Here is a 72,089-nt window from a genome sequence, read left to right on the forward strand (position 1 = left end):
ACTAGATCGGCGAAGACGGACAGCCTCCTGTTGACGTTATTGAAGACTCCACCACAATGAACAAATCCCCATCAATGACCCAGTTCAGTATTTGTACCATCAATGATGGTCATGTGGACACCCATCCTATCAATACCGAAGAGAATCCTGTCATCTTTGAAGCCGAGGAGTTTTACGCCGTCTGCAACCCCATCAACACCTAGAAGGATTCCGTCACCATCTCCCACTTCAATGATAAAATCAAATATGGCACCAAAGGCTCCTTTGACGAAGACACCATTGACGACGGCGCCATCAACAATGACTTCCGCAAAATTAATTGCTTGCAGATTTACCACAAATACCAAGAAATTGATTCACACATGGTACAATCAGTCATGAGCATAAAACATCCTCCAAGTGTAACTCCACAAATGTGGTGTTTTGCATCTGGTGGCCCTGTGACCTTATATGAGTAGGGCAAAATGCACAACTGGTGAAACAGTGCATAGGGCAACACAGAAGTAGAATTAAATGCGAAGTTTCCAATCCCCCTTGTGTCTCATTTCATTTAATACATCCACAACTCTGACGATATGAGGTGGCAAGTGATGGAACAAGCTTCCCTGCCGAAGAGAGGAGGAGACCTCGGCGCCATTTAGCAATGTCTGGAATGCCAGTGGATTGATTGCTGTCACTCGATCGCAAAATGTATGATCTCAATGAAGGAATGGCGGAACTACATATCCTCTTGTGTATAATGGACTGCAGTGAAAACGGATGGACCCATACTAAGGTTGTATATCCTAATTACTGATGTATTTTCGCAAATCGATATATGTGGCAGATAATATTGTAATTTCATTGGGAACCTTCCTTATTGAGGACAGGGAAAGCCTGTCTAATACTTTTGTTGTTGATTTTTTAAATTGAATATATTATTGATTGGATGATGGATTATTAATTGAGTTGCACCTTTAAATCATTGGTTTTTATTTCATAAACGTTCTGAACCCCTATTGTGCCCCCGGGCGGCCCGTCGCGTGTCGAGCCTCATTGTGGCAGCCATATTTTTATGGCACCCTGTACGACACATGCAGAGGAACTACTGGTGGAGGCAGTGGCGGTGCACTGTTCTCCCACCTCCCTCCTTTGACTGTTCAGCCACCTGTAGTCATGATTCCTTACCAGTATTGCACGGATAATAACCTTTTGATATAGAGGACCTTGTCCCTTTCTGTCCGATCCACAGGGTAGAAACATCACCGATTCGCATGGCAATTTGGTTGTCCTGGTTGACACCACTCTGTATATCTACTCATTACTAGCTAACAACCGTCAATAATGCTATAAATATCACATTAATGGATGGTTAATCTTGCAGGTTGCAAGCACAAGCGAGGGGGTACAATTTAATTATCAGCCTTTTTGGTGTCACTCGTACCTTCACTCATCCTGGAGAGTTTCTGCCCATTCTGGCCCATACCATGGCTCACTCACTAAAGCATTTTATTTATTTATTATGCCAAGAGGTCGCTTGATCACATTGCAGCCTCGTGACTGCATTTCAGATAACATTCCTTCAATCACTCTAGCGTACCAGAGACTTGTTCCTTTTCTAATTAACCTCAGTTTCATTGAGTCTCTGTTATCTCAGTGTACTGAAGAGAAATCAAAATCTCCAGAGTTTGAAATGCCGTTGACACCAACGTGCACTGACTGTAGCTGGCCTAAAATAATTTGCCATTTTGATTCTTATATGTGTCCGTTTACAAACACATAGTGAAAATTCCTACCTCTGTATAGTAACCTTGTCACGTGTTCATTTCTATGTGGTTTGTCACATTGGGACACAGCATACATTCCTTAGTTTGTTTAACGTATTTCAACTTTGACAATTGTACATTTTCTATGTGTTCTATAAATACCTATACTGCAAGTGGGGTTATTATATTTTTTGGGTAAATTAAAGCACCCTTGGGGTTAGAGTGCATTATAGTTTTCATGACATTAAACGTATGCTTTGAATATTTTTGGGGGTTATCGGTATAGTATACCTGAATTAATTCCTAATGGACAGATGGTCACTACCTTCCCGTTCTAGTTCATCAAAATTACAATGATCCATAAATATAAAGTCATTTGGGGGTCGAGTCCTCCCTCAGAGAAAATATTTGCCTTGATGATTGGCCATCTGAAAATCAATAATTCAACTTTTTGATATTGGGTGAGGCCCTTTTCAGTGTAAATATGTTTTCACAGCCTGGCAGTGTAAGCTAGTAGCTTTTTTTCAGTGCCAACTTGCATTGATTCCCAGCCACTACTTCAATGATTTTTCACCTTTTAATATTCAATTCACCTCCAAATAAAGCAAGTGACTCTAGAAATGGCTCACAATAAAGTTCCGTCTTTTACTTTATTACTTTCTGTTGCATTTGTCTAACTCTGTCACCTTTGTTTTACATTTTTTCACCTTTCATTTTTCAACCTTCATGTTTCTGTAGGTTGAAGCCTACCAGACAGCACAGCAGTCTGGTTTGCTAAAGACATCTTGGGTACATTCTGAAAATTACCTGGGAATGCATTTGACCTATTGCTTACCATTGCTTACCATTGATTTTATGTTTTGTAACTCATAGTTGCTTGCTTTCTGTTCGCTGGCTTTATTTGTTTAGGCTATGCTGCTTGAGTTAGTTACCTGACTCTTTGTATTCTCCCATGAATTCCTGCTTTTAAATTTTGTTCTTATCGTGTCACATTTGCTGGTCATTCAAACATAGCGGTCAGACGTCAGACGTTAGGCTCTGTTTTGTGAGGGAGCATGGTGTTTACTTTTCTTTCTCTGACTTCAAAGTGAGAGGATTTATGTGACAATCTTGCTAGGGTTGTGAAAGGAAAGGCTTTTTTAGAGCACACAACAAAATGTAAATGCCTGTAAATGAACTGTGCAGATATTTCAGAATATATCAGAATAAGAAAAGCACAAATCATGCCCAGTTTTTTGTAATTTTGAAGTGTGGTGAAAACAACTATTTTAATACTATCCAAACAAATCAAGCCACAGTGATGCCATTTCCACACTTTATCGTTTGTACTCTGTATAGTTTTATCCCTAAACTTGTATTTCTGTGCAAATTTCAATTCTGGTCATTTCAATTGAAAATGTGTTATCTGTGATGACGGTGCACTACCACACTATCCATACTCCACACTACCCCATTCCTCTCGACTCCATTCCACTCTGTAACACTCTATTCCACTTTATGACACTCTGTGCCCCTCCATTCTACTCCACTCTACAACACGCCATCCCACTCTGTCACTCCACTCCAATCTAGGACACTCCAAGCCACTCCATTCCCCTTCACTCAATGACATACCACTCCACAACACGCCACTCCATGACACACCACTCTGCTGTATAACATGCCACTGCACTCTACGACACTCCAATCTATGACACGTCACTCCATTCTACGCCACTCCACGACACCCCACTCTACGGCACTATACTCCACTCTATTCAACTCCACTGTACTCCACTTTATGCCACTCTACTCCACTCTTGTGCCCCTTCACTTTTTTTTCCAAATCTCTTTATTTACTTTTTTTTTAAACATTTCAGCCTTACATCATTCCAATTGTAAATTAAGCATGTAAAACATCAAAAGAAGCAGTTTCTTGCTTGCATTAGACTGTCACAAAAAATTCCAATCCTTCTTGGGCCTTAGTTTTGAAGCATTGTCAATATATTGCATCAATACTAGTTTATGTAGTAGTGCTACGAAAACCTCGTAGCCTCCGTATTCAATCATCATCTATTTGAACAAACTTGAATCAAACAGAAAGAAAACAAAAAAAAAGGGAACAAAAATGTAGTGTTAAGCCAGGCAGGAATTGTCCGTCTGTTCTTCTGTAGTTTTCAGCTAATAGGCCTATGGCGAGAGGGGGGTCCAGCCATTCTACTTAATCCTATCGGTCGGGCCACCACAGTGAATTTGTTAGTTCCATTCCAAAAAAAAAAGAGAGAGACTTGCTCTTGCTTAAGAGCCCTTGCTCAGGAGCCCAGGGTCCAGGTTGACCACCATAATGGCTCTCTCGTCGGCAGTCCATCTTTACTCAAAATACCTGTTCCACCTCCCTTCGCTCCTGGTTTATCCCTCATCTGATATATGTGTTCCTCAGCCAGTATTTGTGTACATCTTGTGTCTTATGTCTCTAGTCGGAGCTCTCCCCCATGTCAGATTCAGTCCTTACAGCTGGGTTCAAGCATCTATCCATTATTTCATCCCAAAGATGTGCTATCGGGCGTCACCTAATCTCCCTAGCGTCCTTCTTTCTAATTGACTGCCCTTCTGCTCCTGCCCACTTCGTTTGATCTTTTTCTCGTGCAACAAAACTGGGAGCTCTGCCCGCTTTCCAGGCCATCGTAATACGTCTCTTCGCCAAAGCCAGTGCTAGATCTAGGAATTGGGACCCAACCCTGCCTTTTGTAGTCCTGAGGAACTTCCCCAATAGACAGACCTCCAAGGTACAGGGGAGCACGGGACCAAGTGTGTGATGTAGTTTGTTTATTATTGTCTTCAAGTAGACCTGTAACAAAGTGCACTCCCACATCATGGCAGAATTAGGCGTCAGTCAGGCCACATATCGGGCACCTTTGGGCCTCTCCACCATATATTACTTGTAACCTATGTGGCGTCAGGTAGGTCATGTGTAGGAAGTTAAATTGAATATACTGGAGTCTAGTGTTACAGGAGACACTCTTTGGGTAGGGCAGCATCCTGCTCCACTCTTTATCCGGTATCTCTTTCCCTAATATCGCCTCCCACCTTTCTCTCACTCTTGTTAGGGGCATACGCTCTGTGTAACTCAGTGCTGTATAATAACCAGGTAATCACCCTCCTAGTTTACCCCAATAAAAGAATAAGTTGAATCACTCTGTGTGTAGGGGGCTGTTGGCGGCCACACTGCCATACGTCTGCAAACACATGAGTTACAGCCTTGTAGGACAGAAACTAGGTGTTATGTTATGTTATTGAGACTTATGTAGCGCCAGCTACCCGGAGGCCTCGTAGCGCTGATCAGTTTGAAAAGTTTAGAACATATTGGAGGAATCTCAAACTTCCCTGGAGTGGGGGTGTCTGGCAGGCCTCGAGTGTTAACGAGATCCCCCAGTGGAATAAGCCCACCTTCTAGAAAACAATCACCAGCAGTCTTCAGAGCCACTGACGACCAACTCTGGAGTCCCGCTGTTGTAAAATAAGTAACTGGCAAGCCATGTGGGAGACCTACTATAGGAAGCCCTGGCGCATATGCCACCAGTCTACGAGCCCTCACCTGACTCCTTTTCCAGGAGTATAGTACCACCTTTACCAGTATCATTGAGTTTGGGATCAGTACGTCTGCTCTCAACAATTGTGGCAGCAGCCTATCTTGGAGAGTGGCCAAACCTAGTCGTTCCGACCCTCCATGCTGAGTCCCTTCCATCCATCTGGCAATCTGTTGTAGTTGGGCAGCTAAGTAATACAACTCATAATCCGACACTCCCAGTCCTTCTTCTGTTGGGGGACGTTTCAGGGTTACAAGGGATACTCTTTGTCTATTTCCATCCCATACAAGGTCACAAACTAATGCATCTACCCGACAAAACCATCCCACCGGAATAGTAATCGTATATTTGCAAACAGATAAAGTAAGCTGGGCAATACCACCATCTTTGTTACCACTGTGTGAGCCATCAGGGGCAGTTTTAGGGATCTCCAAAAGACGACATTGCTTTTCACGGAACAATATGCTTTAACAAGATTACCCTCATATACATCTTCTAAGGTGTGATAAATTTGAATACCAAGGTATCGAAAGGAGCAGGTCTCCCATCTGATTTCCAAAGGAAGGGGTTGTGGGGGGTGAGTATCCTTCACACAGGGGAAAATGCAGGTCTTCGCATGACTCAGATGCAATCCTGATATCTTCATAAACTCTTCTAGTCTTGCAACAGCATCTATTACTCCCTTTTCATTGTTTTCTAAGTATAGTAGCAAATCGTCCACAGATAGTGAAATGATATGACGGTGACCATCTATCAGTAGACCGGATTGTATCCCTTCTGTTCGAAACCAGGCTGCCAGTGGTTCTTTGGCAAGCGCAAATAATAAAGAGGACAGAGGGCAGCCCTGTCTAGTTCCTCTAAAGGTGGAATATTCAGGAAATACCGTAACCCCAGTTCGTATTCCAGCAGTAGGTTTTGTGTATAAAAGCTTCACCCAGTTTATCCAGTCTTCTCCCAGGCCCATGCGTTGCATCACCCTGGTCAGGAAATCCCAGCGAATAGAATCAAACGTTTTTTCAAGGTCTACTGACATAAACTTGGCCCCAGATTGGGATTGTGTATCTGGGTGACTTAAGATATGGAAAAAAGTCTGCGTAGGTTAAAGGAGGTGCTCCTACCTGGGATAAATCCATTTTGATCCTCATGAACCAGACTTGGCATATAAGGAAGGATTCTATTTGTCAGGACCTTACTAAGGATTTTATAATCTGTATTCAACATAGAGAAAGGGCGGTATGCCGATGTTGGTGCCCCCGGGTTAGTCGTCTTGGGTAATGGGACCACTAGTACATTCCAAGTCAATGCCTGCAATTTGCCCCCTACCAGGACTGAGTATATAAGATTATTAGCTTTGGGATCAGTTTATCCATATACGTCAAATAAAATTCAGCCGGAAGACTGTCAGGTCCCGGCGTTTAACCCTTAGTCATTTCCTTGATAACTGTACGTAGCTACACTGCAGTAATTACTCCCCCTAGTATCTCAGACACCCTTGTGGAAATGTAGGTAAAGGGAGTTTGTCCAGAAGTATCTCTTGGTCAGCCGCTGGTAATGACTCCGATCTTCCATACAATGTCTCATATTATGTTCTGAATTCATCATTAATTCAATCAGTCAATCAATCAGTCAGTAAAGTTGTTGAGCTCACTACTCACCCGAAAGGGTCTCATGGCGCTGAAGGGGGGAGGGTGCTACTGCTCGAAGAGCCAGGTCTTGAGGCGCTTCCTGAAGGTCAGAAGGTCCTGGGTCATACGTAGGTTGGTGGGGAGGGAGTTCCAGGTTTTGGCGGCGAGGTGGGAGAAGGATCTGCCGCCAGTTGTGGTACGGTAAACGCGGGGGACTGTTGCGAGGGCGAGGTTGGCGTAGCGTGGCGTAGCTGGTGTGTCGGGTTGTGGAAGTTGAGTCGATTGTTGAGGTAGGCCAGACCGGTGCGTGGAGAGCTTTGTGAGTGTGGATTAGGATTCTGAAGATGATCCTTTTGTTGACGGGTAGCTCCCCAATAACTCTGGGGAATGAATATGTTCTCCCATCCCTTTACATAAATGTGTGATGGGGTTGCCTCATAATTCTGGGTGGATCAAACAAGCCAGTAGGTGACCAGATTTACCCTCCTCTACATGAGTCCGGTCTACATATGCTTTATAGTCAGTGTTTTGTAACCTATCTAACAATGCACCATATTGTTTTTGTACTTCCCATAGTTGCATCTCCCTCTGGGGGTCAGACCTCGGAGTGGTCTCTAATTCATGTATATGCGCTTCAAGGGTCTGTAATTCCTTATGTAGCACCCTTCGTACCCTTACAGTTTGACCCATACAATGTGACCCATTCCACCAACGTGGAAGAGGCAGACCCTTGATTGACCGTGAAATAATCTGCTATGGCCTTTCTCAGTGAGTCCCTGTAATTATTGTCTTCAAGTGTTGCAGGTTGCAACTTCCATAATGGAATTGCTGGCCTGGGCGGCAAACCCCAGAATAAGAGGGCCGTGGTCTGAAAGGGTACGTCCCAGGTACTCCGTCGTCCGCACCGCGTGAGAGAGTCCTGGCGAGCAGAACAGTCTATCTATTCTCATGTGTAAATCGTGTATGTATGAGTAGTAGCCACGTTTGTTTTGGTGCTGGAGCCTCCATACATCCAAAAGGGCCCATTGCTTTAGCCACTCCCTGAACCCTACTGCCAATCTCTAGGCTGGGTCCCCTTTCAGTGCTGCAGAAGAGCGGTCTAGTTGGATATCATCAACACAGTTAAAATTCCCGCAAATCAACAGATCTCTCCTCAGTATCGAGCCCGTGTTGACATATTATGCAAGAAACCAAGTTGGTCGTGGTTTGGGCATAGATGCTATCCAGGGTGATCTCCCGTCCTGGCAGCCTCCTGTTACACCGCAGCGCTCGCTGCGGCCGCGGGCTCAGGTTGCCGCGGCGCGGCACGTTAATTTTGCCGCGGCCGACGCCCGGGCCGCGGTAGACGCCGAGGCAGACACCCAGGTCGCGGGGGTCGCCGCGGCTCCGGCGAGGGCCATAAAGGCTCCAGGGAGCCGGTCTGGGGGTCACGGCGCTCGCCGCTCCCCCTTTTTCAAGTTCTGCCTTAAAGGCAGACGCGGCAGAGCCTGAAACCCCGAGGGGGTTTCAGGCATGGCCGCACACAGCGCATTATGCGCTTAACATTTATTTCTCTTGCATGTATTCACCTGCCCACCACCACTTACCGATGTTCCTAGGACAAACCGAACCCTTACACTGGGGGTTCTTTATACTTGCCTTTTTTCTCTTCCCAGCATGCTTACCACTTCCTCTCTACCCAGCATGCATTGTCTAACACACATACCTAATTCATTACTGTTTTCTTTTCCCCAATCCAAGATGGCGGTGTTCTACTTTCTGTTTCCTGTTTCCTGTCCAGGGGTATTTAAGGGGATTCCAACTGCCTGTTCATTGCGTTGCAACACTCCTTGGTGATAGTCACGCTCCTATTTGATATCCTTCTGCGAATCCTGTCTGTTCCTGATTTGCTTTGTTTTCCTGCCTTCCTGAACTGCGGTCCTAATACCCTGGTGTCCTCCTTTCGTTTCAGGGAGTTCCTGTGGAGGTTTTTTACCCTACTGGGGTTTTTCCTCTGGGACTCCTTCTGGAGGGCACGGACTGTAGTGGTTCGCTCATACCAAACAGCACCGTGGCTACCGGAAGGGGTCGCCCCTACCTCGGCCAGAGCAGAACCCGTCGGAACAAGGACCGTTCCCCTACGCCTCTCCGCTGCGAGGGTAAGACCGTTGAGAACCGCGACAGATTGCAACGCCCACAATTCCTGTTGCAGTCCGGAACTATGGATAACCCAGTGGTAAACACGGAACCTACTAACCAGGACCTGCTGGCGACGATACAACAACAGGCTCAAGAACTCCAGCAATTACGTACTGAGAATACTGTTTATCGACAAACCTTTGCCTCCAGGACCACAGATGTCCCTGCAGTAGCCGCCTCTACACCTCGATTTTCCGGGGATCCCACCACATTAAAAGAATTCCTGGATGCCTTAACGGTGTACTTTGCCTTTCGCCCCTCGCAATTTGTACAAGATAAGACCAAGGTGGGGTATTTGATTAGTGCCTTATCAGGACCAGCCTTGGCCTGGGCCACACCTCTAGTAACCAGAAACGATCCCTGTCTATCTAATTATTCCACCTTTATCACTACTTTTAAACAGATGTTTGAACGCCCTGGACTCGAGGCGTCAGCAGAAGAGGCTCTTTGCGAAGTCCAACAAGGGAGTCAGGATGTATTACAATACATCACCCGTTTCAGACAATTAGCTGCAGAAACAACCTGGGTGGAACGTACCTTGGTGACACTCTTCCGTAGAGGTCTAAGAGAGGACATCAAAGATGAACTAGTACATTCTGCCAGGATAGAAAACCTCAAAGGGTTGATGGACCAAGCACTAACTATAGAGTATCGGTTAAATGAACGACGAATGGAGAAAAAGAAGAGTCGTTTGCCTTTTCACTCAGTACCATCTCGTCCCTTCGCCCATCGTTCCGAGGAAGCCCGCCCTGAATCCAAAGGGAATACCGAGGAAGAGCCCATGCAGATTGACACAGCTCGCGGACCTCTATCCGCCAGCGAAAGGGAACATAGACGAAGGAAGGGGCTTTGCCTATATTGTGGTGCAGCTGGTCACCTAATTCGCGCCTGCCCCATTCGTCCAACCAAGCCCTTGGGAAACGCCAACTCCCGTCCCCAGTAAGAAGGGTGAGGACGGGATATCGTGATATACCTTCTATTTGCTCTTCCAGGGAGGAAGGAACTGCTCTTTTTCTCTTACCAGTTATCCTCCATTTAACTGATGGCCGCGAAGCAAGAACTTTGGCTTTATTGGATTGCGGAGCCAGTGGCCTATATTTAGATGAAACCTGGGCCAAAGAACAACAAATAACACAAATACCCAAAGAAATACCAGAACAGGTACATACTGTTGATGGGTCACTCTTGGCCTCTGGACCGGTACAATACACCACCCCTACTTTCTGTTTACAGTTCGGTAAACATCAGGAAATTCTCTCGTTTGACTTAATCTCATCACCACACCATGTCATGATCCTGGGAATTCCATGGCTTACACGGCACAATCCTTACATCAACTGGGAAACAAAAACCATTTCGTTATCCTCCCATTTTTGTCAACACCATTGCTATCCGGCCGGGGATTATTGGTCCCCAAAAAGTCTCTCAACAGCACCTGCCCAGGTGGGAGGATCCATTAATGTTCTACAGGGAGTTCCCAGACAGTATCAGGACTATATCGATGTATTCCAGAAGCCAGAAAGACCTGAATTGCCACCCCACAGAGAATACGACTGTGCCATTTCTTTAGAGCCAGACACTGTAGTTCCTTTTGGGCGGATGTACTCCCTCACCGAACCAGAGAAACAAATTCTGAAGGAGTACCTAGATGAGAATCTACAAAGTGGGTTAATAACTCCCTCCTCTTCACCCGCCGGGGCTCCTCTTTTCTTTGTACCAAAGAAAACCAAAGACCTGCGTCCCTGTATCGACTTCAGAGGGTTAAACAGGATCACTATCAAAGACCGGTATCCGCTACCCCTCATCAAAGACATCTTAGAAGCAGTCAGAGGAGCCAAGAGGTTCACTAAGCTGGATCTCCGAGGAGCCTATCATCTGCTAAGAGTCAGAGAAGGTGATGAGTGGAAGACCGCCTTTAGAACACCTTTTGGTCACTACGAATATAGAGTAATGCCCTTCGGACTCACTAATGCCCCGTCCATCTTTCAAAGATTCATGGATTCTATCTTTTCTGATCTTTTGCAACAAACAGTGGTAGTGTATCTTGACGATATCCTAATTTATTCGGTTCATCCAGAGGAACATTCCAAACACGTCCGCCAAGTCTTAGAAAGACTCCGACAACATCATTTGTTCTGTAAGCCTGAAAAATGCGAATTTGATCAGATAGAAGTGAAATATTTGGGATACTGTATAGACCAAACCGGAATTGCCATGGACTCAGACAAAGTACAGGCTATATTGAACTGGCCATCTCCTTCTTCCATCAAGGAGACTCAGTGTTTTCTGGGACTAGCCAACTTCTACCGGCAGTTCATAGCAGACTTTGCCCAGAGAACCAGCTTCATTACTCAAACCCTCAAAAAGGAACACCTAAAGAAAGGTTTTTGTTGGACACCAGGCGCTGAGTCAGCTTTTCAGGACTTAAAGAAAGCCTTTAGTCAAGCCCCTATTCTTCGACACCCAGACACTAGCAAACAATTCATTGTTGTCACAGACGCCTCAGAAAGAGCCATTGGGGCTGCCTTGTTACAAAGACAAGACGATGATGACCTAGAACACCCTGTATTCTATCTATCCCACATTCTATCTGATTCTGAGCGAAACTATTCCGTGCTAGAACGCGAATTACTCGCCTTAAAGGTCGCGTGCACTGAATGGAGACACTTTTTGATGGGATCAAAGGAGCCCTTCGAAGCCCGGACCGATCATAGAAATCTACAGTGTTTAAGAAATTTCCAGTGCCAAAATAGCCGGCAAGCTCGATGGGCCTTCTTCTTCAGCCAGTATGATTTCTATATCACCTACATCCCTGGTTCTCAGAACATCCTGGCGGATGCCCTGTCCCGACGTTATCCTGGGTGCGGTGATTCCGCGGTTCAAAACTTATTCGACAACAATAAAATCATAGGGGTAGCACAGACCTTTTTAGATCAAGTTAAGTCTGAATATGCCCGTCTACACGAAACAGAACTAAAGAGGTTACGTCCACAGCTGCACATAGATCATGACTACTATTATCATGATAAGGCCCTGTTTTTACCCACTAAAACAGTGCAAATCGAAGCCTTACACATGTGCCATGATTCTCCTATTGCGGGTCATCGAGGAGTCAAAGCGACTCAAGATCTTTTGCTTCGCTCTTTCTGGTGGCCAACTCTCAAGGCTGACACTGAGGCATATGTGTTATCCTGTCCTACATGTGCTCAAGCCAAGACACCCCGAACCAGACCTGTGGGCTTACTCCGCCCATTACCTGTTCCCCCAGGCCCATGGCTTACCATATCCACCGATTTTATGTGCGCCTTACCTTCCTCAATGGGAAACCACGTCATAATGGTAACTGTGGACTCCTTCACCAAGATGGCCCACTTCACGGCCTTGAGAAAGTTACCCACGGCAAAGGAGTTAAGTCAGGTCTTTACTCAAGAAATTTTCAGGCTACATGGGCTACCCCAAGTTATTATATCAGACAGAGGTCCCCAATATATCTCCTGTTTCTGGAACCAATTCTGCAAGATCTTGGGGATCCAGGTGGCCTTGTCATCCGGGTTCCACCCTCAAACCAATGGACAAACAGAACGACTCAATCAGGGTCTCGAGCAGTACTTACGTAGCTTCTGTAACGCTACACAAAGTAATTGGGCTCCCTACTTACCGCTTGCCGAATTCTCCTATAATAACTCTCTACACAGTGCCTCTAAAGTCTCTCCTTTCTATGGCTCCTATGGTTTCCATCCCAGGGCCTTCCCAACTCCCCTGAGAGACAACTCCAACCTTCCCGCCATCTCCTCTTTCGTTCGACAGCTACGGGGTATACAGCGAATTATCCATTCTAACCTTGTGTCCACCAAGTCCCGCATGAAGACAATAGCAGATAGGAGACGCTGTGCGGCTCCTCTATATCAAGTCCATGATAAGGTCTGGCTCTCCTCTAGATTCCTACCTCTCCGACTCACCCAAAACAAATTCAAGCCCCGCTTTTATGGTCCCTTTCTCATTCTCAAGAAGATCAACCCAGTGTCCATGCGTCTTCGCCTACCTCGGACATGGAAGATCCACCCAGTATTCCATGTCTCGCAACTGAAACCTTACCGTCCTGATCTCTTTCATAGGCAGTTGCCCTGTCCCCCTCCTTTGTTGGTTGACAATGTGCCTGAATACGAAGTGCAGGAGGTCTGTGACTCTCGATTTTTCCATGGGCGCCTCCAATACCTTATTCATTGGAAGGGGAACCCTTTGAGTGAGTGTTCCTGGGAGGATGCCTATTCAGTCAATGCTCCTCTTTTAATCCGCCGCTTTTTTCGGCTCTTCCCTCACAAACCCGGGGCCTCGGGGAGGGGGCATACTGTTACACCGCAGCGCTCGCTGCGGCCGCGGGCTCAGGTTGCCGCGGCGCGGCACGTTAATTTTGCCGCGGCCGACGCCCGGGCCGCGGTAGACGCCGAGGCAGACACCCAGGTCGCGGGGGTGGCCGCGGCTCCGGCGAGGGCCATAAAGGCTCCAGGGAGCCGGTCTGGGGGTCACGGCGCTCGCCGCTCCCCCTTTTTCAAGTTCTGCCTTAAAGGCAGACGCGGCAGAGCCTGAAACCCCGAGGGGGTTTCAGGCATGGCCGCACACAGCGCATTATGCGCTTAACATTTATTTCTCTTGCATGTATTCACCTGCCCACCACCACTTACCGATGTTCCTAGGACAAACCGAACCCTTACACTGGGGGTTCTTTATACTTGCCTTTTTTCTCTTCCCAGCATGCTTGCCACTTCCTCTCTACCCAGCATGCATTGTCTAACACACATACCTAATTCATTACTGTTTTCTTTTCCCCAATCCAAGATGGCGGTGTTCTACTTCCTGTTTCCTGTTTCCTGTCCAGGGGTATTTAAGGGGATTCCAACTGCCTGTTCATTGCGTTGCAACACTCCTTGGTGATAGTCACGCTCCTATTTGATATCCTTCTGCGAATCCTGTCTGTTCCTGATTTGCTTTGTTTTCCTGCCTTCCTGAACTGCGGTCCTAATACCCTGGTGTCCTCCTTTCGTTTCAGGGAGTTCCTGTGGAGGTTTTTTACCCTACTGGGGTTTTTCCTCTGGGACTCCTTCTGGAGGGCACGGACTGTAGTGGTTCGCTCATACCAAACAGCACCGTGGCTACCGGAAGGGGTCGCCCCTACCTCGGCCAGAGCAGAACCCGTCGGAACAAGGACCGTTCCCCTACGCCTCTCCGCTGCGAGGGTAAGACCGTTGAGAACCGCGACACCTCCCTGTGGCCAGTACATGTCTCCTCTCCGTGTCCACGAGCTTGTGCAGGGGTTCAAAATTGACTCCCAGTTTGACCCCACGCACCACTCCTCTCGCGTAGGCGGAATAAGAGGTAGCAAAAAGGTGGCCACGCCATTTTCGCTTTAGTCAAGCTATTTCTACTCCTGCCAAAGGTGTCTCTTGCAGCATCGCAATATGTACACCTCTGTGCTTTGAGTACTGATAAACTTTATAGCAAACACATCTGTTCCCCCCTCCTCTCCCTGCCTCCCTACACTTCCAATAAAATAGTTCCTGCCTTGTAAAAACATCAACAAAAACCCCCTCAATGAACTCCCTAACCCCAGGCAGAACAGCAATGGCCTTCCGCCCAAACAAGTCAACTTCTGCAAATGAAACCATGTCTTCTGAGGTGTTTCCATATGCTCCTCCAGAGAGCATGGTGATGAGGGGAAAGCTACCAGCAGTCTAAAGCCAGCAATGCTCCTTCTACCCAACAAGTACCATAATAGTCGTCTTCCAGTGAGCCCCTGTCCATAGAGAATGATTGTATTTCCACCAGTATGAGTTGTGGTATTTGGCTCTTCAGTCTATTTCATCCTTCATCTGGCGCTGTCAATCTGTTTGAGGGAGCTTACGTCCATTACTTGAATGAACAAAGCAAAACAATCTTGTTAAGAGGTAGTGCAACTATACAGAAAATTATAAGAGTTTGTCCACAGATTGAGGGATTACCACAGGCAGTCTTTCATTCTCGTGGTCCGACCTATCAGTCTCTGAGTCCATTACTGATCCACCCTCTTCAGTCCCTGAGTGGGATCCCAGACTTTGCTGCCTTGTGATGTCTGCCGCCACCTTGATTGCTGCTTCCTTCTTAGTGTTGTTTTGCAATCGGGTGATCCTCACGTGCCGTTCCTGTCTTCGAATTCGCGGGGCGTTTATCAGTAGGTCCCGGATTACATCTCGCTGTTCATGCTTTTTCCCGGTCCAGGATGTACCAGCCTTGTGTACCTCAAGCCATTCCCATTCCTCACTGGGGTCTTCACAAAAATTTGTGTTTTTGTCTATCATGATTTTCAGTTTAGCCAGGAACAGCAATGAGTGCTGTATCCCCATCTCTCTCAGAGCCCTCTTCACCTCTCTATAAGATGCTCTTTTTTCCTGCACTGCCGCAGTGTACTCAGGGAAAATATTCACATTTCCATTTTCAATGGGGTAGGGGCCATCTCTGCGGGCACAGTTTAGTATAACATCCCTATTGCGATATTGCAGCTATTTGGCCACTACTGTGCGAGTCGGTCTACCTGCGACAGGTAAGCGGGCCGGCACTCTATGCGCACGTTCTAATGCAAAGAAGGGTGTAGGTCTATTAGGAGCCACTGTAGTTTTGAGCCAATTCTCTAGGTATGCCACCATGTTGCTGCCTTCCACTCTTTCCGGGAGACCCACCACTTGGATATTGTTACGTCTATTGCGACCTTCTCCATCCTCTGCTCGATATTCCAGTCCACGCACTCGGTCGGTCAACTTCATGACTTGGGGCGTGAGTGCTTCGTGAGATCGGCGAAGGTCTGCCACAGTATGTTCTGTCTCCTGCACTCTGTCCTCCAGCTTCCATTATTCAGACTGCAGTATCCCCAGGCTTACTGACACTGCCCCAATATCCTGTGGCAGAGCGATTTTGGTGTCCACAATCGCAGCTAAGATTTGATCAAATGAGACAGTATGGTATCGGAGACGGCCTCCTGTTCCATCAACTGTTCTGACAGTGTCTCAGGCATGGTCACGTCTTCCTGGGCCATCTAGGAGGGTCTCACTCGTGCTTCCCCCATAGCGCACCAATTCAACTCAGCCACTTCATGTTCAAGTCTGTTAATCACTCACTTGCCTTCTCCCAGTCTGGGCTTTTAAATAGGTAGTTTGTTGTTGCCCTTTTCAGTGCAAGCAAACCCCAAAGCCTGGGTTCCTGGCAGTACCACAATCAACGGAGGAGCTGACCTTTCACTCCAACGGACCTCGCACGGGCAAATCCAAAGTATTTAGAGAGGGAGGAGTCAAAGGGCAGCATTCACTCTTCACATCTGTCTAGTGGTGCAGCGTATCTCGGGCCCCAGTGCCAGCACGGTGCCATGATATGTTCAGTCACCTTTCCATCCCTCAGGCATTGCCCTTCTGTTTGTGTCTGCCATCTGTTCCTCACCTCAGCGGGTCGCTGTTCGTCTTTGTTCAATCGCCAATCCTGGGGGCAACACATCTCCCTCTCCTTGGCTTACTGGGATATAGAGGCATAGAGACAAATCTTGCTTCTCTTCTCTCCTCCGCAGATTCTTCTGGCAGTAGGGAACGCCGGTCGCTACAATCCGGCAGCCTCTAAGGCTGCCTGTTAGCCTCACTCTCCACCGGGGTCTTCAGCTCTCCCCCAGGGCCAGGCCAGCCGTTCCACCATCCTTGCGTGCGAGATGCGTGAGCTGGCCGCCTGGGGTCTCTCTGCGACTGGGCCGGTTCTCCCCCTCTCACCTCTTCCGGCCGACACTGTATGATGTCTTGGGATCTCTCAGGATCACAAATGCCTCTGCAGTGGATTACGCTGGCCGATGGCACTGCGGGTGACTTTTTAATTAGGAGATATGCTTGGGCCCATGTGGAGTGCGAGTTTCATGCGCCCACCATCGCTGGCTGCTAGGCCACACCCCCCTCTGTACCAGTCCACTTTTTGACACACTATGCCACTCCACTCTGTGACACTACCCCACTCTATGCCACTCCATCCTACTCCATGACACTCCATTATGTGACACTCCACTCAGTGCCACTCCACACTATGACACTCTACTGCACTCTATGCTACTCTATTCTATGACACTCCACTCTATGATACTCCTCTCCACTCTACTCTACGGTATGCCCCTCCACTCTACGCCATTCCACTCTACTACACTATAACACTTTACTCCACTCTCTGCTACTCTACTCCACTCTCTGCCACTCCACTCTCAGACACTGTGCCACTCCACGCTATGACACTATACTCCACTCTATGACACTACCCCACTCTGTGTCACTCCACTCTACTCCATGACACTCCATTCTGTGACACTCCACTCAATGCCACTCCATTCTAAGACAGTCTACCCCCTCTTTAGGCCAATCTACTCTATGACACTCTATTCCACTTTGTACAACTCCCTCTACACCAATCCACACCACTTTACTTGACTCTACATCAGTCCACTCTTCTCCTCAACACTACTCTGTGCTTCTCCACTCTGTGCCACTGTGCACCACTCCATGACACTCTACTCCAGTCTGCACCCCTTGCTCAATGCCCCTTCACTGTAATGCACTCTCTGACATTCAACTGCACACTGATACTATACCCCCTCCACGACACTCCCATACACTCTACTCTATGCCACTTACTCTATGACACTCCACAACAATCTACTCCACTATATGCCACTATACTCTATGCCACTCTGCTCCGCTCTATGCTCCTCCACTCTATTCCACTGTACGGCACTCTACTTACGCCACAACACTCTATTTCACTCTATGCCATTCCACTCTACTCCATGCCACACTACTCTACAACACTGTCCTCCACTGTATGCAATCCTTCTATGGCACTTCACTCTACTCCATTCTGATAATCTACTGGACTCAATGCCACTACACTCTACTGCACTGTATGCCACCCCACTCTGACATTCTACTCTACACCACTCCACTTTACACCATACTGCACTCTTCGTCCTCTTACTATACAACACTATGCTCCCTCAACGACAATCCACAACACTCTGTGCCTCTCCATTCTATGAGACTTCTCTTCACTCTAAACCACTTCAAGCAACTCTGCAGATTTGAGGACTGGGATAGAATCCCATTGTACTGAGATATAAAGACTGAGAGGGAATCCCATTGTGAATGCTTGACATCTATAGATCAGCTTCCTAGTTCATTCCTTGGTACTGTTTGGCTGCAATGAGCCATGATGAAGATCTTTCTCAAACTGGAACCCACTAAACCTTATGAAAAATAAGTCATCAAAACAAGATACTCTGTTTATAAGAAAAAACACTCCACAGCCAGATTGTGTATTTGAGGCTGATTCATTAACGTTTGGTCATCTCTGAGGAGAGCAGTTGAAAGGAAACTGATCAGCTCTGGCAGTTCAGACAGAAACGATGTAAGTTCAACAGCACTGCTGAGCCAATATTGTAGATCTTTGTGGAAAACATATAAAGGTTTGTGGACGAGCTCCCTTATAACAATTGGCAAGATTGTAAGAAAGTCTGGTTGGAGGTATCCTCTTCTCTGACCTTAAAGGAGGTTTACGACCGTTACCTGGCGTTCAGAAGATCCTTCTGGCGCACTCTTGCAGTTCCAAAACCTGATGCATATCTCCTTATCTGGCATGTGCCTCTTGTGATTGTCACCCATATACAATTCACTGCTTGTAGCACAGGGTGAAACGCTCCTTACGTTGGAAAAGAAGAGTGTTTTTCTAGGCACTATTATAAATCACAAACGAAGTACCTCCAACCAAGGGTTTAACTGCCTCACTTGCAGCGACACCAGCCACACAAAAACATTTTACGGAGTATAGCAACAACTGTGGCATCCTGTAGTAAATCCAGCATCAATAAAATCTGCAGAGGTGTTTGGTTGCCATATCTGTGGTGCTGCTGGAAAAGCCACTTTGGAAGAAGTTAGCACACCCGAGAAGCTGCTGAGAAAAGGGGACACCATTGACATCTGCAGGGCTCAAGGGAATCACAGGGAGTGGCATCACAACGCATTACCTCTCAGGAACTGACATCACGCTTAGAGACACCAGATCTTAAGACCTCACCTATATGTTAGTACATTTGAGTGTGTTATACTATTTAGCAAATTAGATTTTGCGTCGGGAATGTCCCAAAACAGTGACGCAACATAAAACACATAACCTGGGCCTCAACTTTTACATTTATTTTGTAAAACTCTGCCAAAAAGAAATTTGCAACAAGGAGAAATGCGGCAGTAAATATGTTCTGCTCAATTGGTTGCAAAGTCAGCATGTTAAAATCTCTTATGGGGGTTAAGGTACCTGCTGCAGACATCTCTGTGTGCCAAATAAATCTCAGGGAATAATAATAAAACTGGTAAGATAACTCTGGAGGTTAACCTATTTGCTAGAGAGATCTTTGTTTTGTCTAGTCCCGGTTTTGAATCAAAGTAGGATAGAGGTTTAATATGTCTCCTACAACGCACATTATGTAACACGCAGATAACAAATTTCTATTGTACGTAAATGGGTAAGTGCGTTACTGTTTTTAACACAAAGATCTTTTTATTTGCAGTTCATAAATTGTAAGTCACAGTGAGCTTTAAAGGACGTGACTCCTGCACCTTGTAACCCTCTCTGTCGTATGTAATATGTCCTGTACATTGACACACATATGATTCATTGTCAATGTATAATATCTGTTTATCATGTAAAGCTCTCTGACACCCTGCATTGTGATCACTAGCATTATAGCTGATTTTTTAAAGAAATAAACAAAATTGTGGTATTTAGATTATTTGTATTGATACTGCTACAGACTAACACATCTGACATTCTTACACTGCATGCATATCTCTTATAGATGCGTGCCTTTGTGTCCCTCCATTACATTCAGGTGGCTCCCAACAGATCCCATCAAGGATCCTCTACAAAAGGAGGCCTGATAGTCCCTTAACCTAGGGTGACCATGTGTCCCGGTTTTTCACCTGCTGTCTCAGCAGATTTCGGGAAACTTAGCTCATGTCCCGGTTTTTAGAGAGGGCCGACTGAAACTTTTTATGTTTTCCAAAGCATGGGATAGTTAGCTGTTATAAGAAAGATATTTAATTAAAAGACATGATACTGGCTTCAAAAATTGCATTTCACTTATATTCTTAGTGCCTCTGCTGTAATTCTCTGCTAATGAGTGCTGTCATTATGTGCGCTCAATTGAAGTAAAATTGTAGTCCTTTATCTAGTTTTATGCAGTGTCCCGTTTTTTTGACTTTACAATTCTGGTCACCCTACCTTAACTTCCACATTTGTTATGGGCCCACCTGGAGTCTGATAAGCCCCCTGGCCCCCAGCACCTTGCTGCTTGGAACGAAAGCAGACAATCTGTAGGCGCTGCTGAATGTGTCTTTGTGTCTGGACATTGCTCCAGCATAGTTCTGTGGTGCCTAAACACATGGGAGGATAGAGGGCGTCCATCCTGTGAAAAGAGTGGTTAGACGCCGCCTACCCACATCTTCCCGGCCTCGACTCGTGCCCTGGACATCTGCAATATTAAACTGACGGTCGCTTCATCTGGGGCACTGCTGGAGAAAGCAGGTAGCAGTGCTGGACTGGCTTTTCGGGGCAGTGTGTGGGCGTTTTCTTGGCCCCATCACTGCCCACGAGACTAAAAAAAAAGTCTCACCCGCTGCCCATTTCTAGCTGCCCAAGCGGCATCGCCAGACTTCTCGAAAGGCTAGACCAGCAATGGTAGTCAGGACTGAAATCACAGACCCCGCTAGTGGGAATTATCACATCGAGTGCACCGCTGGATCATTTGGGTCATTGTAGGAAGCCAACCATGCTTTCATCCGTGAGACCTTATTATGATGAAGAGAAAACTGCTGCATTGTAGGTGTACCCGGCATGACTGGTATATCGGTAGGCCGAGGTTAGAACTGAGATGATGCTCTAGATTACGCCCATTCGCTGCCTCTTGTTTTTCTACCTGATTGATGGCCTTGAATTCATTCTGAGGTGGTTATTGATCCCTTTGTGTTTGATCCGAATGCGTGGCAGTGCTGGCCTCTGCCCTGCGGATGTACTGCAGCCTCTCTCCCGGTGCCATCAACCAGCATTATCGACTCATTTATTGACAATACGGAGTCCTAATGAGCAGAAGAGCTGCACACTTCATTAAAGCTGCAGCGCAGACATGCTCTACAGCTGCAGACAGCGATGCACTTCCCTAAGCTGGGAGGCAAAATATCTCTCCCATTCTGTATCTATATGGAACACCCTCGATAAAAAAAGTCCGATGCTGGGTAATGAAGTCCAGAGCCATAGTAATTCAAGATAGGCAGCTTGAGTCAAGTGTAACTAAAATGGCAGTGAGGATTCAACAAGAGGGTTTGGAGTCAAGAATGATTGGAAACTAGCCTGTTTTTGAAAGAGTGGTAGTGGTAGTGAATGGTGTTTACCTTGCCTACCCGACAGTTTTTCACACTGCCGAACTATCAAAGGGGGATAGTTGTAATGACAGCGTGTGTGCCCCTAATTTAACTCGTAGGTTTTCACTCTATTTTTGGAGTGTGGGGTTTCAAGTGTTGTTTCTGGTGTCCTGAATGCCCTCTCCCCCGTCCACATTTTAGTCCCAATCGAGTATGGAGGTACTCCACTTTTTCACTAGGCCTTTCTTTCAATGTGGTGTAACAGATTTATTTAATAGTATACTTTATGTTGTTTCTTGTGATATGGAGGTTTAATATAAAGTACACTATTGCTTTCTTGAGTAGGTTTATATATTAATAAATGTATACGATAAAGCTGCACTCCAGAGTTCATGTATGTTTAATTATTAGGATTAAGTGCAGATGATGATAGGTACCAGTCTAAATTCACCACCAGGTACTTGGTACCTTCCTACTCAGCCTCCTGCTCCAAATGCTTTTCATATTCATACACACACAGGATTACATCCCTAACATTACACATAGAGCTTACATCCTAGGCTAGGTAGCAGCAGACCATGAAGGGCATAGATGAAGTAGGTCCAAGAACATCTCCCTCCTTTATAACGCTTACATAAACTGGAAAATGTAGAACTAGAGACCAGCATTTCTCTCTTAGGGGATCTCCATTGATAGTCATAAGCACTGAATAGTCCCGCCCACATGGGGGGATCCCGAAGTACTTTTTCATAATATATATTATTTTAAGTGTAGATGTTTACCTTTTGTCGGGAAGGCCTGTAGAAGCACTTAAGAGGGAAAAACATTATACAGCCTATAGGAACAGGCTAGAATGGCCCAATTCTTCATGTTATACTTTAAAAAAGGGCCAGGGGAAATACATATGTATATCATTTCATCATTGTTTTGTAAATCAGCATACATCTCTTTCACAAACCATATTTTGGTAAGAGTATAGAGTATAGAGAGCAGGACAGTGTAGCCCCATAGAGACTGTGCCTTTAAGAACCTAGGGACCACCGGTGTCCCATCATTCTCAGCATGTTACAGTTGCTTCAGTTCTTTTTTCTGGCTCCTCTTGGCAGGATCCTGGAGAATTGAGCTTGGCAATTTAGGCTTTTTTTCCACAAAATTCTCTAGAATATTTTGATGGACAACACAGAGGGTTCAAACTCCTCAGTAGTATCAGGGTCCCCAACAGTCACGACACGAACACCCTTATCAGCCTCCATGGCATTGAGGAACGACGAAGACAACAGACACAGTCTGAACGTGGGACCTCAGAGCAAGGAGATAGTCATACCCCTACATGGGCTCTGCCATATGTCTCTGAAGTGCGTGGAAGGAAGAGCACTACAGAAAAACACCATCGGTCCCAGTCAACGACGAGAGGGTTGACGTCAAGGCGAGGTATGGTACCTACCTGTTTGTTGTCAACAGCCCATTCAACGTCGGGGAAGCAACAATGATCATCGTTGAGGCAAGGTGGGTTGACGTCAAAAACCCAGACGCTGTCGATGCACAGACCTCGTTTGACATCAAGGAGTGTATCGATGTCAAGGGGAACTGGTTTGTTGTCGAACCACTGACAAAGGTCACCGTCAAGGACCAGATTGATGTCGAGGCACCATCAAAGGTCACCTTCAAGAAGCAGAATGATGCTGAGGTGTTGTAGGCGGTTGACATCGAAGAGTCTTTCAACGATGACAAGACTATAGGAGGCAATGAAAAAGAGGAGACGTACTTATTAATCTCCAGACTCAGAGTATTCCAGGACATACTCCCCCTCGTCAATGGTCGTACCAAGTTCTCCTCCACCAGCTTCATCTTCTCCTCTAACACCTCCTCTTCCTTCATCTCCACCACAACCATCAACACCTCCACCATCTACAGTACAGTGACCCTTACGCTGGCACCAGTCCCAAAACCAGTGGACACTCCCATACCAAGGCCCAGATCTCAGTTCAGAATGCGCCATCGTTCAAGTCATCACCGTCACAGCTCTCCATCTACAAAGCGCTCACACCTTCGTCACCATTCACAACGGTCTTGATGAAACCTTGCGTAAGATCTGGATCTTGATCATCGTTCCTCTTATACATCAGCCACTTCTGCCAGACGATACTCTCCAACACTTTTGAATTCACTACCACCTCTCATTTCACCGGCGGATGATATCACCATGTTCCAGGAGGCCCTTAGTAAGAGGAGCTGCAAAGCTCAACATACCAATGTCGGTTTCGAACCCCCCAACTTCAGTCATTTTGCAAACATTCCAGCACCTGTCAGTGTCAAGAAGACTACTAACTACTACTGGTGCTAGGTCTCCTAGAGCTGGCTATGGAACTTTTTCTGACTCCAGCCTCAGTTAAACCGGCTCCATGAAAAATATTGTCCTCCTGATCAAGATTCTACCTTCCTCCGTGCTGACCCACCTCCAGCCTCGGTAGTTGTAGTAGCAGCAAAAAAGCACCATGCCACTATTCCTCCTTCTTCAGCGCCACCTATTAAGGAGAGTAGAAGACTAGACTCTGTGGGTCGTAAAGTTTGCAGTAATGCAGCATCCACCATGAAAGCAGCCGATTGAACTGCCCTTCTCGGCAGATTAGATAGAGCATTTTAGGAATCCATATAGGAATTTACGGAACATCTCCTCAGAGGCAAACAAGAAGACTTCATGGAGATTCTTAATGAAGGCTTAATGGTTTTCAGTCAGGTCATAAGTGCAGCAGCAGTCTTTTCCCTATTAGCCGGAAATGAATACTGCCATGGCATCGCTTTGAGGAGGCACTCTTGGCTCCGCCTAACATCCCTAAAACCGAAGTCTCAACAGAGAATTCGGAACCTCTCATTCCCCGGTTCCACCCTCTACAGAAGCCACATGAACGATGAGATGGTACGCATGAAGGCTGAAATGGCGACCCTTAAAGGTGTTGTCATAGAGAGACCTAAGAAACATCCACCATCCATACCTCCAAAACTCTCCAATTCCAATCTCCCATTGCTATGGTCGGAAGTCAACATCCTCTTACAAAAGCAGGAAGTGAAAGCCATTCCCCACAGACAGCGGGGGACAGGTATTCCAGATACTTTCTGCTGAAAAAGAAAGACAAGAATGAAATCAGACTCATAGTCAACCTCCAACTAGCAAACAAATGGAATCAGTGAGAAAAGGTCCAGATGCTGACATTGCATCCAATCTATCCCAAGTTGCACCAGGGAGATTGGCTTTGCTCCACATTCAAGATGTATATTTTCATAGTCCAATCGCCAGAAAATATCGAAAGTTCTTGAGGTTCATTGTGGGGCAGGACCACTATCAATACCAAGTACTTCCATTTGACCTGAAGTCAGCACTCTGAACATTCTCAAGATGCACGGCAGTAGTGGCTGTCCACCTCTGGAAACACTGAATCTTCATCAACCCATACCTAGCAATTGGCTAATAAAGACGTCAACATCTCAGGAAGCCCAGCTTCATTTCAACTGGCCTTGCGATCTCTTTCAGCGGTTAGGGCTTTATGGCAGCCTCAGCAAATCAACACCTACCCCGGTTACAAACTTGCATTATTTGGGAGCTTCCATCGACACCATGCAGGCAAGAGTGTGTCCTTCAAAAGAGAGACACTTATCAATCCATCTCATGAAAGTGTATCATCCAACGGTACATTGATTGACACACATATGATTCATTGTCAATGTATAATATCTAACAGTGAGGGTAGTGTTGTCTCATCTCGGATCAATGTCCTCCTTCATCTTCTTCACTCCAAATGCCGATCTCCACATGTGGCTTCTCCAGGAATGTCTCAAGGACCAGTGGAATCAACTGATGGGCAACTGGGAAGACAGGATCAAACTATGCCGCCATGCAAAGCAGTATCTGAAATGGGGGTGCTCTCTAGCCAACCTGGTTTGCGGAATGCTATTTTATCAGCAGGTTCTTCCACAAACATAGTAACAGATGCATCACTTCTAGGATGGGGAGCCCACATGTTTTCAGAGCAAATGGTCGCAGAGAGTGATGACTTATCACATCAGTCTCCTCGAGCTCTGGACAGTTCATCTGGTGCTGAAGGCTTTTTGTCCATCATTCAAGATCCAATCCCTGCTTGTTGAGACGAACAATACAACCACCATGTACTACCTCAAGCAAGGGGGAACGGGTTCTATACCCTTGCCACATGAGGCCCAAACAATCTGGAAATGGTTCATAGCCAGGGACCTGAAAATCATAGCAACTCACCTTCCAGGTGTCCAAAATTCTCAAGCAGATGCTGTCAGCAGAGTCAGTCAAGAAAACCACAAATAGGTTTAACACAACAATGTCGGACAAAATGTCTTCAAACTGTGGTGCACTCCAGCCATAAACTTGTTTGCTACTGCAGAAAACAGAAATATGCTGAAGCTTCGCCTTGAGGTACTTCCAGCCAGGGGCACTGTGGAATGCCCTATAGATTATCTGGTCCAGCATATTTATTTCTGCATTTCCACCAGTTCCCCTGATTCAGACAGTCCTCATTAAACAGTCCCATTGGAGAACCACAATGATCGTATTATCAGCTAGACCAAAAGCATACTCCACTAGGGGTAAAGCAGACATTGCTGCTTTAGTGAGGAATGTCTTTACAGTGGAAATTTGCAAAGCAGCTACATGGAGATCTGTTCACACATTCGCCAAACACTGCTGCTTGGACTCTAATGGTAGAGCAGGTGCTCATGTAGGACAGGCCTCCCTCAGAAATCTATTTGCTTAAATTGCTATGTGTCATAAGGTGCTGAGGGAGCGATTCCTCAAGCTCCTTGCCGCCCGACGTTGACCTACTCCGTAAAGCTCCAAACCTCTGTTGTGAGGAAGGTCCTAAGATAGTTTTCAAAGTTGTAGCCAAAGATTATCGGCCTGTTCCAGGTCATCAAGGAAGTCAGGTAAGTCCCACAAAAAAAGAAGTTGAAGAGGTCTTTGACTTTACTGCGCTAGTCTTCGGATGAGTCGCAAGGCTGTTGGCAATGGAAGTCTAGCTGTGATGGATCTTGTGCCAGGCCGTCTCTGCACCTCCCTGAATTTCCGGGAGCCGGAACGACCCCAGGCCAACTTAAAGGACTTTACGAGACATCATTGGTTGGTCCAACCCCTCTGGAGCACCCTCAAGCCCCACAGGTAGGGAGGGGCCCCTACTGATCTTCCATTGGCCAGTTAGCCCTCAGCGCCAGTCAGACCCCAAGGATCCATTGTTGGATCTAGAGTGGTGCAGTTTGAACAACCTCGACCTTCCTCAGCGCCTGCTCCAGCGCTGACAACCCCATCATCATTCCCAGTTCTGATATGGAGCTGGACAAGTGTCGTCCGATGCTGGTGCTGACCATGGACAACCTCACCATATCAGAGCCAGTGCCTTATTGCTGTGACAGGCATGGATTGGGTGATGTTTGGAATGGGGTTCTGTGTACCCTTTTGGAGATCAACTATTAGAAGATCCCAAAGACACCTAGAATGAAAATCAGGCGGACACATCCCAAGACACTGGCCTGGTCTCTTCCTCTGCCATGACTATGGAGGAGGGTGCCTCATTCAAAATGATAGTGCGGAGGATGGCTGAGGCTCTGGACTTTATGCTACCCTCAGTGGAAGTCAAAACAAACAGCTTGACGGAGGTGCTTCACTCGGGAGTTACTCCCACAGAACCATTTGTCTCATTTAATGAAGCCCTTACCGATGCCTACCGCCGTCACCCCACTCCAAGGGACCCCAGTTTCCTCACCCAGCACCCCACCCTGGGCCTCCACTTCCAAATTCAACCCAGGAGCATTCCCTGCTACTCAACTGTATAGAGAATCCAAAAGACTGAATGCATTTACAAAGAGGATGTTTTCTTTTGCCAACCTGGCACTGTGGTTTGTGAACACCGCCTGCCTCTTGGGCTGATACTCCCATATGATCCGGGAATCTGTTACGCAAGTGCTGCCCATGGTCTTTGAGGAGGACCCGAGCCATATTTCCTTAAGCAATTGGTGATAGAAGGGATGCAGCCTCCTTCATATTAAGATGTGGGCTGGACATGACAGACTCACTGGGTAGAGCAGTTTATTCTTTGGTGGCCTTAGTTTACATGCTTGGTTGAGAACCACTGTCTTTTCAGGAGATGTCCAGGCATCACTCATGGACATGCCCTTTGATGGCTCCTGTTTGTTTGGACAGAAGGTGGACTCAGTGCTGAAGTGCGATAAGGTCCTGCGGGAAAACTGAAATAAAGAAAGGCAAGATTTCCCTTGCCAAGGCAAAAGTAGGTTTAATTATTACGGCTGAGAGACCAGTCACCTCTGCAGAGGTAAACAGCTGATTTCAGTTTGCTTCTCACAGGCAGCTGCTTATATAGTTGAAAAAGTGATGACCTAGACACAAGTCTCTAAAAAAAACAATAACCGGTCAAGGAATTAGTTAATAACATCCTTTTTCATATTAATCACTTTACCTGTGTCCTTTAAACTCAATACCTTTTCTCTACATTCTCTTATTATAAGTCTAACAAAGCTTGGATGAAACATTACCTTCCCCACAAGGGTGTGTGAGTGTTTACTGCTCTGCTCCCAAGACTTCTTATCTGAATCTGTGGAATCTTGACTGGTCAGCTTTCACCCATATTTTCTCGGTCACATTTCCATTAACTCCAAGATTAAGATACATGCTGGTGTGCTGTGATCTTAAACTCTCAAGGCTTGTTTAAACATGTGTTTCCATATAACTAATACTTTCGGATCCTGTATTCTGTAGGCGGCTGGCCTGGCTTGTAGTGGGTACCAGAGGTACTTACACCTTGTGCCAGGTCCAGGTATCCCTTATTAGTGTAGAAGAGGTGTTTCTAGCAGCTTAGGCTGATAGAATGTAGATATGGCAAAGCAGCTTAGGCTGAACTAGGAGACATGTAAAGCTCCTACTATACCACTGGTGTCATATGCACAATATCATAAGAAAACACAATACACAGATATACTAAAAATAAAGGTACTTTATTTTTATGACAATATACCAAAAGTATCTCAGTGAGTACCCTCAGTATGAGGATAAGATATATACACAAGATATATGTACACAAACCAAAATTATGCAGATAATAGCAAAAGGAAGTAATGCAAGCAATGTAAAGTTACAGTAGATTGCAATAGGAGCACATAGGTATAGGGGCAACACAAACCATATACTCCAAAAGTGGAATGCGAACCACGAATGGACCCCAAACCTATGTGAGCTTGTAGAGGGTCGCTGGGACTGTAAGAAAACAGTGAGGGTTAGAAAAATAGCCCACACCAAGACCCTGAAAGGTAGGTGTAAAGTGCACCTACTACCCCCAGAGAGCACAGAAGTCGTGATAGGGGGATTCTGCAAGAAGAAAGAAACACCAGCAATGCAATAACAGTGGATTTCCGGACCTGAGTACCTGTAAGACACGGGGACCAAGTCCAAGAGTCGGGACAGTGTCGAGAGTGGGCAGGAGCCCAGGAAATGCCAGCTGAGGGTGCTAGGAAGCTAACACTGGATGGAAGAAGCTTGGTGTTTTGCAAGAACGAAAGGGGACTAGGAACTTCCCTTTTGGAGGATGGATGTCCCACGTCGTGAAGAAGCTTGCAGAGGTGTTCCCACGCAGAAAGACCGCAAACAAGCCTTGCTAGCTGCAAGGGTCCCGGTTAGGGTTTTTGGATGCTGCTGTGGCCCAGGAAGGACCAGGATATCGCCACTTGGATGAGGAGACGGAGGGGGCGCCCACCAAGTCAGGGAGCCCTCACAGAAGCAGGCAGAACCCGCAGAAGTACCTGAACAGGCACTTAGAAGAAAGGTGAACCGGAGTCCACCGAAGTCACAAAAGGGAGTCCCACGACGCCGGGACACATATTTACCCCTCCTCATCATTGCTAATCCAGTGACTCCTCTGGAGGATACCTCACCATTGGTTGGACAACCGCAACAAGGTTTGTACAATTTGCTACAAACTCTATTCTAGTGGTATCAAAGATACATTTAGTTATCCTTTTTAAGAACTTCTCTATCCCAGTTATATCAAAGTCCTGCTCAGAATCACTCTCAAGATAGTCCCTGCCATGCGGTCCAGTAATTCTTCCATTGTCTTTGTGTTTTGGGGAATTAATTCTCCTAGCCCCCAATCCTGAGGTTGATGTATGTTGTCCAGGGACCTAACGGTAATGTACAGTCAAAACTTAGGTGTATGAGGATTTCTCCCATTAACGTGTTATTAGATTGTGCTGGTATTGATGCTTTGCTGGGGTCACTGCCCTTGGAGAGGGCGACAATCTGACCGTTATAAAGATGGATAATTAATTCAGGGATCTGCTGCGATTGATCACTCGCTGACTGTTAAGATATTTCCTAACTCACTCAGTCTTTACAGTTTCTTTGTCTAAATCAAAACAATGGTACCTTCATCTGACCCAAAGATATCACAGAGATCTTTTTTAGTCTTTGAGGGGTTCTGATACCTGTGCTGTTGTCTCCGTTATGTTGGTGTCTAATAGTGATACTGCTGTAGACAGTAGTAATCTCTTCAGATGGGATGCATATATCCAGTCCTAATGGTTAATGTATTTGATGTCTGTCTGTGTGGTGAGCAGAATTTTCTCTGGCCCCTTCCACCTTACATAAAACACATCCAAAAAGTATTTTTGTGTAGTGCCATCGGAAGTGTTTCATTTTGGCACAATCATTTTGGCGCCTTGCTATTATCGTTTCTAATTTAACTAATATGATGGTCAATGCTTAGGTTTTCCAAGGAACACTAAAAATTGAATAGAGAAATTACACTGAGTATAGCATCAATAGTTTAACTCCATTAATGAATCTTACAACTCCTGCATATGAATGTTCAGAGCCTTCTGTGTAATTTTCTCTTTCTTTTCTGCTCACCCTTGTTCTGACCCATTTGTGTGCCTTTTTTCCCAATTCTTGGGGAGAGGTCAGATCTGAGTCTGCCAAGTACTGGTGCGCCAAGGGTGAGCAGGTTGCTCATCCCAACGCAGCCACCATTGCAGGAAGCTGGCCTAGTGTGTGGTGGGTACCTAAGGTACTCATACCTTATACCAGGTCTAGGTATCCCCTATTAGTGTAGTGTAGGCAGTGTCTAGAAGCCAGGCTGTTTACAGGTAGCTGTGTATGAGCAGCCAAGGCTTATCTAGGAGACAAGCAAAGCTCATTCAAAACTACTATAGTCACACAGCACTTACACACATGAAAGAAAACATTCAGTTGTACAAAAATAAAGGTACTTTCTTTTTTAACACAATACCACAAAGTAATAGAGAGGCAGCCCTCCAATATGAGGTAAGTACTGCACTAAATATATGCACTAGTAAACAGTAATAGGCATAGAAAAGGTTAGAAAACAATGCAAATAGCAATAACCAGTAGTGACCCTAGGGGAGCCCAAACCATATACTAAAAAAATGGAATGCGAACACAGGACCCCATCTAGGTAGGTGGAATGTGTAGAGGGGAGCTGGGTGTACTAGAAAACCATAGAGGTAAGTAACACAGTACCCCCAGTGACCAGGAAAGCAGGAGTAACCACTGGAATTTCCCCAAACCCCCCAAAAGGAGAAAAAAAGAAGAAAAATAGACACCCTAATAATGCTGCAAGAAACTAGCAGTGGATTCCTGGAAAACAGGACCTATGGAGAGAGGGGACCAAGTCACAGTGGAGTCCTGGAGGAGTAGGAGCTACTACCCGCTCAGCTGTACTTGCAGGACTTTGTCGACATTGAGGAAGAGCAGGTCAGCACTGCATCCCTGGAACTGGAGAAGAGTTCCTGATGGATGCCTACGCTGAAGTGAAGATTGTAGACGGGTGTCGGTGCAGGGTGTCCACCAACAAGCCTTGGCAAAGGCAGATTTGTAGTTAGTGGAAAAGTGGTGCTGCTGGGGACAAGCAAGGTCCAGGGGGACTCAACCCAGGAGGGGGTGTCGCAGGGGACCTTCAGCAACACAGGGGACCCACAGAAGCAGAGGTAGCACCCACAGGATGGGGACACAGAAGGTGCAGAAGGAGCCCACACAGCACTACAGAAAGGGATCCCATGCCGCAGGAGGACCACGCAGAGGGCTGTGCGTCGCAGGAAGGCGTGCTGGGGACTGGAGCTACACGTCGCCTGAAGATTCCTTGGAGGAGATGCAAATAATGCTTGGCAGCTGCAAGAAACGCAGTGCTCCGGGGTATTGTCATGTGTGGGAAGACAAAGGCTTACCTCCACCCAAGCAGAGAGGACCAAGACGACTACTCCGGACCACCACCCTTGATGCAGGATCCACGCAGCTCAGGATGAGAGGAGATCCACACAGCCGGCCATCATTGCAGTAGGTTCCTGTGGATGCAGGGTAGTGACTCCTTCACTCCAAGGGAGATTCCTTCTTTTTCTTGTGCAGGCTGAAGAGTTGCTGTCTTCTGGAGATGCACAGCTGGGGAAATGTTGCAAAGCTGGCAGGAGCCGTGGAAACAAAGCTGCAGAAGAGTCTTCTTCGTGGATTGCATCGTTGTCAGTTCCTCGAGGGTTCAGTCGCAGTTCCAGTGGCCAGAAGTCAAAGTGGAGGTTCCAGATGAATCCTGCTGGAATCTTGCAAGCCGTATCATCTGAGGACCCACCCAAGAGAGAGACCCTAAATAGTCCTGAAAGGGGGATTTGTCACCTAGCCAGGTAATCATCTATCAGGAGGGGGCTCTGATGTCACCTGCCTGGCCTGGATACTCAGATGTTCCCAGAGTTCCCTTCCATTGTCCAGTTTTGCGCCAGAGCAGGGACTGGGTGTCCCTGAACTGTTGTGGACTGGTTTATGGACAGAGGGCACCAAATGTGCCCTTCAAAGTATACCAGTGGCTTGGGGAGGCTACCCCTCCCAAGCCAGTCACACCTATTGCCAAAGGGAGAAGATGTTACCTCCCTCTCTCAAAGGAAATCCTTTGTTCTGCCTTCCTGGGCTTGATCAGATCAAGCGGCAAGAGGGCAGAAACGTGTCTGATGAGTGACAGCAGCTTGGGCTGCCTGGAAAACCTTGTAAGACTGGTGGTCCTTAAAGGAGCCCTCAGTGTGCATGGAATCATACTTCCAATACTTGCAACAGAATAGGGGTATGATTCCGACATGTTTGATATCAAACTTGTCAGAGCTACCATTATGTAGCTGCACATAGGTAGTGACCTATGTCCAGTACACACGTAAAATGGCATCCTCGCGCACTCACAGTTAAATGGGCCTAGAGTTTGTGGGGACACCTCTTCTAGTGCAGGGGTGCCCTCACAGAGAGGTACCTGCACACTGCCCTCTGGGCTGAGAGGGCCTACCATAGGGGTGACTTATAGTGACCTGGTGCAGTGACCTGTAGTGAAAACGGGTGCATGCACCCATTTCACGCAGGCTGCAATGGCAGGCCTGCAGAACCCTTTGCATGGTCTTCATATGGGTAGCAGAATAACTGCAGCAGCCCATAGGGATCCTCTGGTACCCCAATGCCCGAGGTAACTGGGTACCGTATACTAGGGCAGTGGTCTCCAAACTTTTTAATGCTGTGCTCCCCCAGTTGAAAAATAGAAATTATTGTGCCCCCATCAGAATGTTTTACAATTATCTTTATAAAGGAGGCAATGTTTAATTATGTCTAGACCTATTTAAAAATTGCAGTTAAGTACTGTTACCTTTTTAGAAATGCAGTAATATGCTTCTGCTTAAAACAAAGGCCAGTTATCTGTATAATGCTTCTTTTGGCCAGAGTCTGACGCCCCCCCTGGGATCACTTGAGGCCCCCCTAGGGGGGCCCGCCCCCCAGTTTGAAGACCTCTGTTCTAGGGACTTACATGGGAGGCCCAGTATGCCAATTGTGGGAAGAAAAAAAAAGGTTCCAGCAACCATGTTTAAAAGGAGAGAGCATAATCACTGGGTCGTACTGGTTAGCAGGATCCCAGTGAACACAGTCAAACACACTGACAAACAGGAAAAAAGTGGGGGTAACCATGCTAGAATGAAGCTACATTCCTGCAACTACCCTTCCTGTTATGCCTCGTTTGTAACAAATGTGACATTGATGATGAGATAGGACCGATCGTCATTGTCTCCTGGACCCTGCCCTTCCTCTCTAATCTCTTGGGGAGAGACTCGATCTAAATGTTACATGAACTGTGCTTCCAATTGTCCTGAAAACTGAGAATCACCCACACTTGTTTGGGAGTACTTGTGTGCTTTGGCCTTGATGTCTGAAGAGCAACACTAGGAGGTACCTTTTGAAATAGTGAAGGAGTCACAAGCTCTGGATTCTCAAATCCCACTACAGCTCCCTGTAACTGCGCTAACCGATAAATACCGGGTACCTTGGGAGAGTCTTGTAGGTCTTATGAGGGGGAGGGAGTTGACATCGTACAAGATGTGTAAGTATTTAAAGAGTTTTTAGGCTTCTCACAAAAGACTTGTCACAATTCGAAGGCAGCTTCTCGCGTCTGTAACTTAAATCTTGTATATTTACTTTTAAGGTGTGTGATAGTGTATTCCAATATGTTATCATTAAATGTCCCTTGCTTTGGCCAGGGGTACGTGTGTTTCTGGGTAGCCCTAAACCCCTCTTTATAATTTATAATATATCTGTAACCTTTTCTGATCTCCAGAAAAGGTTTCTTCCTTATGTTCTAGGGGAGTCTCCACAGGCCTTGTGTTTCTAGCACCTTTGTTATAATATTTTTGTAGTTTTCTATCTATTCACTTGATGTTTTACCTATTTAAAACTTCTTTCTCAAAGTTTTACACTATCCTTCGCAAGACAACGAATCCTTTAATTTAGTTTTTAGGTATACATTACACATCATAACATCATAAAACAACATTGCTCTGTGGCCACATTTCTATTACATGTACATACACACATTAACCACCAACATATTTAAAATGTGAACACTTTAACTATTTCTAAAATCAATCACAGTTTTTTACTTCAAACTACATACTAGATCGGTAACCACTGGTCACTTCCCTCTGCGCTGAAGAGACGATAGCCCTCAAACCATGCGCCTCATCGGCCATTGAGTGACTTCCACACATTAGATCTGTGATAGTCATTCAAGTGTTCAGTTCTTACTGGAGGTAAAGTTTAGCAACATTGGCCATTCAGCCGTCCATCTATGTCACGTTTTAGAACACATATTGAACTCCTAACTTCGAATCACCCACACTTCACCACTTCCAACTTTATATTGGGAAAAGCTCTCTACCGACTATGCAGCACCTTAACCTAACATTGTGCAATGTTCATACACAATCTTGCATGCAATAACCCTATTTACATTTCATCCACGTTTACCATTGCCAGAGAAACAAGTCATAAAATATACAAACATGGAACGGAGATCTCATTGCCCTCACCGTATAGATGAAAACCCCACATCTTAGCCGGCCCCATGAATAGGCAGAACTTGAGGTAACATGGTGTCTGCTTAGCTTGTAATAAAGTGCTCAATGGTCTATGTAGCAGTGGTAGTTGGTATTACAGTGGCAGCAGTTACTTAAGGCCAAATGGGACTCCTGGCTTTCCTTACCAACTGTTGCAGGAAAACTGAATATAGAAAGACAATAATTCTCTTGGCAAGGCAAAAGTAAATTTACTTATTACTGTTGGGATACCAGTCACCTCCAAGGATGTAAACAGCTGATCTCAATTTGCTGCTCACAGGCAGGTGCTTATGTAGATGAAAAAATTGTGTCCTAAACACAATTGTCTAAGAAGGCCAAAAACAGGTGAAAGTATAAGTTAATAACATACTTTTACATAAACATCACATCACCTGGGTCCTTTAAACTCATAACCTTTTCTCTACATTCTCTTATCATAAGTCTAACAAAGCTTCGATGACACAATAGCTTCCCCTTGAGTGTGTGGGTGTTGATTGCTTCCAAGACTTCTTACCTGAATCTGTGTACTTTTGAATGAAGTTACTTTTCACCCTTATTCTCCAGGTCACATTTCCATTAACTAGGAGAGTAACATATGTGCTTGTGTGCTGTGATCATAAACTCTTCAAGGCTTGTATAAACACGTTTCCATTTAACTGAAACTTGTTGATCATGCATTCTAATTTCTAGTGAACTCTCATCTCTTGTATCGCCGTGAAGCTTAAAGTGACCTGAACTGTTCTTTAACCAAGTATATTTCTGCAACATTCTCTACTGATGTCTGCAGTAGCGAGATTTCTTTGTATTTAATTTTCACCTTAACAAAGGACAGCAGGGCTACTGACAGATCCTTTAGCCTTTCTTTGCTCCTTGCCAACCCCAGTCTGTCTTCCTCCCCTTTTGTGGCCACATAGGGGCTTTCAATTGTGCCTCTACAGCCATCACGGCCAGCAATTTGACAATGTTTTTGTGGCAGAAGACCTGGTTCCCAGAGACCACATGGGACAGGTAGCCAGAACTCAGGCCAGTTCACCACACCCTTGCTGCCGCCGCTGCCTCCACAATCCTTTAGTTTGTTCTCCTACCATCATGGGCATCCAGTGGGTGGAAGAATATGCCATAACCTGCACCACTGTGGGTCAATAACACCCGACCATTGGGTTTTGCAGCTCATCCAAAGAGACTTCCCTTTGTGACCACCCCTCCACCCATGCCACCCACTTATGACAAGCTGATGGAGGACCATCTCTCCTTGCTCTGTCAGGAAGTGTTCACTTTCTTGGCCAAGGGTGCTACACAGAGGGTGCCAGCATCAGAAGTAGGTTGTAGTTGCTAACTCGACTACTTTCTGGTGCCCAAGAAGGATGGAGGCTTTTGTCCTGTTCTATATCTTTGCCTTCTCAACTTTTTCCTGAAAAATGAGAAATTCAAAATGAATTCAAAATTCAATGTCTGCTCTAGATCCGGAACACTGGATGGTAGCATTGGATTTGGAGGACGCATATTTCCACATCTCTGTCCTGCCTGCACACAGACATTACCTGCGGTTCAAGGTGGTCAAGTGCACTTTCAGTTTGCTGTGCTACCCTTCAGCCTTACCAGCGCTCCTTGGGTGTGGTTGCAGCGCAACTTTGGAGGTCAGGGGTTCCAGTTTTACCCTTCCTTGACGATTATCTGTTAAAGGTGGTCTCACCAAAGGCAGTCGTCTCCCACCTCCAGACTATGGCAAACCTTCTGTACTTTCAGTGTGTCGAAATCACACTTGTCCCCTTATAGACGCTCCCTTTCATCAGAGCTGTCCGGGACACACTGCAGTTTCGGGCCTATGCTCCCAAGCAACGAGTCCAGGATAATCAGGCTATGATACTGTTCCCAGCGGACAGAAGCATTTTTCAAGCTCCCACCCACTTTGTGTTGGCTCCTGCTTGGCAGTAGACTTGAAATTGCTCCTGCCAGGCGAGAGCAAACACAGGTTTTGCTTCCTTCGTGTGGGCAGGGAAACTGCTGTATCCCAGGGTTAGACACCCTAAGACATAGCATATGAGCCGGTCCCCTTTTGCAGATACGGCCGGGCACCGCGGATTGGTTTCCTGGGGCCCCCCTTTCCTTTTTTTATTTTCATCCGGGCCCCAGGGCAGAAGTTGGAGGGGGCACGCTTTTGAAACACAGCCAGGCCCCGATGAATGGGGATCCTGGGGCCAAAATCAGCCCAGGTGGGGGGCTCATGGCTCCTCCCCTTTTGAAAACCAGCTGGGCCCCAATGGTATTGTGTCCCTGGGGCCAAAGTCGGCCCAGGAAAGGAGAGGGGGCAAATGCCCCCAAATCTCTTAACAACATGGCTGAGCCCCGGGGAATGGGGTCCCTGGGGCTGAAATCAGCCTGGGGTAGGGGGCCACGCTCACTCCGTTCTCCCCCAAAATATATATATATCCCCAACCCCCCAGGGACTTGGCCCACCTGGAGGACCTTTGAAAAAAAAAAGCATGGGAGACCTTGCTTGTTTTTTTGTTTTTTATTTTGGCACTCAACTCCGCACTACTCTACTCTACGCCACTCTACTCTGTGGCACTTTATGCCACTCCACTGTACGCAACTTTACTCTGTGCCACTACACTTTATGCCACTCGACACCACTTCACTTTGTGCCACTCTGCTCTACTCCATTCTACCCCACTCCACTCCACCCTACGTCAATCAATGCCTCTCCATGCCAGCCTCTGCTACTCTGCACCACTCCAGTCTTCTCCTTTCTATTCTATGCCACTCTACTGTGTGCCACTCTACTCCATGCCACTTCACTATACTCTACCCCACACCACTATACACCAGTGTACTCCATTCCATGTCACTCTACTCCATGCCACTGTACGCCACACTATATTATTCTGTGCCACTGTATGCAACTCTATGCCGCTCCATTCCACTGTCACTCCACTCTATACCACTCTACTCTACGGCACTTCACTCTATGCCAGTGTCCTCTACACTACTCTATGCTATGTCACCCCACTCTACTCCACACCACTCCTCTGTACGTTGCCTACTCTGTGCCACTCCACGCCACTCTGCTTTACACCACTGTACTCTATGCCATTCTACTCTATGCCACACTGCTCCACTCCACTCTGAGCCACTATACTCTGTCCCATTCTACTTTACGCCACTCCACTCTTCACCACTGCACTCTACTCTTCCCCCCGCTCTACTCTGCATTACTCCATTCTACAGTTCTTTATGGCACTCCATGCCATTTTATGTCATTCTGCTGTATGCCACTGTTCCTTTTACCCTCTACTCTCTGGCACTCTACTCTGTGTCACTCTACTCTACCCCACTCTGTGCCATGCCACTAACTTTTAGCCATGCTGTGCAGCAGGCCGCATTGCTGTACAACATTGTTAAAAGACATTGGCAAAACCAGTAACTCTTGCTTAGACGTAACTTGTGCACTTTGCTAATACTTGTTGGTATCTACCTTCCTCCCACCTTCCCTGCTTGTGGTTCTCACAAGAGGTTTGTTAGTTGAAAGCTACCTTTTGGGAATGTAGTAAAGTATAATATTATCTTCAAGTGCGGGATATATCTGTTTTCATTCCTGGATTCCTGACACTACATTCGTACCACTGGAGAATTGTGCCACTCTTGGAGCATAGGCACATGTAATAGAGCTCACCTATGTAAAAGCTATTTGCTTTGCCAGTGTCTTTTATCAAAGTTGTGCAGCAGTGTAGCATGGCGAAATGCTACAAAAAAAGCTTTATGACGGGCCCACGTCATAACTCTTTTTTTTCCTTTAGGTGCATAGCAACACAGACAATGGGACACAAGTGGGAGGCAAGGGCACATGACAACATTGGGAATGGGCAACGAAATGAAATGAGACAGAAAGCACTTTAGTGCATTTTTTCTTGTGGCAGGTGGGGAACAACACACAACAGAACAATGTGTAGTGGGAAGAAGTAAGCAACACGAACAGCGAGAGGGTTGGGGTGAGAGGGAAGAAGTAATATAGACAACGGAAGGGCTGGGGTGGAAGGGAGTGCGGAACATGGACAGCAGGAGGGTGGGAAGTGGGAGGAAAGAAGCAACATGGACTACAGGAAGGTGGGGGGTGGGAAGTAAGAAGCTACAGAAGAGTGAGAAGGGGAAAAAAACAAAATAGTACCTGAGTCACAGCGGCAGCAGTGGAATTACCCTAATCAAAGTAAAGCAATCAGTACTTACTCCATGCCCCACATGAAAGACAAGTACATGAAACCAGCACACACTGGCCAGTTGCATAACAGATAACAGTGACAATGAAGCCAACGAATGTTAAGCAGTGGATGGGCTCCAAGCCCCTTGTAGAACACAAAATCACTCACAAGTGAGAGAACATGAACTAGCAGGTGCTTTCGCAGGCAAGATCTAAAACAAAATGGCATACATTTCTGATAAACGAAAAGTAAACAGGCAGATGCAATTGAAACAATGTTAAGGAACTCTGCTAGGATGGTGTTTGTTTCTACATTTTCAACTAAATGTTAAACCATCAAAAACACATTAACACAAGTTGGGAAATAATTGCAGGCTGAACCAGATTTTTAAGGGCTATTTACTGGAAAGCCATTACTGTATTTGCATACAGCCGATCGACAAACATCAAAGAGATACTCACTACCAACAAGTTCATCCACTCAGAGCATTTAGGCCCTCAAAAATGTCAGTATTATATACACTGCGACAATGTAATATTGGACAATACTGTTTCTTACCCTGAAAAAGAACATACCATTTCACATAAACATTCAGCTAAGTGCAACACAAAAAATGTAGTGTATTCTTTAAAGTGTCCATATGGTTTCTTATATGTAAGTAAGACAGATGGAAAGAAAAATCTAAACTAGAATCACAGAACATAAAAGTAACATTTATTTTAGCAAACTAGGCCTGCCGATGTGCACTTTAACCTAGACATATTTTATTCAGCTTTGTTTATTATTTTAACAATAGCCACATTTGTGGTCTTGTTTTATTTCTCTCTATCTAGCTGTTCTTTGCCTAGGTCAGCACTGTGTTCTTAAACAATAATTTTTTTTTCACTCTGTGCATTTCTCAAGGCTGCAATAAGATTGGTTGCCGGTAAACGTGGTAACGCTTTGTCTCTGGTGTTCATAGAAACACACACATCCCTACGTAGGGACATTTTCTCAGAACATCAGCTGTTTTATTATAAAAACACTTCTCTGTCCCATACACGTTAGAGGGAGGTTCCAGCCAGATGACCACGACTGTATGCTGATTGCTGAACGCTTCGCTACAGCTGCTTATGCAGACTACAGACCTCTTGCTCGAGTATGCGGGATGATGTCTTCCCAGGGAAACCTGAAGGACAGAACTAGAGCTTAACATGCTGTACTCTAACATAGCCTAGGTAGGAATTATTTTAATTACCCTTTTGACAATATGGTAGCGTTTTTTTTTTTATGGTTTACTCTCCTTGTCACAATTTTAATTCTGTCATGCTTCATCGTCCTGATTATTGCAGTACATGCTTTATTATCTAAGATGCAGTTGCTTCATTAAAAGCTTATTGAAACATATACTGCCTCTAATCGTCCTTGTAAATGTGAGACTAATGTAAATGAGAGAAACTGATGCGATATGAGTGACCACGATTTCCCTGAGGAATCAAGTGTGTCATGCGCTCGGCTGCTCAATCATCCCTGCTCTTGGGTAGAACTGAGTCACTGCTAGTTAGCCGGAGCAAAACCCGGATGAGGCCTACAGGTGTCACCTGTAGTGGGTTAGACTCAGTCCCCTACAGCGCAAGTGATCCTGCCGCTCAAATCCAGTAGTCTCATTAGAATAATGAGAGCCTACGCGACAATGCAATCCCCCCTCACTAGGCCATAATTAATGTTTCACATCAAGCCACACTGTGACGTCACAGTGCCAGACACAAACATGTTTTGAAAAATAATGCTTGCAAAGCATTATGGGGTGAGTTTTCCCAAGGGCAGTGAATATTTTAGAAGGCTCTTTTGCTGTGTCGGGAGAGCGGCATTGTGGATTTCTGTGTTTTTTTAAAAGGACACATCATGGATAGGAACAGTGTAACAGGAAAGTCATTTGATTTCACACGTAAACAAGCAACGACATGGGAGGGGTGGTGGGGACAGGCAGACATGAAGAGGAAACTCAGGGACAGGTGGGAGGTGCTGGGTGATGGCAGTGCGAGTCCATTCAAAGCGCCATAGCCAATACTACAATATTCTCTGTGGCCGTGGTGCCATGAGCATGAGCGCAAAGGAGAGACACAAAAGTAAAGAAGTAGTTTGCTCACATTAAAATATATTGGCAGCTGTGCAGTTATCCATGTAACAGGATCAGTCAACACTGCCAAGACCCCACCAGGAAATAAGACCCTCCTGATTGTTACCCTTCTGTCCCACTATGTCACCCTGTCCACCTTGAACTGCCATTGCTCCACTTCCTATGTCCCCTTGGACAATGCACCTGTGATACCAATAGACATTCCTCCACCATCACCACAGCCCCTTGCACATACCCCCATACTTATTGGCACAAAAATAAACACCCTTGAAACAAATACCATACTGGAGTCAGTGTCATGAATCGAAAAATGTATTAGTACAACATTATCAAAGCATTGCAACATATCAGTGAAATATACTACAGGATGGTGGGCAGCAGTACATATAGCAGGGGCCAGAATGGGGCACACAGATCTGAGAATAGAGAATCCAAAGGGTACAGTCAGTGTCCATAGACAGAGGGGAAGGGGCTGCCATGTACAATGTTTAAAAGATTACTGAAAAGTAAAATTGAGTTACAGTCTCATACCTGTGTGTCACTGGAAGTACTGCTGTATAATGTTTGTTCTGTTGTCCACATCTTCTTCATCTGCCTCCTCTTCCTCACTGTCCACAGGCTCCACCGCTGCCACAAGACCATCTCCAGGCTCAATATCCTGCAGAAAAGGCACCTGGCGTCTCAAGGCTAGGTTGTGCAACATACAGCATGCCACAATGATCTGGCACACCTTCTTCGGTGAGTAGTACAGGGATCCACCTGTCAGATGGAGGCACCAGAACCTGGCCTTCAGAAGGCCGAAGGTTCTCTCAATAATCCTCCTTGTACACCCATGTGCCTCATTGTAATGTTCCTCTGCCCTTGTCCTGGGATTCCTCACTGGAGTCAGTAGCCATGAGAGGTTGGGGTAACCAGGGTCACCTGTAAATATCGAGGGACAACAGTTAGGCACACACTAACCCTTAGGGACAACCCCATACCCAGACACCTACTTATAGTTGGTGGTGACCTTGGGCTCACTTATTAGCCACACTCGCTGCCTCTGGAGTTGGCCCATCACATAAGGGATGCTGCTATTCTTCAAGATGTAGGCATCATGCACAGAGCCAGGATATTTGGCATTCACATGGGAGATATACTGGTCTGCCAAACACACCATCTGCACATTCATCGAGTGATAGCTTTTCCTATTCTTGTAAACCTGTTAATTTCTCCCGGGGGGAACAAATGGCACATGTGTACCATCCATGGCACCAATGATGTTGGGGTATGTCCCAGGGCATAAAAGTCAGCTTTCACTGTGGCCAAATCATCCACCTGGGGGAACACGATGTAGCTGCGCATGTGTTTCAGCAGGGCAGACAACACTCTGGACAACACGTTGGAGAACATTGGCTGAGACATTTCTGATGCCATGGCCACTGTAGTTTGAAAGGAACCACTTGCCTGGAAATGCAGCACAGACAGAACCTGCACTAGAGGGGGTATTCCTGTGGGCTGGCAGATAGCTGACATCAGGTCTGGCTCCAATTGGGCACACAGTTCTTGAATTGTGGCACGATCAAGTGTGTATGTGATGATAATGTGTCTGTCCTCCATTGTCGCTAGATCCACCCGGGGTCTGTGCACCGGAGGATGCCGCCATCTCATCATCTGCCTCCGCGGTTGTGGCCTATGGAGGAGAACGGTGAGCAGAAGGTCATATTTCCACATGGAAAGCACAACTGTTGCAGAATTTGGGTCACACAAGCAGTGTGTGAAGTCGAGAGTCAGTTGATGGGCCAATGTCTGCTGTGACGCAGTTAGGTGCCATGCCATGTGCCCCCCGGAAATGGCGGCTGCCTGACCTGTGAGGAGGGACAAGTGGAAATGAGGTAAGTGTGCTGGCGTTGTGTGCCATCGCGGTCGGCATTGGTTATCATTGGGTACTATGGGTTCCAGGAGCCAATGGTGATGTACGCCGGCGGTACGTCACTCCCATTTTCTAACTATTCACTCACTTGCTACCTAACCGTCAATAGGAGAGGACCTACACTGCAAGTGCTGCTGTGACCTGAGTCTGGAAGTGACAATGGCTACACTGTCTGGGGAAAGTGCCCCTGCCTTCACTGTGGAGGAGTTGGAGAAACTGGTGGATGGGTTCCTACCCAGTACACATTACTCTACGGTCCTCCAGACAAACAGGTGAGTACACTGTGAGCATGATGTGTGGACAATGCATGCTTGGAGTTGTGTGGATGTAAGCCACATGTTGGGGGTGCTGATGCGCCCTGTCCTGAGTGCTGCATGAGAGGTGGTCAGTGTATGTGCATCAGGGCATGGGTGGGAACTGGGAGGCAATGAGTATGCCGGTCCGGAGGGGTGAGTAATTTCCTTTTCTGCGGTCTGCCTTTCCCTGTAGGTCAGCGCCGACCAGAAAAAGGGTATTTGTTGTGCCATCGCCAAGGAGGTTCGGACCCTCGGAGTCTATCACAGGCGGAGCACCCACTACTGCAAGAGACGGGAGGACCTGTGCCGCTGGACCAAGAAAATGGCGGAGGCTAAGCTGGGGCTGGCCTCCCAACGTGGAAGGGGTGCCAGTCGCACCATGACCCCCCTGATGTTCCGCATTCTGGCAGTGGCCTATCCGGAGTTGGATGGGCGCTTGAGGGCATCACAGCAGCCACAAGGGGGTGAGTACAGATTATGAATCCTGACTTTGCGAGCTTTAGGAGCTAGCTGAGTGGGGGATGGGGGCTGTTGGTGCCCCTAGGCTAGGGCGATCATAGCAGGGTAGGCCCCTTGTGTGCAGGCTCTGAAGCACTCCAAACCCAATGGTGTAAGTGGGCATATACTACTGAGCAGAGTCCTGTGGGTGTCAGGTGTGCAGATGCTGGCATTAGGCATTGTACCCCATGGGCTTGTGACTACCTTAATGACTGGTTGGGCATGGCCTAATGCATAGGGAAGCTCCCTGTGTGTTGTGTACACCAACGGTTGTGTTGTTGCTGTCATTGACCAAGTGTATCTTCTGTCTCCCCTCCCCCCCCTTTTTGTTTTGTCACCCTGTCCTTGTGTGCATTAGCATCATCCGGCATAGGAGCAGAGGCATCGGCGACGGAGGAAGCTGCATCCCACATTGCCCATGAGGCCGAATCCACTGAGCGTGAAGGCACCAGTGGGACGGACGGTGAGGGGAGCACCACAACAGGGACAGGAGGGGAGACTAGTGACAGCGACTCCTTCCATGGAAGCTCCCTTGTGATGGCGGACACCTCTGTGCCCATCCCGACAAGAGGTACAGCCTCCATCCCCCCCACCAGCACCGCCATCCAAGCAGACCCTCAGCGTGTTTCCCATGCCCGCTCACCCAGGAGGGTGAGCATCTCCTTCACCCCAGCCACCTCAGGCCCTGCCCCAGTCAGCCCTGCTGCCCTCAGTGAGGAGGCTATTGACCTCCTGAGATCCCTCACTGTTGGGAAGTCAACTATTCTGAATGCCATCCAGGGTGTCGAGAGGCATTTGCAACAAACAAATGCATACCTGGAGGGCATTCATTCTGGCGTGGCAGCCCAACAGAGAGCATTTCAGGCTCTGGCCTCAGCACTGATGGCAGCCATTGTCCCTGTGTCTAGCCTCCCCCTCCATCTTCCTCTACCCAGTCCCAATCCCCTCAACTCCAGCCTATCCCAAGCACACCTTCAGACCAACTATCATGCAATTCAACACACAGAAGTGGCTCAGGCAAACCCAAGCACCACACTTCATCTCACAGGCACTCAGACAAGCACCATCCCCATGTAGACACACCAACATCCACTGCCTCCACTGTGTCCCCCTCCTCCTCATCGTCCACCCCCTCCCAGTATGGTCTCCACTCACACCTGCATGCACTACATCCTCATCCACTACGTTCATCACCAGCACGCCCATCACAACACACCCCTCACAAGCAGTCTCCACCCCCACAACCATGCACACATCCTGTGTCCTCTCCCAGTGTGTCTGTGACCCCTCCTCCCAAAGTACACAAACGCAAGCACCCACCCACCCAACAGCCATCCACCTCACAACAGCATCCAGCCCAAGCACCTTCACCCAAACTCAGCAGAAAGACACCTCCTACAACCACTCCCACTTCCTCCACTCCCAAACCCTATCCTTCTTCCCGTCCCACTGTGTCTTAAAAAACTTTTCCTTGCAAACTTTGACCTCTTCCCTACGCCTCCCCACCCATCCTTCCCCTTGGGCCATGGTGTCAAGATCCCAGGCCAGCACCTCAGCCACCAAGTCGGCGTACGCTGTGGTACTTGCGAGTCCCAGGGGATCAAAGGGGGCACCCGTCAGGGCTGCCAGTGTGCCACAGACCCCTGCAAAGGACCAACACATTCCACCACCTGCCAAGGTGAAGAAGGTGCCAGCATGCAGCACGGCCAAGAAGCACGACCCACCCAGCAAGGCCTCCTCCAAAACTGTATCTGCCACTGCCAAGGATCCAGCAGTGTCTGCCATGGTGGGGAACGGCAAGAAAACCCAAGGCAAGGCACTTCAGGCCTCGGAGCCTCCAGGTGAGGGACTGGTGCCAACCATCAGTACTGAGAGCACAGCAACCTGTTCCGCGGAAGCACCGCCGCAGGCACCGCCATCTGCCCCGCCACCTGCACCGCGCTGCTACAACAACAGTCTGCAGCATCATCCCCAGTGGGCAGCCGTCCGATGCTGCAGGAGATGGCCTGGTGTCTCCCGCCACTACTACCAGCACCTGCACCACGGCTAGCACCGGCAGCATCTCCGCCCCAGACACCACCGCAGGCACCGCCACATGCCCAGCCGGTGCCACTACATCTGTCATCAGCAGCATCCCCAGTGGGCAGCCGTCCAGGGATGCAAGAGGCAGCCTGGATCCACCACTTGAAGCACCACCACCAGCACCGGCACTACCAGCAGTTTGCAGACTACATCGCCGCAGGATGGAGTCTGGCTCTGCCTCCATGGAGTATCATGCTACCTGTTCCCAGCACATCTCGTGCCTCAGACACCCAGGTGAGGAAATGGGAAGTGCCACACCCCAGGTGCAGCATCACTGGGCACAAGGCCCCCTCCAGAACCAGTGGAGATATGCAGCCACTATCACTTTCCATGGCAGGATGAAGCAGACTGGGCAGAAGGCCCCCTCCAGAACCAGTGGAGATATGCATCCACTATCACTTTCCTTGCCAGGATGAAGCACACTGGGCACTAAGGCCACTCCAGAACCAGTGGAACATGTCACCCACTTGAGAGACTGTGGCTTTGCACTTCCCAGGACCAAGCAGTGGGCAAACCACCCACTTGAGAGACTGTGGCTTTGCACTACCCAGGAGCAAGCAGTGGGAAAACCACACACTTGAGAGAATGTGGCTTTACGCTCCCCAGGACCAAGCAGTGGGAATGTTGCCCCCTCCAGGAACAGTGGCGTAGTACCATCTTAAGGCTTAGGTGCCCCCCACCTTCCTCCTGAGGTGCCTTTGTGTTTTCGACCTGATGTCCCTGCAGTGTTCCCTCCCCGTTTTGAGGCAGGAGTCAAGTGTGGTCTTCACCCATGTTTTATTGCCCACTGGGCCCCGGACATTTGCTAAGGACAGTGTACGGCCTTCTGTACATATTGTAAATATTTGTATATACTGTTGTTTACAATCGTTAACTTGATCTGCATATTTCTAAATATCACTATTTGCACTCAATTCCTTTTGTCCTTGCATTCTTCCAGGGGGTTAGAGGGTGTAAATGTAATGTTGATGCATGTTTTTGTGTGTATGGTGTTGTGGGTGAGGGTCGGGGTGTTGCGTGTGTGTGTGTCACTCTCTTCCCCCCGTGTGCTAGGTGCAGTACTCACCGTGGTCGTTGCCGCCGCCTTCTTTGATATTCCTGGTGTATTAGCAGATGCACCAGCATCAGCAGGACCTGTAGTTCGGGCTCCATGGCATTCTGATTCTTCGTTGAGTGTCGAAAGGTGAGTGGTTCCCCTTCTGTGTACTGTTTCCACCGTGCTTTTGATGGTGTTGGTACCGTCCCAGAAAAGCTGGCAGATTGGTGGGTTGTGATAGGGTGGACGGTATATTGTCTTCCGCCTGTCTTTTGGCGGTTACCGCTGCGGTGTTTGTTGCTATCGCCATGGCGGTCGGAGTACTAAAGTGGCTGTCTGTGTTGGCGGTTTCTGCCGTGGTCGTGATCCAATTTTTTTTAACCGCCGGCCTGTTTGCTGTATTACCGCCACGCCAGGGTTGTGATGAGGGCCCAAGTGATTTTTGAAAGGCAAGCCCAGGAACGAATGAAAGTGGTGGGCGTGGTGAAAAGCCCACAATACTTACAACAGGTCAAAGCCCTTGCGCACTCGACCTAAAAACGTCTGCAAGGAGAGGTTTTTGGATCGGGAAATTAGATACTCAACAGCCAAATGGCATGAATGATAAATTGGAACTGTCATGTTTTTTATAATGCCCTTTTACCAACTGAGTCTTTTTTTTACCTGTTTGTTTACAATCAGTGTGTTCATGTGACACAGTTATTTAATTTACAATGCACTTTCGGGTGAATGGGATTAGTTCTGCTTTATATGCGCGAGTATAACACAGCTAATTGCGTGCATGCCAGTTGCCCGCGGTGATTCTAATCCACCGCACGACCTATATAATACTCCAGGTATTGTGGGGTTAATATCGGGGGTTGCTGACACTGGTATACATTTTGCATGTATATAGCCTTATTAGAACACAGTGTGATTTTGGTTAACTCACAAGTTTTTAAGTTCACCTGTTTGGTAGTTGAACATCACAGACACTATTGAGACGGTCACTAGCGGTGTTCAAGATGTCTTGTTGGTTTCACCTCTTTGATGTTTGCGATAGCATGCTTGTTGTATTAATACGTAACATGTTTTTGAGCATGGACGTCATTTAGGGACCGCCAGGGGTCGTATCTGCGACCCCCAGCTTGCCCCTTGCGATCCCTGGCACTGCCTCTGCGACCCCTGGCCTCAGAGGTGGCAAAATCAGCGCTATGAACACAGGGGCAGCTCGTCCTTATGGACGTTGCTTGAAGCTCCACTTACTTGTTTTCAGTCAGCTTTTTATAACAGCAATAGTGAATAATATATTATTCACTATTAGTTAGTAAAATAGAGAACACTTAGCTGAAATATGACACTCCCTGGTAGATGAGGTAAGTAAAAACACTTTTGAGTGTATGTTGTATGCATACTTGCGGGTGGGAGCGTGGTTATGTAAAAGAGAGTGTGTGCAGGAGTGAATGTGTGTTTGTGTAAGCATGGGTGTGAATGAAAGTAAAGATGAAATAGAGTGTGATGTCACTTTCGCTACCCATGGCATTTTTCACATTCCGCACCGCATCTACATGTCGGGTGCGTCATATTACGTTGATCAGTTCACGAAGGGTTGCGTGTCGGTTCTCATTATGTTGCTGTACCGAAGAAAACATTTATTGTTTTGTTTGCAGTTATCTCCGAAGAAGGGGCCTTTAATCTGAAATTCATTGGGTCCTTTAATTTCACTGGAATATATTGAAAATGGTCATCCTATTACGCAGGATGCATAACAGAAGAACAATTATGCTTATGATGTCGGAAATCACGAAATTGTTCTGAATTAATGAATTTCGTAAGCATTAAAATATTTAACAACTTACGGAACGTTTGGGAGGCAGTTGATTGATCATTTAGTGACAGATTGATTGAGACTACTTATTAGTCTGTGCATCTTGAGGCTGGGCAGTGAGTTCACTGCCAGCAAGTTTCTCAGTACATTTCCGATAGACAGTTTTCCCTTGCAAATGTTTTGCTTCATATTTGTAAATTGCGGCCTTAATGTGCAGAATAATCCTGGTTGTCTGAAGTCTCACTGCCCGAAATTGTGAAATGTTCAGCAGCAATCAGTGCAGTAACACCACTTTCACCTTTCATTTGCCATTCACACACACTTGCAATGATGGGCAAATGACATGCGCAGTAACACACAGTTTGGTTAAATCTACAAGTTGAGATCCGAAATATGTTTGTTTGATAACTGCAAACCCTGTGGTAACCACTAAACTATTCCTCTGTCTGACAGCACTGTGAGATATTCACTATCTGTACCCCAAACATCAGGTCGGTCTTTTGTGGCTTTCTGGAAAGAAGGTATGGTTTTGTCTCACTTCCAGGAGGGTTAGGTGATGTTGGAAAGAAAGTGCAGCCTGGTCTTCTTCATATGTCATAGAGGCTGCCGGGTGGAATTATTTCAATACTTAAAATAACAATATTTGTTTAGGAAAATGAAGGCTGTAAGCGTGGGGAGCTTCAATGGCTGCCTTTAAATTTTTACTGATTATTCAGGGACATCCACCCAGCTACTAGACATATCTCCAAAGTTGGTTATCTCTGTTTAGCTTTACATTTTAATAATAGTGCAAGTAAAAGAAAATAGAAATTACATCCAACACAGTGCGCTGTGAAAACGTTAAGTTCCCCATGATCAATCACTCCAGCGTCATCTTCAGCAATGATAGATCTGATAGAGACTTCTAGCCACGATTCCTTACCTTAGAATAATCCGCAGGTATCAGGCTTTGGAATACCATGTGCATGGTATATAAAACATTGAAAACCTGATAGAGACTTTCAACCAAAGGTTCCTTACCTTCCTTAGAATTATCCAGTGGCATCAGACTGGATCCTGAAATTTTTCATGAGCAGTACCCCTGCATCCCAATAGGTGGCGTCGTTCTGCTCCACATGGTATTATATGCGCCAGAAGGGACATGTTCAATGCCTATATAGGCACTAGGAGAAGTGCCAGATCTCCTTGACCGGTCATAGCTCCCCGGCTACACTTCAGCCGTGCCACCTCTTGACAGCTCCGCCCGCATTCGTCCTGCATTCCGTCGCGTCTACTGATGCCATTTTCCCACCCCTCCTGCCTTCACCACCTCCCAGGACTCATAATGGAGGCCACAGCGTGGTCTTGGTGAGAAGTGCCTAGGCCGGTCACAGTTCCCCAGCCGCACCTCCAAATTAATCGCCGTCTGTGGAACAATCGCAAGATCAGCTTCCACCCTCCCCAAGCTCGGAGAGGAAATAGCATCGGCTAGATACCCGCAGCAGACACCCCTTCTCATATCAAATAAGCCTTTACAGTGTGTGTACTTGGATCATTGTGGTCCGCTGTCACCAGATAGTGCATACAAATATATATTGGTTGCTGTAGATTCGTGCTTCAGATTTGTGTGGGTCTGGCCACAGCGCTCGGCTGACGCTCGGACTGTTATTAAAGATTTGCGCATCTTTGTCGATACATTTGCAGTTGCGGCTTTTCATTAGGACCAGGGCCCTGCCTTTGCCTCTAAGGCATTCAGGGACACCATGGCTTCGTTGGGGGTCCAACTCCAATTCTCGTCTCCATTTCATCCCGAGGGAAATTCTGTCGTGGAGCGTTTAAATCGTGATTTAAAGCAATCCTTAACGGCCAGAGTTATAGGTACGGGTCGTAGTTGGCTAGCCCACCTGTATGGAGTACAGAGAGCACTTAATAACTTGCCTAGAAGGTCCCTTGGGGGTCGTACTTCATATGAGTGCCTGTTTGGAACACAAATGTATGTTCCTGATCTAGATGGTCCTGGTGTGGAGATGGCAGAGACGCCCTTTGACATAAATGATTGTGTCACTGTTTTGCAGGATTTACAACAATTCGGTGAAGATAACTCTTCTGCAAGTGCTGCCTCCACAGGAATTAAGGATGAGCCAGTAACGCCTACAGGTTGGATTCCCAGGATTGGGGATCTTGTGCGTGAAAAGGTTGCAGTAAAGAAAGAATTTGGTCCTTCTTACCGGGTGCCTGTCCCTGTGTTGGGGATTAGCGGCACGCGAACTGTAATTTTACCGCCGCTGCACGGGCCAAGGGAAATCGCTTTGTTTCGATTGATAATGTCAAGTTACAACATGTGGCCGATTCTGCACAGCAGACCAAGAGGGACACCCAGTAGTACCTCTTGACAGCTCCTCCCGCTTTCCTTCTACATTCCCTTGAGACTGCTGATGCCATTTTACTGCCGCTCCCGCTTCCCCTGGCTCGGACCACCCCCCAGGACTCATAATGGAGGCTGTAGCGCTGTCTCAGTAAGAAGTGCCTGACCTCCTTGGCCAGTCACAGCTCCCGAACTGCACCTCAGCGGTGCTGCCTCTTGACTGCTCCGCCCACATTACTCCTGCGTTCTCGCATGCCTGCTGAAGCTATTTTCCCATCGCTACCCCTCCCGCCTCCTGCACCCACCTCCCAGGACTCATAATGGACGCCTCAGGGTGGCCGCCCAGCAGAAGTGGGCTGCGGCGCGCCAAAAGCAAACCTGTCTGCGCCCGTCCGCGCCTGGACCACTCCCAGCACCAGGACCACACCCCGAACCAGGAACCCTGTTTCCCACACTTTACGTCACTACACCTCAAAGGAACTCCAGCCCTTGAATGTCGACACCTCAATATCAGCTACTGCACAGCCTCCCCACGACTGACCAAAGACCCTTCATGTGCCGACACCGCCACTTCTCCTGCAACACGGGCCCACTTGCCCACACTGACACCTGTGCTGTACCCATGAACAACCCAGAACCACTCCAATGCATCCTGCTCAACGCCCGCTCCTTATGCAAACATGCCACAAAAATCTGGGATACCATCACCACCTACGGTCCTGATGTCGCCTTCAATACCGAAACATGGCTGAACCCCTCCTCAGACCCCAAAATCGCCACAACCACCCTGATGGCTACAAAGACGATACACAGCTACTGCACCAGCAAACAGCAGGTAAATCACCATGACCTACAAGGAAACCAACCATTGCACCATCATCAACGATGACCCAACACCCTTTATGGAACACCACAACTACAAACTGATGCCAACACTATGATTTAAGTCGCCCTTCTCTGCAGAACCCCGGGCCCAAGCCCAGCCTTCTGCGGCGCCATCGCCAACCTCATTTCCCCCTTGACATTGGCTCCCTCCACTAAGTCCTACCTGGCGATTTCAATACCACCTCAATGACACCAACTCTCCCTTCTGGAGAACCTCAGCAACATCGGCCTCACCCAACTGGTCACCGAATTCCCACACAAAGCCGGACACACACTGGAAGCCATCATCACTTCCAGTTACAGAATCACATTCATCCACATCACAGAACTCACCTGGACCGACCACAGCATCGTCCACTTCAACATCTCAGAAGCCCAGCACACCATCTCTAAGCACTACAACACCGCCTGTTGGAGCAGGGTCACTGAGGCCCTATTGACACAGGCCCTAGGAACCTCACAACACAAGCCCATGGCAGACCTCAACCGGGCTGTCCAGAACTTTACCACCTGGATCACCAAATGCACCGACAGAGTTGCCCCGTTAAAACCAGCAAAAACCAACAACACCTCCAAGCAAGCTGGATGGTACACTCCTGAACTTAGAAACACCAAACGCAACTGCCACCAACTCAGGGAGTGCTAGCGCATGACCAAGGACCCCTCCGACAGCAGCTACCACCACCACATCAAGACAGCCGAGAGAGCAGCAGTCACCGCCTGCATCAACACTGCAGCTGACCATACTAAAGAACTCTTCAGAACCATCAAGGAATTCTCCAACCTGACAGCCACGGAGACCACCATCCACCTGTCCTAGGAACTTTGTGACACCCTTTCAGATTACTTCCACAGCAAGATCACCACCATCTACAACTTCAACCCCCAACCCACCATCTTCAGTCTAGACATCCCCCCGCAACCAGCAAACACCAGCCACACGATAACCACATGGTCCCCGATCACCACGCAGATCACCTTAGCCATCATGTTGTCCATCCACTCCGGGGCACCCACCGCTCCTCTCTTCACCAGCTCTTCAACCTCGGAACCAACCCCATCAGCATGGAACTAACCAGTATCATCAACACTTCCATCTCCATCTCCACAGCAACCTTCCTGGATTGATGGAAACACACGGAGACCAGATCCCTCCTAAAGAAACCCTCCACTGACCCCAGCGACCTCAGAAATTACAGACTGATCTCCCTGCTCCCCTACCCAGCCAAAGTACTTGAGAAAACCATCAACACACCGAATAGCTGGAACAAAACCACCTTCATGATGCCTCAAAATCAGGACTTTGGGCCAACCACAGCACTGAGACCGCACTGATCGCCTCCACTGACTACATCAGAACCCTCCTCGAACAAGGAGAAATGGCAGCCGTAGTCCTTCTCGACCTCTCTGCTGTGTTTGATACAGTCTCCCACCACACTCTCCTCAGTAGACTCCACAACATCGGTCTTCAGCAAAATGCCCTCAAGTGGATCTCATCCTTCCTCTCAGGCCGCACTCAAAGCACCCACCTTCCTCCCTTCAACTCCATACTCAAGAACATCACATGCAGCGTACCCCAAGGATCATCCTTCAGCCCCACCCTGTTTAACATCTTCATGACCCCCCTCACAAACATCGTCAGATCCCACAGACTCACCATAATCTCCTATGCCGATGACACACAACTGATCCTCTTGCTTATGAGGATCCCCTCAACGGCAAAACCAACTTCTGCAATGCCACGACCAACTGGAGCAGCTGAATTGAATTCAGAGGTGACAGACAATTGTTTCTTTGTCCTGAGCCATTATCAGTGTGTCGCCTAGATATATAATTAATCTCACTCCCCGTTCCCTGAGATGCTGAATCACCGGCCTGAACAATTTGGTGAAACACCAAGCGGCTGAGTACAGACCGAATGGAAGGGTGGTGTACTCATACTAATGAGAGCCCCTCTGAAACTGGAGGAACTTCCAGTGGGGAACGTAAATCAGAACTGAAAGATACACGTCTTTTAAATTGAGATGCACAAGCCAATTGCCCTGCTTTAAAAGATCTCTGAGTAAGTACACGCCTTCCATTTTGAAATGACGATACACCATCCATGAATTGAAATGCTTGAGATTTAAAACCAGTCGTGCTCCCCTGCGTTTCTTTTGCACAAGAATATTGTGCTTAAAAAGCCTCGGGATGGGGCAAAGTCTCTGCAATGGCCTGTTTCTGAAGAAGCCACTGAATTTCTTTCCCTATAAAGACACGCTCTGATTGTAGAAAAATGTTGAGGAAGTGCAGGGCATATTTGAAGTGGATGAGAATAGAATTCCAGATGAAACGCCTGCACTGTCTGTAGGATCCGCGGATCTTGTGCGATGGTTACCCACTTGGCCAAAAAGAGACAAATTCGTCACCTCTGAGGCTGGTATTATTCTCACCTGTAATAGTAGCGTCTGAGGTGTTGTTGCTTCCCCCTTGATAGCCTCCTCTGGAAGCACATCGCAACCTACTCTATGATGGGCCGGTATGCATTTGAAACTCAGAATTGCCACATGCACCTCCTTTGCCTCTCTAATGAGCTGCTTGTGAAGCCTGGTAGTAGCCGCGGCCAGGTGCCCGACCTCTGAAATGCCTGGCCCTGGCAAAAAGGGTGCTGTTGAACACCTTCTTCATGGAGAACTGCACCTTATCTGAAGCTGCAAACGTGGCCACATATTTACTCAAGTCCTATACAAGCTTTTTGCCAAACAACAAACCGTTGGCCAAAGTACCTGCCTCAGTGGCTGCTAGTTTGGGGTCTAGATGCATTAGGAAAGAACGTCTCTGCTCCATGGACATTGCTCAATTTGCTTTGATTAGAGGCATATCACCCTCTGTGCCCGTTCTAGGATGACCTCTGGATAAAGGGGGGAATTAGACAATTAAGCCTGGACTGCCAGATCCAGAATTTTTTAAAGGGGTATATAGAGATCTAAAAGCTTGTCTTGATAACTGCGCCAGGTGCAGTCCAATCCTTTCTTAGGATCCTTAGCAAATTTCCTCAAGAAGGTTGGCATGTTAAGATCCTGTTCTGGCATGTCTGCCACTTTCCTCAGGAGGTAAGGGTGAGGGCATTCAGATCATAGGGTGCTCCTAAAATTTTTCTCAAAGCCTTTGTGCAGTCTATCCTGCACATAGTGTGCAACTTCCATACAAGGGACCCACTCTGTGGATCAAGGGTGAACAATGTTCTCAGGCTCAAATAAGAGATTCCGGCCTTCTGGGCCCTGGAATGTCAGAAAAGAGATAGTGCACCTTGTGCTTTTTCTTACAGAGGGGAGAATCTTTCTGCAACCCCCAAGGTGACTTATCAGATTTCGAGGAGGAAGAAGGGTCATTATAAACCTCCTGAGTTTGATGAGGTTGTTGCGAGAAAAAAAACCAAAAGGAGAATCAGCCCCAAAAGAAGGCGAACAGGCCAAATAATGATCAGCAGTGCAAACACTGCTGTGCTTTTAAATGTTTATTGTGGAGGAAGCCACCAGCTAAAAACTTTATTTCTGTGCCATTTAGGAGTGGTAGCAGGCACAGAAGAATTTCCCCCTGGGATGGGCACTCAAACATGTTGTTCTGCCCCGTCGAGCGTTCCAGGGACCTTAAGCTGATTTGCCGAGACGCGAACTGCACAGAGAGCCGATCTGAACGAAAACGTCAGAATCAGCTCAACATGCATGCCCGATGTGGGCAATCGAAAGAGGAAAGTGTCCTCATGTAAAACGGAGAGCCGAGCCTTCGAAGGTCCCTCTCCACTTTAACGCGCATGTCAAAACCTTTGCGCGGGGGCAATGAAGGCAAAACCAACGCATTAACACAGTATTGCATGAGACAGCAATGTTAACAGGGAAAATGAGACACTTATCTAGGCTGCTGCAGCAACAAAGAAAGAGGAAGCTAGTATGTTGTAAGGAAATTTTATAGGGCTACGGCTCTATGGGAGGTCACATGAACATAGATGGTCATGGGTAATGTAGTTTTATTAAAATTTTAATATGATTGGCTGCTGTAAAAATAAACATCAAAGAAAGAGAAGCATAATCCGAAGCCTCAGGCCCTGCCATAGAATTTCGGTACAATAAATCAGTGCGATTCCTGCCACTGGTGGCCAAATGGGGGCATATTCTGTGGCAAATCAATCGAGTCTCCTCAATTCCACTCTGTTCTGGGGCTCACCTACCTCGATTGACTGAATCACATCCCTGTGATCCAGATCTTTGTCAGATTCTGCGTCATCAGAGGTACTCCACGTCGTTTTGTTCGCATCTTCATACCTCAGTGTACGGTGTAAGGTTTGTGTTGCTCTCTGGCCTCAGAAATGTGCATACATAATTTTTTTTCATTAAATCTCTTCCCTCGAAGTTATAAGTAGATGCAGGTCAGGTTGCACCCTACCTTTGTTGTTGTCATGTTTTTGTAAGTGTCTGCATTATCATTCACCTGCTTGCTTGAATAGCGTGGTTATTCTGTCAGTGCTCTTTGTAGCGCTTGATTCATTCTTTGCACAAGGGAGTTTTTCTTTCAGTGTTCTCTGTAGGGCTTGATTCATTCTTCTGTGCTGTTTATAGCACTTGGTTCATTTTTTTGAACAAGTGGGTTACTCTGTCACTGCTTTTTGGAGCACTTGGCTGATTCTTGGCACAAGCCATTTAGTCTATCAGAGTTCTCTGTAGTGCAGTGCTTTGAGAGAAAGTGCATGGCATATTTTGACATTTTTTGGTGACAAACCTACAGTTTGTCTTACCACAGCCCACTTTGGTGTCCGAGGCAACAAAATTTCTATCCTGTGCTGGCAGCACTCAACGTGCAGCTCAACTTAACTCGACTCAAGGGCCTCCATTTTATATCGGTCTTGTCTCATGTCAGTTCAGAGATAATAGGATTTTATTTTAAATAACAACTGTCAGCCAAGTTGATGTACCAACTGTCCTGTTTATTCTCCTAATTCAGATATGAAAAGAAGATAGTAAGATGTACTTCACATCGTAACATAGTTTAACTACTCAAAATATTGTGTGAGCTTACATTTAATTAAAAATTAAATCACATGGCACTTGTGCTCTAAACCCCAGATCACAATTTGCCAAGCTTTTTTGCGCCAGCCTCTTTCCCACGGACTAGCTATAATAACAACAAATGACTGTAAGGGTGTCCAGGGTAGGTCCAGGACACATGGATTCATGCCAGATTGTCTTGTCATCCACTAAAAAAGTATTTGCATTGATTTGAAAGATAACTTATGAAATTAGTCAGTGGTTAAGTTATCCTTAAAATATGGTGTGTATCCAGCCCAGCTGGATGTGTGTTGGACACCTATATTGTTACATTGGTTATATATCAACAGGAGCACGTGCAATTTAGATAATTTTATTACGATATGCCATAACAGGCAACAGGTCCGTGCAGGTCACCGCTGTAACTGCACTGACTCCGAAGTCAACGGTAGAATCTAACCCCCACTATGTCACCCAACAGTATTCTACTTAATACATAATACAACACATCACCCTCTTCAATCGATTGAAAAGAACATACAACATAAATTTCCATTACATCACATAATCCTTTAACTATCCTGGTAAAACTTTTTCTTTTAAAACCAACATCCCATTCGCCTTCCACCAACTCCTTTCCTTCCTCAAGCTCCTCCTGTACAACCTCTCCATTACATATATCATCACTATTCCTCATCTTACCACCTACGTCCATTATATTAACCTTCCTAGTTTGTCTCACTGCACGTGTCTTTAATTGTTCTTCATCATTCATTTCCATTAGTTCTAGCTGCTCCTTCTCCACATCCAACTTGCCATCCATAGCCTCAACCTCCAACCATACATAGTTCTTGTGATCACATTGTTTCATCTCTTCACCTTTTTTCCCACACAGCGCCACTCTTTTAAGATTCCATACCTTCCCATCTTTAAGTCGAACCACATTTCTGAAAACCTCTACTACCTCCTGTGACTCAAAAAAATACTTTCTCCTTTTGATACCCAACCTGTTTTTCTTACCCTCACACTATCTCCAACTTTAACTTGCACCTTGTGAGCACCCCGACTTTTATCATAGAATGCTTTACTTTGTTCATTAACTTTCCCCAGTTTCTTTTGTACTGACATTGGTGACCACATTTTCACTTCACTGTTAATTAACCAAGCAGGATTGAACTTACACCTCGCCTTTCTTCCTTGCATCATGACAAATGGGGCTAATCCTGTGGTTTCATTCTCCATAACTCTATATGCCCACGCTGCCTTTTGTAACTGTAAGTGCCAATCACACTGTTTGTTCATTGCCGCCTGAATTATTCCTTTCACAACCCGATTAAACCTTTCTACAGTGCCATTACCACTAGGATTATAGAGTGAATTGGTCTTGTGTTTTATTCCCAATCTCTCAAAAATACTTCCTTGCGGTGTTTGAAGTAAATTGTACTCCATTATCACTTAGTACTATAGCCAGAATTCCCTCCAAAACAAAAACCTTGTCCATGAACTCCCATACTGTTAATGTATCCACTCTTTTTACTTTTTCTATCACCGGCCACTTAGTAAACAAATCCGATTATATACTCTTGAAATTCTTCAACCGGACCCAGCAAATCTATTGCAACACATTCCCAATGCTGCTCAGGAATCAGACACTCACTCATAGTGGGTTTCAAAGTGCATATATATTTATCTGCATTAGAACACACCTCACATGTCCTTATAAATCTTTTTACTGCCTTGTCCATTCCTGGCCATCAGAACACCCCTTTTGTCAATGTTTTAGTTCTTACCACACCAAAATGTCCTTCATGACATAAGCTCGAAATCATATTTCGTGATCCATAAGGTGGAACCACCATGTTGCCTCTTAGAACTACTCCATTATCCACAGACAATTCTGACCTAACCTCCCAAAACAGTTTAAGTTCTTCCTCAATTTTTTCTTTCCTTGGCCAACCTTCACACAAGTATCTTACCACCACCTGTAATACTTTATTTTTTTCCTGTTCCCCAGAATCATGAACTAAGGTAACTTTGAATTAATTCCAAGGATCATCCTCACATACTTCTAATGGCACCGGAAATTGTGACAAACAATCATCATTGCATTTTCTCTACCTGGCACATACACAATGTTATATAGATAATCCTTAATTCTTATGGATAATCTTGCCATTCTAGCTGAAGCATTGACACATCCCTCCACAGTTAATAATCCTACTAATGGTTTGTGGTCACACCTTATAGTCACCTGTTTACCCCAAACAAATGCTCTAAAATGATCTAATGCCCACACACATGCTAACACTTCCTTTTCAATAATAGGATATTTTGTTTCAGTTGGTGATAATGTACGTAATGCAGAATGATTTTCTCTTTCCCTTTGGAATCTCTCTGTGAGAGCACCACACCTAACCCCCTGTTACTGGCATCCATTGAAAGTATAGAACTCAAATTTGGATCAAACCCTCCTACAGCAAGTATTCCCATTAACACCTACTTAATATCCTTAAATTCCATTTCACATTTCGTGTCCCATAAGAACTTCACATTTTTCTTCAAAAGTTGATGAATGTTATATACTCTGTCAGAAAAATGGGTAACATACTTTGCACAGTACTCCGCCATTCCTAAGAATTATCTTACTTCATCCTTGTTTTCTGGTGCAGAGTTACCCATAATCATATCCACCAAAGAAGGTTTAGGTTTAATTCCCTCTTCACTGACCACATGTCCTAAGTAACTCACACTTTTCTCAGAAAACTTTACTCAACTCTATAGTCAGTCCCACAAGCTCAACAGTCTCCAACACCATTCTCAACCTTTCATCATGCTCCACTCTGTCTGCCACAAACACCAATATATCATCTTGAAAGAATCTCATGCCATCTTTTTTCCCAAATAAACCATTCATCAACTGTTGAAACACAGCAGCTGCCGTTGCTAAACCAAACAGCATGCGTTTAAATTGATAGCACCCAAACGGTGTGATGAATGCCATATACTTCCTAGATTCCGATGTAAGGGGTATTTGATGGTCTGCTGCTGAGAGATCCAACGTAAAAAATCATTTCGCTCCTTTAATTCATGACACCATTTCTGTGATATTAGGAAGGGGAAACTCATCAAGGACACTGTTACCATTAACATGGCGCAAGTCCACACAGAGACGGATGTTCCCATTGCTTTTGCGTGCTACAACAACTGGTGAAATACATTCTGATTTTTCTGTAAGCTCTATCACATCACACTCCGCAAGCTTTTCCAACTCCCTTACCACTTCTTCTCTGATCAGTATAGGGATCATTCTTGCTTTATGTATCTTTGGTACTGTATTCTTCTTAAGTACAATACTGTGATCATAATGTTTCAGTAAACCCAGACTTTTAGTAAATACCTTTGGAAACTTATCCATCATAGCCTTAGCTATTAGGCTTCCCTCATCTAGTAATAAAACCTTCTCATCACCATTAGGATTTAACACTATGGGGGTCATTCCGACCCCGGCGGGCCGGGGTCGGCGGGAGCACCGCCAACAGGCTGGCGGTGCCCCGCAGGGCATTTCTGACCGCGGCCAAACCGCTGCGGTCTCCCGCCGGTTTTCCGCTGCCAGACGGAATCCTCCATGGCGGCGCAGCTTGCTGCGCCGCCATGGGAATTCCGACACCCCATACCGCCATCCTGTTCCTGGCGGTTCGCCCGCCAGGAACAGGATGGTGGTATGGGGTGTCGTGGGGCCCCTTGGGGCCCCTGCAGTGCCCATGCCAATGGCATGGGCACTGCAGGGGCCCCCGTAAGAGGGCCCCACAAAGAATTTCAGTGTCTGCTGTGCAGACACTGAAATTCGCGACGGGTGCAACTGCACCCGTCGCACCTTCCCACTCCGCCGGCTCCATTCGGAGCCGGCTTCCTCGTGGGAAGGGGTTTCCCGCTGGGCTGGCGGGCGGCCTTCTGGCGGTCGCCCGCCAGCCCAGCGGGAAAACCAGAATGGCCTCCGCGGTCTTTCGACCGTGGAGCGGCCATTTGCCGCCCGCCAGCCTCAGAATGAGGCCCTATATGTAGATTTCCTTGATCTGCCCATTCTAGGATTGACGGGCCATGTTTAGCCACATACAGTTTTCCTCTTGCGTTCCTGCCTTTAAAAGAGAAATCCAACCATCTATATCCCAAAATATCAATTTGTTCCCCCATAAAGCTCTCCGGTGCTATATCCAATGGCATTAGATGTGAACCAGTTCTTTTGCTAAATTTTTTTGTTCCATACCTCCTCACACACAATAGTAAAAGGTGAACCAGAATCAGTATACATGTTGATTGCTACTCCTCGAACCAACATATCACACAAAGGTTTATTTAAAGAATTCTCTTCACTTAAGTTTAGTATGAAATTTCCTTGTAGGCTTTTGACACAATCACTTTTGTGATTTTTCCCTTCTGTTCCGCCATCTTTCGGACTATCTCCATCCAGTAAACAATTGATTTTGTTCCTCTTCTTTTTGCACACCTTCCTCAAAAGTCCAGTTATCCCACAATTGCTGCATCTTTGTTTCACTGCAGGACAACGTTTGCTGTAAGCAAGATGCTCCTTGCTATCACACCTATAACACCTTCTGTCATCCCCAATCCTTCTTTCCTTTGTCACGCTTTTTTGCTAGTTTGTTTCAATCTTATTTTTTCCACTTTGTATTTTGTACACATTTTCAGAGTCTTTCTCTGAATGCTTCAATTCTTTCGCACATCTTCTAGATATTTCCGCCTCGCGAAGAATTGCTAATACCTCCTCTAATGAAGCATCCCCATTAATCCACAACCGTTCCTGTATAGTAGCGTTATTTGTATGCATGACCAACTGATCTCTTATGAGTTCATCATGTAAATTTCCAAATTTGCATTCTATGGCCAATTTCCATAATTCAGCTACAGAGTTGTCTACCGTTTCCTCTTTGTTTTGTTTCCTTTGAAAAATGTGTACTGCAATATCCCCATGCACACTTTAGGTGTAAAATAGGTGTCCATATTTTAAAGCCGCTTCAAATACATTAACATCATCACTTATTACTGCTTTCAACATTCTAGTGTACATGTTTAATCCAAATGGTCCCAGAGAAAGTAACAAAATTCTTTTTTTCTATTCTTCTTTCATATCTAACTCATCCACAGCTTCTATACAATTTATAAAATATTCTTTCCATTCCATCCATACCATTGATGATTCAGATCCTAACTCCCAAAATGCTTGTGGGGGATTAATTGTAAAACTTTGCTGTGCCATTTGGTATTTCTATGTGAATATTTTTGTATACAGTCAAATAGAACCCATACAATTTAAATGTAAATGCTATAAAAAGTAACTCTAATAATCAATCACTTGTTTCCTGTTTATAATGTTCCTGAGGCACCTCCTCTTACTTTTTTTTTTCCTGCGATCGAAAATCGCCTCACATAAAGTCACTTTGCCTGACCTCAACGTACGGTTCAACTAAATACTTCAAAATGGCCTCCACGTAAGGTCATGTTACGTGGCTTGCTCATGCTCTCCGTCAGAGCCTTCCAGCAGAGCGCGTGTTGCGAATAGGTCAGCGCACGACAGTCAGCACGCGATACGCGCTCTTCATCAGAGCCTTCCAGCACAGCGTGTGTCGAAAAGAGTCAATGTGCACCATCAGCACACTATACACTTCGACTAATGCCCGTGCAACTGTCACACCCAGACTGCTCACAAATACGGTAAACTCCCAAATATTTCTTTGCTGCTCAGTTCCTTGATATGTTCCTTCTCAGCGTATTCCTCCTCTCGTTCCTCCTCTGATGCTGTTTACTCCACCATTCTTCTACTGATACTCGCTCAATAGCCACTGGTACTCTGAACAAAAGAAAATTAGCACCAGCTTGAGCCCAGCTCGTCGCCAATTGTTACGCTGGTTATACATCAACAGGAACATGCATATACTTCTTCATGCGATATAGATATCTTTATTCAGATATGCCATAACAGGAAACAGGTCTGTGCAGGTCTCTGCTGTAACTCCACTGACTTCAAGGCCAACAGTAGAATCGAACCCCGCTATGTCATCCAACAGAATTCCACTTAATACACAACAATTGATTTGAAAGATAACTTATGAAATTAGTCAGTGGTTATTATCCTTAAAATATGGTGTGGATCCAGCCCATCTGGTCGTGTGTTGGACAATTATCTATGCCCCACATGTGTTAAAGACAAAGCAGTTCAACTGCTGTCACACTCCACTGCCCAGCGCCCTCATATGATACTTGATTTCACCAGGAATTTTTAGAACAGAATTGTAAGTGTGCATGAATAACAAAGAAAGGATGGTGTGTTTCACAAGAACACCAATTTCAAACGGACTTCTTCCTCCCACAAACTTTATCGCAGTAACTATCACAGACAGTCTGTTTATTAAGCACTTTAGAATTATCCAGGCTGTGTATGCCATGTTTTATGATTCGAGCTGCATTGTTGTCCTTGACCTTTATTTCAATGTCCTTTCGAGGAGGTGTCTAGAGCATGGTATATTGCTTCATAGACGACAAGATTGTAACAAAGCAGCCTACTGAGCTAATGCACTCGTTTTTACATTGTGGATACATTTACTCAGTCGCATTTTGAGCACAAACACTCCATAAAAAAATAAAATTGAGCACACATCTCACAGCACAACACGCAGAATATAGAGTAAAATAATTCTAGTTAAAATAAATAACTCAGCGCAATTATACAAACTGATAACATGGAAGAAGGTGCATTAATTCCTAAAGCGCACATAGTACATTGGAAAACCAGTATAACATGAATTTTGGCCCGTATATTAATTCAACAAAAATAAAACAATATTGTTCCTTTTAGTCTTCAGTGTTGTTTGCTGTGTACAACTCTCTGCAGAAACTGCATTATTGCAAATATTTTCACTGAGTTGTTTACACATCTGGTTCGTATATCCCTTGGGGGGGGGGGGCCTTTCTGCGTGCTGCAAACTCCTATCGGTTATCTCTTAAATGTGCAGTAGGGAAGCAGATTTGGTTTTGCTTTATCACCTGGTAATGACTGAACTAAAGCAACATTCTTGATATGCACATTACTCCCCCATGGACCTTAATAGGGTTAATGTATAGTATTAGGAAGTCATATTTGACAGTGTTTTCAGTACAGAACTTTTCACCTACCAATCATTAGGTCTTGCGTCGGACAGTTCATGGAGCATAGAGCCTATCCATTGCTTACTGTTGGTTGGCTTCACTGTCATTTCCTTGCTTCTCTTTGGTCAGTGTTTGGCTGATTCACTTCCTCTTCGTGTGTTTGCCTCTCCCCTGGAGGATGGCACAAGTTCCTCTTCATTGTCCAGTTTCCTCCCAGTACACGCACTTTCAGAGCTACTTTTTCCTTTTATTTGCAGCACTCCATCATAAGAGTAACTGCAGACCGTCTCTCCTCTGATCCTCACTTGCTTGCCCCTCCCACATTTTATTGCTTGCTCCGTACACTTGAGCCCCCTTCTGCATTGTGTTGCTTGCCCCATCACCCAGATGCGCCTCCCACATTGTGTTGCTTGCTCACTCCCCTCCCATGTTGTGTTGCTTGCCCTGTTGTGTTGCATATCCCACCACTTTTGGCAGAGAAAAAATAAAACACTAACGCAACCAGCACTGGCAGCACCATATTACTTGTTTTCTCACTTTCAGCAGTGATGCACAGCAGCCACGCTGTTGTACAACATGGCTAAAAGAGGTTGACAAAGCTACTATATCTCACAGAGACGAGACCTGTTTGGCTTTGCCAATACTTGTTTAACAATTGCACACCTGCTGGTCGCTTATCTCTAATAGTGCCATTGAAAGCACATTCCACCGTTGGTCTCTGATTTTATTTGATCAATGAGAAAAGTTTGTCGTCTTGGTTTTTAGCTCGAGCATAGCAGTGCGCAAGCGCTGATCTTCTCGACATGTAATCCAATCTGTGGGCTTTAACCATGCCCATCTCACGCCCGTCACTTTCATTCGTTCCTGGGCCTGCCTTTCAAAAATCCCTTGATGTTGGTAAATTCTTTACTTTTGTCCTGCGTTAAGGCTGTTTTGTGACGGCATTGGAGACTGACCCTGTTACATAGATTATCGGCTATGTACCTTAGCACGCTACACATTTGTTTCTTTTGCCTCATTGCTTTGCGCTCATGGTGGTATGTTGTTTCTTCCTCTTCCTTGTTTTCGGGCATCTTGCTGTTTCTTCGCGATGTCTGCAAGATCTTGTTTATTTATTTTGTTGCATTTTCGTGTAGCACGAAATCAACACGAAGGTATTGGAGTGATTTTTTTTTTTTTTTTTTGCCGTTTTATATAGTGTGAACTCGATGCCAAGGTATTTCAGCGCTTTACATGAGCACCTTCATTTTTGGTAGCAAGGAGAGATTAAGTGATTTGCCCAGAATTACAGGATGTTGAGCTGGCGTCAAGACTCAAACCGAGTTCCCCAGCTACAAAGTCACCAGCTCTGGCCCTTATGCCACTTCCTCTCCCCTAGGGTTCTTTGTCTGGTGCGTGTTGGGACGGTCTGGGAATAACTCATTTTTTTATATAGCCCTTTTTAATACAGGTTCTGCCATTTCATAGCACTGCAAAGCAGGTGCCATTCTTAACAAAATTGCTATAATTCATTTGCATTGACCATACAGAGATGAAGAGGTGAAAAAGCTATGTCACAACTGTAATCTGTGACATTCTCGTTCTGTCAAGACCTCTGCAGTGGGTGCATTAACCAACTGACTTGAGTAGAACTTAACACTAGGTGGCAGCACATGCTCTTGACAACCTCCGGAAGGTCACCAACCAAGCACATATGTTCGTTCTAGGCAAGAAGATGGCGAATGGTGTTGTCCCCAAAATGGTGGAAAAGGAGTTGTGACTCAGACCCAAGCACTTCAAGACGTTAAATCAAGCTTGATTGCAAAAACCATGTAGCCTTTGGATGTAGATTGGGCCTCTTAAATAGAGTTCAGTTAGTAGAGGCATCCATTTTCCTAACTCTATAGCGCAAAGAAGCTAACAGAAGGGTGCCAGAGTGAGAGGAGCAGCATATTATAGGGCACAAAAGTGGAGCAAACCCCGTCACTTCCTCCTCTCTGAATTCACTCGTGTCATGGCTTTGACAGTCCTCTCACAGCTACTGCAACCTTGCAGATGCCACTTCCAGAAGTGCTGTCTAAAACAGTGCTCAAATATCACTGCTTCCTGTTTGAAGAGGCCCCACTTCGAATACTCCCCCCATAGTCGCTGTCACAAGTGCAGAGCGCTTCCCCATCACCCTTTGAACTCCTATGTATAATGATCCACGCATCGCCTGTTACAGTCCATTAATGTTTAAGCTGCTCTCCTCTGTTCGAACCCCAGGATTCATGCAACCACTCCTCTAAGTTTCCATGCATCATTTGGTGTAAACTGCATAATTTCTTATTGCCCTGGTGCCCAAGTACATGGAGAATCAATATCAAGAAAATATCTTTCTGGCACTATCAAGTGGTTCTTTTCTCACTCCTGTTTCTATTGGTGTTTCTCTCAGTGCTTCACTACACCTCTCCGTGTCATAGGAATGTACTTGTGCTTGTTTAGATGGGTACACGCACCAAGACTACATGTCAAAGTCAATCCTGAACAGTAACAGTAAAGACTCAGGGCAGGAGATGTTTTAAACAGGAGAACTCTTGTTTCACAAACTGTTGACACCAGGACCACCCTCTGCTTATACTTAAGTAACTCAAATGTGTTGTTGTGACTTAAGTCTTTTTTTGTATAAGGCAACAAAGAAAGATTACAAATAGACGCTATGACGAGCCCAGATTTGTCGCTGACACAACATTGATAGGTTATTATAATATAGCTTGCACAGTGCCATGGTGGAAAGACTCTAGATAATTGAAATAGAGTATATCAAGTGTTTTTTTACATAATTGCATCACACATTTTGTTCAGATTACAAATATTTGAAATTTGAGGTCCTGGCTTTTAAGTGAAGGTGCATTGAATATGGGCTAAGGTAGCACACAGACCTAATGGGTGCTCAGCAAACATCTGTGTGGCAGCAAGGATTACATGTTTGATTCCCAGAAGGGCTAACTTGGCCCTTCATCATCCAGGGTGATACCACCTGAGCCTTCGAATTATATATCACATCATCATTGCATGGAAGAGACCAGCAGTCACTGAACCACCATTATCCCACTTAGTGAGAACTTTCAGATTCCAGCAGGAGGGGTGCCACAGCTTCAGACGGCACCATACAGAAGGCAAAAGTGTGCAAAACAAATGGTGGGAAGATAATATATAAGTTTTATCTTGTGCCTTTCTTTTCAGTCCTTTCCTTGGCCTGGAGTCATGTCTCGTCATGGCTTTGTTGGTGATGCCATGTGGTTCCTCAGGATTTTGTATGTCAGATGGAAACAGGAGAAGCTACTCAGAGAATGAGGTGATAAAATAACGCTGCTGATGGGACAGTGCCACATACATGACTGATCATCTACCTTCTGTATTGATTTACATGGTAATAAATGCTTCAACACGTGTATTTGCCTGCTTCAAAAATAACGCTGCTGATGGGACAGTGCCACATACATGACTGATCATCTACCTTCTGTATTGATTTACATGGTAATAAATGCTTCAACACGTGTATTTGCCTGCTTCATGCGCTGTGTATCTGTGTCTTCTCTTCAGGTCACCTACTATCAGGGCCACTGGGAATATGCAGCAAATGGTGGGCAAAAGTATGTAGCAGAGGTGCCTGAAATGGCTAGAAAGTACAAATTATTCTGCTTACTGCTGCACATTCAGTGGCAACATTGTTTTGCTGTTTTGTCATTTAACACACATTAATACGGTCTGGGCAAAGATTTCTCCTTATTAGTACCAGTTTAACACATGACCACAAGAGCCAGCAACTAAAAAGTGACAAGATGACCTCTGCAAAGGATCTGCTTCTCTGCAGAATATGCCCGAGTTATAGAACTGCATCATTCCAGTGGTCCTTTCTCTTACTAGCATGCACCAAGAGGAGACACCGCATGCTTAATGTGGGCTACATAATTGATTGCTATACTTTTATTATTATTGTTATTGCATTAGTTGTGTGATGGGGTTATGAAGAGGAATGCATCTTTATGACTGCACTACATATAGATGATGCAGTCTAGGTTTCCAACACAGGAGTTAATATTTTCTCTAAAGTAATACAGGCATCCTATTTATGACTTGCGAGGCACTGAGAATTTGTGGCTGGGGCAACATCTATTTATGCTTCTCAGACTTGGACTCATCCGCTCTCAGCATCACCACAACATTGATCTGTTTCAGAGCAGCGATTCACAGCATCTTCAGTACACACAAATTTTCCTGTCATGCGACCAGGCTATTTGTGGACATATTCTTTGACTTTTAGAAAGGTCAGGGCTGAGTCACTGCCTGAGAGGGACATGACTGTCCTAGCTTATTCTCATTGTGTGTTCTAAGACTACACACCAGGAGTACACTAATGCTGTATGCTTTATATTTGTTGCATTTTGGGAAGCACACATTCCCCTTCAGAACATATATGATCTAACCAAGCCTTGTGGTTTAAGGAAGGTGCCTTGTGGAGTTACCTAGTGGTTAGGTGACATTATTGCCAGTTTACCTTAAAAACCTATATATGGACTGCAAATTGGCACAGCTGTATTTTGCCTTAGGAGCTGAAAATTGCACTGCTTCCTTGCCCAGCTGTTCGAAAAGAACAGCCATTGAATAATGGCGGGGCCAAATTAATTCTGGCATGGTTTGTCCGGGTTGTAATGGCACTGAAAAGCATAAAACGATGGAGCGGAATGTGCCTCACCATGTCTCAGAATATTGTATTAGATATAACAGTTCACACAGAGCTGCTTGCCAGCTGCAAAAGGCCAGTGTGGTTTCTCAGTTACAGCTGTGCCACACAATCAAACTGTGTCATAACCGGAAAGGGGACCAAGCATCAGTGTGATATAACACAAGGCACCACCATTGTGATATCCAGTGCCACAACAATTACATGGACAGTGGTCACCCTTGGCTGGATCAATGGCCACATCCCTGTCTGCAGGTATATTTTGAATGCAAACCTTATCTGATAGAGACTTCTAGTTGCAGATTCCTTAGCTTAGAATTTCCACCAGGCGTCAGACTGGATCAGGAGATTTTTCTTGGAGCAGTACCCCTGTGTGCAGTTAGGTGGCGTTGGTCGACTCTGCGGGCATTGTTGGCGTCGTGGTCACCGTGATGACGTTGCGGTCGTATATAGGAACCACTCCGGTGCGCTGACGTCAGTTCTTTTCTTTCTGTGCCAGCCTCCAGAGAAGAGCTACCATAGTCATTTTTTGACTAACTGCAGAACTTTTGTCGATTAGTTTTTGACGAGTTATGGATGCATCAACGGATGTCCCATAAGACCGGATGCAAGCCCTGTGACTACTGTCAACGAAGGATGTCAGTGACGGATCTGCACCTCTTATGCCTCTGGTGTCTGGAGCGCGACCATGACCCAAAGTCATGCTCCGAGTGTCGAGCTATGAACCCGAAGGCTTTGAGGGAGCAGTCCCTAAAGCTCATGGTGGTCCGGCACTCGACTTCGCATTGGTCCCGGTCTCATTCGAGAGGAAGATCAGGAGACCGGTCATGGAGTCATCACCACTCTTCGTCGTCCAAGTCATATGGACACTTGGGTCACAAGAAGAAGAAGCCGAAGAAGGCAAAACGTTCTTTGACTTCACCCCATCACTCGGACGACGCAACGCAGGAAGAGCGTCAACACTAGGCCCCCATCTTCAGAACCTCCATCTGGGTCCACTCCACCACCTCCCTGATTTTCCGGGACCAGCACCACCCTTGCCCAACTCAAGGAATTTTATGAAGCCATGCGCCTCATATTTGGACAGACCGACCCACCCTTGGGCCCAGGGGAATTGGTGAGGGCCCCCTCAGGTTCCAAGTCGTCGGCTTCGGCCCGACCCCGAAGGGCAACTGCGGATCCACTTCCAGATCCAGTTGTGCCAACGCAACTTTCTCCGGTGTCAGGCTAGAGGTCGACGCTCCTGACGTCAGTTGGGCCCACAATCGACATCGGCCCTACACTAATTCCCGACGACCCGGAGCCGGAACGGCGTTGCTCGAAGGCGATTCTGTTTTCCTTGAGATCTCCTGGGCCCAGGGTTGATCCTGACCCCTATTGCTATGGGTATGGATATGGGGATAGGATAGAGAATACCAGCTTGACCCTGAAATGGACTGGGTTCAGGATTTGGGTGATGCCAGGTGTTTGGACTCCTCCCCTGATGCTGGCATGCTTTCTCCCTCTACTGTGGCTATGGAGGAGGGAGCGCCGTACACAATTGTGATGTTAGGGGCTGCTGAGGTTTGGACCTCCAGCTGCCTTCTGTGGAGGTCAGGACTAAACTCCTGACCAAAGTGCTTCAGCCTGGGGTCTTCAATTAGGAAACCCTCCTTCCCTTCAATGAAGCACTTATGGACATCCTTCTGGGGACCTGGTCCAGACCCAGCACAGGGGCTCCTCTGAATAGGATGGTTGCCTGTGTCATTGGCCTGCGCCGACTGACCCAAGATTCCTGACCCAACGCCCTGCGCCTGAGAGCCTTGCCATCCAGGCTTTGTTATACTCTGGCGCATTCTCTACCGCTCCCCCGGACAGGGAATCAAAAAGACTGGACAACTTGGGGAAGAAGATGTTTTCTTCTGCCAGTCTAGCGCTGAGGTCCGTGAACACTGGATGCCTTTTGGGCTGCTATTCCAATACTCTCTGGGATAGGGTTGCACAAGTGCTGCCTTGAGTTCCAGAGGAGGCCCGGACCATTCTCTCCCAAGCCATTACAGATGGGAGAGATGCAGTGAAGTTCATGATTTGGTGTGGACTGGATACGACTGACTCACTGGGAAGATTGGTTGCATTGACGGTGGCATTGAGATGCCACGTCTGGTTGAGGATGTCTGGCTTCTCTGGGGATGTTCAGCAATCCTTGATGGACATGCCCTTCGATGGCACCCCTCTCTTCAGAGACAAGGCGAACTCAGCACTCAAGCGCTTCAAGGATTCCCAGGCTACGGCTCAGTCCCTTTGCCTTGCAGCTGCTCCTCGCTCCCAACATTCCGCCTTTTGCCCCTTTTGTGGCTATGTAAGGGGCACCCAACCACATTCCTTTCCAACTGGCCACGACGCGCGCATGCTGTACAGCCCCTGCGGGGTCGCAGGATCCCATGAGCTTGTGGATCCATAAGTCAGCTGCAGCCCAGTCCACCCTCCTTCTCTGCCTCCAAACCTTCCTAGTCCGTCGGAATATGCGGGACCAGTTGACGGCCGGATTCACCATCATCTGCCTCAATGGGAATCCATTACCACAGATAGGTGGGTGTTACAAATCATCCGAAGGGGCTACACCCTCCCCTTCGAAACTTCTCCTCCAGCCAGGCCACCATAATTCGATCATCTATCGCAGGACCATATGGCTGTTCTCCGCAAGGAAGTTAAGGCTCTCTTGGCCCAGGGAGCCAGAGAGAGGGTTCCTGTGCCAGAAGTATGTTGTGGTTGTTATTCCCGCTACTTTCTGGTGCCCAAAAACGCCAAGGGCCTTCGCCCTATCCTAGATCTCCGGTCCCACAATCTCTTCCCCAAGAAGGAGAAGTTCAAGATGCTAAACCTAGCTCAGGTCCTTTCTGCCCTGGACCCTGGAGACTGTATGGTAATGTTGGACTTGCAGGACACCTATTTTCACATTCCTGTCCTGCCGGCCCACCGACGTTACTTACGGTTTGTGGTAGGTCACAAGCACTTTCGGTTCACCGTGCTCCCCTT

The sequence above is a fragment of the Pleurodeles waltl genome, chromosome 6 (genome assembly GCF_031143425.1).
Source record: "Pleurodeles waltl isolate 20211129_DDA chromosome 6, aPleWal1.hap1.20221129, whole genome shotgun sequence".
In the NCBI taxonomy this organism is placed as follows: domain Eukaryota; kingdom Metazoa; phylum Chordata; class Amphibia; order Caudata; family Salamandridae; genus Pleurodeles; species Pleurodeles waltl.